The 72,089-nt window shown below is 40.3% G+C and overlaps 3 protein-coding genes and 1 long non-coding RNA gene across 5 annotated transcripts; all 4 read left to right on the forward strand.

Moving 5' to 3' along the window:
* The first annotated feature begins 9,578 nt into the window (after window positions 1-9,578).
* On the forward strand, window positions 9,579-21,425 carry LOC145434557 (sepiapterin reductase-like). Its single transcript, XM_080311905.1, has 3 exons — window positions 9,579-9,992; window positions 10,060-10,386; window positions 21,079-21,425. The coding sequence occupies exons 1-3, from the start codon at window positions 9,741-9,743 to the stop codon at window positions 21,331-21,333; spliced, it is 834 nt and encodes a 277-aa protein (XP_080168031.1). The 5' UTR covers window positions 9,579-9,740; the 3' UTR covers window positions 21,334-21,425.
* A 1,482-nt stretch (window positions 21,426-22,907) lies between these two features.
* Window positions 22,908-26,052, forward strand: LOC145434556 (sepiapterin reductase-like). Its single transcript, XM_080311904.1, has 3 exons — window positions 22,908-23,342; window positions 23,405-23,731; window positions 25,754-26,052. Exons 1-3 carry the CDS (start codon window positions 23,049-23,051, stop codon window positions 26,006-26,008), a joined length of 876 nt encoding a protein of 291 aa, XP_080168030.1. The 5' UTR covers window positions 22,908-23,048; the 3' UTR covers window positions 26,009-26,052.
* Window positions 26,053-33,146: 7,094 nt separating this feature from the next.
* On the forward strand, window positions 33,147-50,280 carry LOC145434558 (uncharacterized). Its single transcript, XM_080311906.1, has 8 exons — window positions 33,147-33,294; window positions 34,171-34,343; window positions 35,320-35,410; window positions 40,057-40,179; window positions 41,390-41,511; window positions 42,259-42,412; window positions 46,277-46,453; window positions 49,616-50,280. Exons 1-8 carry the CDS (start codon window positions 33,232-33,234, stop codon window positions 49,745-49,747), a joined length of 1,035 nt encoding a protein of 344 aa, XP_080168032.1. The 5' UTR covers window positions 33,147-33,231; the 3' UTR covers window positions 49,748-50,280.
* Window positions 50,281-60,303: 10,023 nt separating this feature from the next.
* Window positions 60,304-66,993, forward strand: LOC145434559 (uncharacterized). 2 transcript variants are annotated; one of them, XR_013913457.1, is made up of 3 exons: window positions 60,304-60,452; window positions 63,295-63,469; window positions 66,551-66,993. It is a non-coding gene; the product is annotated as an uncharacterized LOC145434559 (long non-coding RNA). The 2 variants fall into 2 exon arrangements; XR_013913458.1 differs by lacking the exon at window positions 60,304-60,452 and adding an exon at window positions 61,367-61,456.
* Window positions 66,994-72,089: the final 5,096 nt, after the last annotated feature.

Here is a 72,089-nt window from a genome sequence, read left to right on the forward strand (position 1 = left end):
AAATATGCTTGTATTTGAGAGCTACAAAATTAAATCGTCGGAATAATTCTTTATCGTATCATAAAGGATGATACTATGCTTACTGTTGTTACCCCATTCATGTTAAAGTTAAGAGCTTGGTGCAGTACTAAATTCAATGTGAGCAAATCTCTACCACATTCTGAGTTGATTAAGTAGTCACACAAAGCAATAAAACAAAACCCGATACTATTAACTTCCCCGTATTGCCAATCGCAGAGGAGAATTCGGGATGTGTACGTAGATCTCGAACCAAATGCTATAAGCACGTAGGCCTCACCCGATAGATGTTATAACAACCTGGATTCGATCCCGAAAACAGCACATACAGTTATACCGGTAATTAGTCGAGTGGTCTATTAGTGAAGTCCCAACCCAAAACCGGACTTCAAGCACTTACCCATTGTTTTTACTACAGTTCTTAAAACAAGGAGGCACCAGACCCAGGCATTTTTTGAAAGGGGACGTTGAGGATAAAAAGGTTAGGAACCACTGGTTTAGTCGAAGAGCAATATGGAGAAGTTGTATGGATACGATGTTAACACTTTACGCGATTCCTATACGATGATAAAAATATGGACAAACGTAAAAATGCCCTAGACCAGTGGTTCTCAACCGCCGGTTCGCGGACCGGTGCCGGTCCGCGTTGACATTCCTGCCGGTCCGCGAGGTATATTACAATTTTATACCTTAATTTCAAGATGCAATGTTGAAGACAACAAGTACAGAACATATACGAGCTGACTCATCGCTAAACAGCGCAGTTTGCGCGATCATTCGTTTTCGATTCATTCATTTCGGGCAGGACCGTAACTGGGGCTCCCAAACCGCCCAATTGAAGAGGGACCGAGCTTGAAAAGGGCCCAAAACTGTTTTGCAAATGAACATAAATCATAGTTTAATTTTTTTGAAACTTTTTTCAACATTTTTCAACTTCTTTTCGCACTTTGCGCGATTTAGTGTCACTAAATGCCATGCTTATAGGTGCCCTTTTCCGAGAAATACGCATGATTTATATAAATAGGCATTTCGGCGTCAGTCATTACCGCGCCGCGACGTACCAACACAAGTTCAGGCTAACATGGGACTCCGAAGGTTGTGCCAAAAATTCAGCAGCGAGAATACCGATTCGGTCATGAATGATCGGAAATTTTCGCTGTTGGCTCGATTAAGCTGCATAAACTTTCTGCTTATACTAAGTAGAATGAATGTACTCACAAGTACAGGTGAAAACATCCACCCAACTGTAGGGTCTAGGGGCGAAGCCCCCGGAAGTTTGGCTTATCGCCCCGAGTGGGCCCAACACCAGCATTTTTGGGGTGAGCTGACGAAGCAATTTTTCTGCCCGGGTTTGCGCATGGCCGGTACAGCTGCTGTAAGGTGTTGTCTTGCGGCACACATTGTATTCGTAGTTGCCAGAGTAGCCTACGTTTGATGGCAGTGTGCAATAAGCAAGGTAGCACGACAAGGAGCTTGGTTATACTCCGAAACGCTTCTTCTCTCGATATTGTCAAAGAGAAGATTATTATTCGTGTTGGCGTGGTCGGTTAAACCCACGGCCTTCGGCGCGAAAGACTGTAAACGACTCTCGGCGGTAGCACATATATCTGGACAAGGCAATTTTACCTCGACTCAGCAGACTCACTACCATGAAATCACATGGATGCCATCATGAAGGTAATTAATTGCTATCAAAACCCTCTAAATGTCGCACTCTAGCACCATATAATTGCTAAAAACGGTTGCATACTTTACATTTTGGCTTCATTTCAATTTTGAAATTTCACCGGTCCGCCAGACATTTTTGGAAATTTTACCGGTCCGCGAGGTGAAAAAGGTTGAGAACCACTGCCCTAGACTGTAATTTTATTTTTGGAAAATCAATGGCGATGCTACACTTGCTATTCAATTTAAACAGGTACGTTCTCCAGACAAAAGAACTGAAGCAAATTAGAACTACAAGTAATGATACTGCGAATTGAACGAGAAATATTAGTACTCAGAAGCTGCGTTAATAAGGGGGGCCGTTGAAGTATCGACTAGCCGCTATACTATAGCCTTCTACTAGTTGTGGGCAAAATGTGGATTATCTGCATCCGATGTTCACCCCATTATTATAATTGAAAACTTATATGGTAACAATCAGCAAATATTACCTCTTGATATTTATTGGGTAATATGGTTCAATGATTAGTGTTATTACCAGGGCTATGGAGTCGGAGTTTGGCTAATTTTTGCTTGATGGAGTCGGAGTCGGAATCGTAGTCGTGAAAACTGTGGTGGCTGGACTCGGAGTCGTGGAAAAAATACTGACTGGAGTCGGAGTCGGAGTTTGTGAAAATGACCTTGACTTCGACCCCGACTTCTTTATCAAGAAAGGTATCTTTAAATTACTACTAATAACTATAATAGGATTTTTATGTGCCATCAATCACAGTTATTAGTAACAGTGTAGTATATTAGTATACAGATTAGGGGCGGCCAAACCGTGCCCCACAAGCCAAATGTGGCGCCCTAGAAGGTTTTGTGTGGCCTGCGAGGTAATTCTCGAAATTAGATATAACATTAGGTAAAATTGCGAGGCCAACCGAAATTTGATTAGCCTAACCGTGAAATTTGATGATGACTAAAACATCAGTTTCGACGCATTGACGTAACTTGGGGCCAGCCACATTAATCGCAGATCTTCGTGTCTGACCAATGGCCATGAAGTGGAATATTGCGTAGCAGATTTATTTGACTTGAAATTTTCCTTAGCACTTCGCATGATTTATTGTCACATTTCTTGCATTTAGTATTGGAACCCCTCCTGGAAATCATAAATACGCGTAATTTACAGAATTAAGTCCAACTATACTCGCAATTAGGAGATAACGTGTCGTCCAACATGCGACTTCGCTTGTGCGCTCGAAGCGAGATCGTCGACGATGAAACATTTGCACAAAATGACTGAGGCATGTTCACTTAAACCAGAGGTCTCAAACTCAAATGTGGTCGCGGGCCAATTTCTAGTTTTTGATGGCGCCGCGGGCCGCAGCAACAATAATAGGGGTATTCAATGTATATCCAAGTATAGGCCTTATTTTACGGGACCTTGCAGACTGGCATACCACACCCTAAGCGAAATGTGATTTACTATTGTGAATTCACGCCTGGTACGAAAAATATCACATTTTCAAATGCTTGAATAAAATTGTTGTTGTAGGCTACTTGGCATAATCTGTCAAAATATGTAGTTATAGACACACCATGCGAGAGTACAAATGCATCTCATGACATCGTAAAAGCTGTCGCGTTATAATTTGGCAGCTAGCAGACATTTCACGTGCCGCAATTATTGGTAGATGATATAAAAGTTTAACAAATATTGATCTGATCGAAGCATTGGAGCAATACATCCTAATCTGGGTTGCGAGCATACTCCTGATAACTTGGCTATTGATCATGCCATTACCAAAGTAAAATTAAATCAGCGTTAGATTTACAGATCAATGACAACTGCCGACTGATTAATGTGCCATAGCAATAAAAATTTCTAGTCGCTGACGAATCCATTGGTGTTACAGCAATGGAGCGTAACACCGCTACTTTATACTCGTCACCTTCAATAGGCAATATTACCATGGTTAAAGAGACCCAATATTACGCAGGAAATAACTAACTTCACATTAAGAGGGGGGACAGAGTGTCAATGGTTGCCATACCGGCCTACTTGGATTGCTAAATACGCTCCGCAACGCAAGTTACGGCCTTTTGATATATTGCTATTTCAGTTTGTTCAGTTAATTTACTATAACATTTTGGTAGTTTGTTGCGTCTGTGATTGTACCAAGTGACGGCTTTCCGAGTCACATGTCCTTCTCTGATTGTAACGTTTCACCCGACTCAACTCGAGTCATCCTTATTTTTCCTCCCATTCAGTACGCGTTCGAGTAATTCTACAAAACGTCGCGCCCAAGTACAAATCATAATTTTCAGTCACGAATTATCAACGAGTCAAGTCCTATCATCATAAACAAGCAATGTGACGTATATAGCTGATCTTCCACCGCATGGTAACTGTTGAAAGTGATGCGATGGTGAAGTTTGATGAGTATAGTTTCAGGATTTCGGAGTAGTTTTAGAGCGAATTTCAAGTTCTCAAATCTAAAAAATGATATGTTGCAGTTAAATGTTATCGAATACTTAAAAATCCAAACTGCCGACGCGGGCCGCACAAAATGATCTGGCGGGCCGCATGCGGCCCGCGGGCCGCGTGTTTGAGACCTCTGACTTAAACCGTCGATATTGCTATGCCTAGAACCCGAAATAATCCTGCCCTTGCCAAATGAGCCCATTGCTATACAGAGGCGGCCCCTAATATATGCAAGTAATATATTTATAGATCGAATTCATTCATTACCTTGGAAAATATTTCGTGCTTCGCGCGACAAGCGCATGACTGCACGCACTTGCACAATGTACAGTTGCACTGTGAGTTTTCATGACATAATTGTTATCAATTTTAAAGCGCAGTCATAAATCTTGTTTTCAAGCTCATCAACATGCAAGTTCCCCGCGCAATGGCTCGTAAATCTCATGTTGCCCTTTAGTCGAAAAGGTTGGCCACCCCTGACATAGAGATAATTTGATATTATTTGCAGATTACCATTCAGTTGCATGGAAGAAGAAAGAAGCAATATGCATCTTCGTAATGCTGTCACAAATTGATGCAATTTTCGGAATTATACCATGATATTGTGACAGAGCAAATATATCGCCTGGCTGTAAAATTGAAGTAAGTATAACCAAACGCTCCTTCCCACTTGACAAAATTAAAAATAATTGTAGTGTAGCTTAGCTGCTTGGGTCGAACAAATGATTAAGAAAGACTGCAAGTCCTAGTCCTTGAATACTTGATCAAGTGCATGTAGACTAGATATATGCTATTTGACTACTTCCTAAATTTCGTTTATGAGAGGGTTACCATATTTCAGCAACCCAAATTCCGGACACTCTTCAGCGCCCACCGGTTGATTTTTAAATGAGTTTTGACGTCACACCAGCAAAGCTTTGCTCATAGACCAGAGGTGGTCACGATCCGGTTCAGGAGTTTGTGGCTGTGTGTTGTGTAACCGGGACAGACAGCACATGTTTTCAGCCCCCTCCCGCTCAATAAAACAATGATTTCGAGCCCACACTATAGAAAATCGATGCAACTTCTTGCTTGCTATATGAATCTGGTTTCTATATGCATCTGGTCGTTAAATTATTTGAATGAATTCTGTAAATATTATTGGTCGTTCCATATATTACTATATAGATGCTACTCTCCGCCCACATGATCAGAGTTAGCGGTAAAGCTGGTGAAGGATGATGATTTCGAAAATACAGGGAGTGTAATTGCACATCGTTAAGTCATGTTCATGTCCTACCGATAAATTTGTTTCTTAGCCTTATGGCGGTGCGCACGACGGAGCTTTATAAACACCCCACATCCAGTGGTTTCCAACCGTTTATGGTCGCGACTCCATCTCTAACTTGAAAACATTCCGTTGCCCAGATCAAAATTTGATGAGGTAATAACTAAAAAGAAGTCAGCACCTTTGCCCAGACTTACTCAAGGGCTATTTTGAAATCTGATTACGTTAAATATATTATCAATATATTCGCAAACCCCAGAATAAAGGCAAGCGACCCCCCCCCCGTTTGGAACCACTATCTTTGAATAAAGCAAACGGGATTTAGGATCTCTAGGAATATACCGTTCTCCTGTAATTGCGATTACAATTAGGTTTATTCCAGTAAATGAAGGTGATTTTATGTATATTTTATTGCAGTTTTTGCGTGAGTGGTGGTCTCCATATTAAAATCAATATATATGATCGTAAATCGCGCGCAGCGCGAAGAATAATATCATGCATCAGCATAAATATTCCCAAAAAATATTGTTTTTATGCTGATTTACGAAAAAATTATGAGCCTACTTCAGGTCTTCAAAATTCCGGACATTTGGCATATTTTAGAAATTCCTCCCGGACGCTAGTTTGAACAGTGAAATTCCGGACATGTCCGGGAAATTCCGGACGTATGGCAACCCTAGTTTATGACCAATGTCTAATAGTAGTGAGAGTGTGGTGTGCTTGGTGGTACAGTGTGTAATGAGAAAATTAGTACGATGTATCTCTGTAATACTTGCTGACTCATACATAAGAGCAATACTTCGATTGTTTTATTTATATTTTAATTATACAGGATGGGCTATATGTCGTGTTCGAATGATACATTCATATTAGGTTCTAAGAGAGCCCATGTTATAAAAACTGATAAAATGTGAAAAAGGAAGGATATTTAGAAAGGCAATCTTTTATGCATAATTCTTGCATGAATAATTCGAGCTGTGCCACAATGAAACAATTTTGCATGCCATCGTTAGTCATATGTTTGCATATGTTTAATGGTTATATGATAGTCTTTTAACCGTCCCGTGGCATATAATTTTCAAAGTAAATTGGTAATACTATTGGAGTCTGGATTGAAGTCGGAGTCGGTAGGTATAAAGACTCAGGAGTCAGAGTCGGAGTCGATACATTTAAACACTCAGGAGTCGGAGTTGGAGTTGGAGTCGGTAGTGAAATTTACCGACTCCACAGCCCTGGTTATTGCCTTGTTATATGTTCATTGCCTAATAATCTGTCCTTTTCCATTTGCTTTCGATCCGAGATGCAACTTTCCTTCGCACACCTACTTCAAACTAGTAGCATTAGTTGCGTTAACCTTCCAATAATAAAAAGTCCGAATACTGTGTTTTTGTTCATTCTAGTAATAATATTTGTGATGATGTAGTGCAGAAAAGTATCTCGGTTCAATTGTACAATTGATATTCTGCGGCAACGTTCTTCGATACGGACTTTTCGGATTCGGAACGACATTTTCGGATATGGTCGGATAGTTGGATGAGATTCTTCGGAATCAGACGGATAGTTTCACAGACACGCAACCTGTCGGACAGACTCCTATTCTCAAAAATCAACATCCTCTCATCACTGATCGACATGCAATACTTTTTAAAATTATCGTCTCATCGGCACCACATATTCACCCCTACTACATGAAGTAGATGAACATATCAGTGATTGGACTTGCGATGTTTAATAAATATATTTCATATAGGTAAGGGTATTTTTGTTGATTTCAGTGGTGGATATTCACAAGGAAACCCTAATGTATATTTTCTATATTAACGTGTATAAAATTGGCTGAATCTGTAAGTCTTTGCGAGCAACATCACATTTTGAAAAGACAATTGAGTTCTCCATCAGGTACTAGCAGCTGAAAATCCCAACGCACGAGTGATGAACTACGGCCCGGGACCGTTGCTCGGCACGAGCATGGCCGAGACGTTTCTAGTTCTACACAACTGTTTCGCGCAGACGCGTTTGCTAACGGAGACAATTTTGATTATTTCGACATTCGTAGTGATTCATGAATGCATATTTTTCGTGCGCAAATATAATGAGTATAACAGCCACAGGCGTGAATTGGGTAGGTTTGAAGGTGTTTGTTGGGTTTGTCGCATTTGAAAAATAAAACAGCCACAACGTTTTAGTTCTCATTTCGTAAGTGCAACAACGTATAATTTCTGTTGGTCTATTTACTATCACTTGAAGAATGACTTTCCGGTATTTTGCATGTTTATTAGGTTGTATAAATTATCCAAATCAATGTGCAGCGGTTGTTTAGGACAGGTCTCTTCAACCGAGTGTACCGTGCACCCTAGGGCAGTACTTTTCAACCTGTGGGATATGGTACGCACTCGTGCGAATGTAGAAAATTGTAGTGCGAATGACAAAGGTATCGCTAATGAGAATCCGGATGAGTGCAGATGAAAATTGTGAATAATTGTCAATTTTTTTGAAGTACAAAGAAACGTTATATGGAATTCAAGGGCAGTGTCTCCCTAACTTTTGTAGTTACAACTTGTTTGACTTACGACGCACCACTAACCGTAGCTTTGGCAATAACTTTGTCTCTCACAAGCCGTAGTAAATTAGTATTTCCGCACTATAATTATTACGTAACCAAAAGTGGCAGACAAACAGTGTATCAGCACGTCTGAGCCGGCGACAGCCTGGAAAAATGACGTAAAATTGACTCCCTGCTTTCTTCCGCTGAACGTGAACAATCATCTTTTGCTCGCAATAACTGTTCGATTAGCGCGAGGAACGAAGATAGTAGTAAATACCATCATTAAGACTCACATTTGCAAATTAATTTAACGCAAATTTTTTTCCACTTCAAAGGTTATTAAAGTATGTGTTGCAACTGGTTTCTGGGTTAACACGGTGCCGGAGCTATCTAATTATATGTATGTAATATTTGTTCTATCTATTACGAAAAATCCTGCGATAGTTTTTACATATCCAAGGTCACTGCTGTGTTGGGTACTATAGCCAACAAGCGAGACACGCGAAAAATATGGCTGAGTCATGAGAATCTGTCGACCTTTGGTTTGAATTCATGATAAGATTAGTCCGACTGTTTTTTCTTGAAAACATGGTCGAAGACCGTCGGGATGAACTAGTGTAGGGTGGGGTTATGACATGAAGAAAGTTGGCCTCTAGCAGGAATTAATGAACATTTTGGTATAAAGTTATAAAATGATAATCATTTTGTTCAAATCGTAAAATATTGTACCGCACAAACTAACTTCACTACACTATGGCTTTGTCATGTAAAAGTGCCGACCTTTAGATCACGCGTATAAGGGGTTTGCATTCACACCGTCGGATACTGTTGGGATGCTTTAGTGTTTGGGTGTGCAACGAGCGGGTGCGGGAATATGATACGCAGATATTTCAAGGCCAACCGCCTGCTGCGCTGGGACACATGAAGACCTTCCGTTTTGGCCAACATACGGCTGCGCAAAGTCAAAAATATCGGCGGCGTTAAAAGCTTAGCCAAAATAGACCGTCACTGGCTGGCCAAAATTTTCGATGTTGATATGTTTGGTCGTCGAAATGGCACCGAACAGTTCTATCCTTACAATCTGATTAGACAATAGTACACATGCAGTGCAAATGCGACCCCAAGGGAATATAAGGCACCAAATTTGAAATGGGGAGCATCAGACATTTTCATAGAGATGCATTGCGTACAATTGTTGTCGGCGCGTTCTCTATGTCATTAAAACGTAACATATACATTATACATATTAAAAACGAATTCATTTTGATGTGCGAGGCTTGGGTCGCGAAATACCACTAAAACTCAGATTTGGGTTGCGGTCTAAAAAGTTTGAGAATCACTGCTTTATGCGAAGTGAAAATACAACATACTGCCGTTGTTCCGTAGTCTAGTTTCAAATCTTTGCTTAAATCCGGGTCATTTCATCTGATGACGAAGTACTTAATCCCGTCCCGAAAGACATTTACAATATACGAGCGTTACATAAAATCTAATACGCGAGGATTAGTTACACTTGACTTGTTCAGTCACGGAACACGATAAAATGATTTGCTAGTTTCGTGAACAGGAAGGTTACACTGCACAATGTTTTGCGTACGTTTCCCATCTGAAAGGCTGCCGGCATGCGGATGTAAGAACGCAATATTGACAATTTCCTATGAACCGCATCCTCAAAGCGAGCATATGATATCGTACGTTCATCTCACAAGCGCTTGTTTACTTTGCGCTATGCCTAATAGCAACACGATCGTTCTGTTCGTGCATTAGTAGGCTGGATGGCGAATGCAAAGTTTATATTCCAATATCCTACACTTGCGGTCATTACTGGCGCTAGCCAAGGTTTAGGAAGGGGAATCGCGACTGAACTAGCTGCCGAACTTGCGGAAGGGTCGTTAATAGTAGCGTCTGCTCGGTGTAAAGATGGTTTGGATGAAACTGCACGGATTGCGAAGTTGGAACGAAGAAATAGGAAGGGGGTAGGTGAGGTCGAGATACGAACCGTTACATCAGATCTGTCTAGATCCGAGGCAAGTGATACGCAATGTATTTGAGGGTGGTGAACACGTTGTGATCAACTCGAATTTCAATCTTCAGGACATTCGTAATACGATGAAATCATGCTTGAAGGACTGCATACCTTCTACATTCTCATCGGCGATCTTAATACTTAATTTCGGTACCCTGGGAGATGTCTCGAAAGAAATGTGCGACTTCCGCGACCCGGACTATGTTGCTGACTATTTTCGCGTAAACTTAGCGCATATCCCTATCTTAACGGGGGAGTTCATAGATTGGTCAAAAGCGGGGGAAACGAAGTTGAATACATTTGTCGTCAACATTTCGTCGCTGGCCGCTGTCCAACCTCTGACGTGCATGAGTCTATATTCGTCAGGTAAAGCAGCCCGTGATATGATGCTCAAGGTACGCGATACATAACGCTATTTTTATTGTGTAAATGCAATGCTTGTAGACGGGTAGATACACGGCATGTAATAGACTATTTGCTGACAAACTGTCTAGCTGAGATGGCCTCACAGAGCATTGCTCGCCAGTTGATTACGAATTTTATGAGCATGAATATTAGTTAAACTGCTATTACCGAAAGAATCTTTCTTTAAAGTAATTAAAATTTGTTCCATACCTTCATAGCTCTTTCATATATGGAATGCTATTCAATCGCATTGCGTTCCAGAAAGTTTGATATCATGGTGGTACACTTTTAGCTAAGAGAGAGTGTATTTCCTCCCGTCTACCACCGCTGATATACGGGTGTGAATATACACTCATGGTACAAGAAACCAGAACATATACCGCAGACTTAAACCGCAGTATAAATCGAGCACAACATTTTATTCCAAACTATGCATGCACGTATGACCGCGCTATAATTCTGAGTTAGGTTCTGTTTTTGTGTGTCACATTTTCCGGCCCTTTTGATGTAAATACACACTCTTTTCGGTAAGAGTGTTATAGGCTACATAGCCGGACTTCGGATCTCAAATCAACAGTCGACTGGTTAGCAAGAAATCGTGATGAGCAAGCATTACGAAGTACTCGACATTATGATTGCGATTCACCTAGGAATTGATAGCTTTATGCAGAGGGTTTCAATATACCCGCCATACGGCAATGGCAATGTCTTCTAATCCAGTGCTCTTCAACCTTTTTCGATGTGGTACACCCTTTTAACGTTTGCTCAAAACTCGTACACCCCTGTTCATTAGGGGTCTTCAAATTTAACTTTTCTACTCAAATCGTACTGGCCACTTGATAGAATTGTTGAGTTAACTAACTTAAGCCTACACACCAAATTTGGTTCAATTCCAACCAGTAGCCGCATGGCTACGGAAGAAGAAAGTTTATATTTATAATATAAAAATAAATAACGGAAAATGTGAAATTTTTCTGTTCACCCCATGAAAGTATTGGGTTGTCTATAAAAATGATGTTCTTTAAATTTGGTTCAATTCCAACCAGTACAAGCGAAGTTATTGCTGTCAAAAAATTTGGATTTGATAAAATAGTATTTGGTCACAGAGTCTATTCGCAGCCAGTTAGGCCGCACGCCACGCAAATTGGAATTTATTTCGTGTCAGCCCCAAAACAGCACGACATTACGATCGATAATCAACCTAAATGTAACAATATTGGGGAGAGAGTAGGTAAAGCTACTGCTGCAGAAGCGGTAATTCAGATCAGCGATGATAGCAGGCGCACCAGCCTAATGCGTATCAGGCCTGCCCCAAACCAGACACAGTCGATAGAAGCACATGGGCTGCAAGAGATGTCAGTAACCTCAGATCGTATGCCGCTATACACAGTCTATGTCGCTAATTTGCATCACTAATAGCAAAATACTAAATTGCAAATGTATGTCGAAATTTTGGACATAAAATCGGCATTTTAAAACAAAAGGGTTTCGATTTCACATGGAAGCTGTTTCGACCCTGCCTGACTACGTCACTTCATTTATGTGCATTCCGGTATTTATTAACGTCAAGTAGGAAGTACCGATTCAAGAAGTCTGAGCTATCGCGGCGGTTTCCTCAAAAATCACTAATAGACAAATGACTAGCTGAACACATGTTTGTTAACTGCATACTTTCCAACACCAAACGGAACCATTGGTCTATTGCCGACGGCTAAATGAATAGGAGAAACATTGGCTTATGACATCACAATCAAGCGGTGTACAGCATTACACTTGAGACAGCATCGTACCATATTGCTCATTAACCTGTGCGTCAACCTGTACTGACCCATAAACCTGCCTTTGTGATAGCTAGCCATCGGCTCATTGTAATTCGGATCTGGTACACCCCTGTTAGGGTTGTTCAGAATTGACCGACTTTCAAAAAGTCGTGGTTTTCAGTCCGTTTCCCATGTCTTATACCTTAAAAACAAATTCTGGCTACTTTTTTTTGTAATTCATCCCCTACATCCGTGTGCATTTTGCCGTTTTTTCATGCACCCAAAAAATTCTTCGGAATTTGGGGATTCCCCCGTTGTGAGTGACTCGACAGCAATCGCAAGTGTTCTCATTGACGTGAAGCAGATGTTCTAGCGTTGATGACGCGCTGGGCACGGCAGTGAAATGGGGATCATTGATTAGTCAGGTGTTTTGCTGCTTTGTTGTTAAAGAACTGTGTTTACGATTGAGGTGCAGGACTTACCAGGTAGCTTTTTGGCTCATGCAGTTAGCGAGTCTAGCGCAGGATTAGTGATTATAGTATTGTAGCAGTATTGAATTATTCGATCTAATGAACCTGATACTCTTTCTTGTCTACTGGGATAGAAAACAAAGCTTGTAAATGTCTTTTCCAGTGACTGTGGAAAACACCAGCCAATCGTTTGCTCTGAATTTTATGTTATTTCCTAAGATAGCAATATACTGGTAGGAGTATTTCTAATTTAGGAATCATTATCTTCCAGAATCAATAACTGGATCTAATCCGCTCAAGTTGTGCAGTATGTGTTTGACCTAAGAGAACTGAAATGTTTCCAACTATTCTTTGTTGCTTGACTGAGTTGATGTAGGCCTATATTTATTTTTCTAGGATTAGCTATAGTGCGAAATGTCTAAAAAAAAGAAAATTGCCATCTAGTGATATAGTATCAAAGAAAACTAGAAGATCACGGTCGCAGACACAGCATTTCCTAGCTGGGCCATCTGAGGAAACATTACGGGATCGAAGCTGCTTACTCTTAGGAAAGTTAAGCAGAATGTGTTACACCTAAGAGAGCATTCATATGCGAAAAATGAACCAGAAAAGTTACACATCCAGGACATAGGAGATGAAGTACGGAAATAGGTTTTTGGTTCCTGGCTGCCACAAAGACCATCACACAAGTCAATGCCATTGAAAGATTAGAGACAGTGTGAAAATAGAAAACAAATGGCTGTCACTAAAGGAAACTGCAGGCCAGCAATATGTATCAAGAAAACAAAGCGACTTTGAAGCCATTTTAAATTTGTGACTCTAAAAGCGCCTGTAAACCAGTTCGTTCAAAGACATATGCCAGGTTTCTGATCGCTTGAAAGTCAGCGATAATGCTGCTACCATGATAACTGCAGCACTGATTAAAGCTTGCCATGGTGACCTTAATGACTTTCATATTTCAAGACCTGGAACCTATCGACGACGCATTGCAAATCGTTTTAAAATTTCCGAGTCTATTGTTGAAAAAATAGCAAACGATCCACCAAAGCACATCACATTGCACTGGAATGGAAAGCTCACTAGGAGTCGTTTAGGAGAGCAATTTGAGGCCTTGGCAGTGCTGGCATCGTCTGCGTGTTCCAACGCATTTGAGAAGGGCAAACTTCTTGGCATTCGAACTCTTAATAGTGCTACAGGAAATTACGGGCTGATTCGTCATTTGAACTGCTGGAACTTTATAATTTAACAAAAAATGTCAGAGCTCTTGTGTTTGACACAACATCCTCAAACAATGGAAAAAATAAAGGTGCCGTTCTGTTACTTGAAGAATTGATGATCATATTCATGAACTAGTCATCCGGGAGATGTGGAAGTGAAGTGTGTATTTGGATCGGCGACCACAGACCCTGAAAACACAGATTTTATTACCTTCCAAGAAGTATAAACATAATGATCAATTAAGAAGCTCTAAAACACTTCAGTTTGTTGAAGGCAGCCGGTTGGCGATGAAAGCTGATGAAGCAAAGCAAGAAATAATTCCACTGATTAAGCCATATAAGCAAGAAATAATTCCACTGATTAAGCCATATAATGGAAAGCAGAAAGAATTCTTGATAAGAGATGACTACAGAGACTGTGCAACAGGCGCCTTGATGATTTTAGATGACCAATATGTTGATAATCGTTTTTGCAAGCCTGGTGCTACTAATAGCACTGGATGGACGAGTCAAATGCTATACTGTCAAAAAATGTTTATTATGAGTGAGCAAATGGGCTATTCTGAAGAGTTCATTAGAAACTCGGTACGAATCACAAATTCCTTCATGACATGACAAACTTTACATCATGTGATTTCACAGTTGCTGATGTGGCATATAAAAAGATGTGAAAACATCATTGGCATCTCACCGACGAAACGGTGGTATCTACAATGTTCTCGGCGAAACCAAAAATTCCTGACAAAGTGAAGGAAGCGATGGCTGCTAAATTGCTGCAAATGCCAATTCTTGAACAATTTCGCTGAGGTATACCTCTGTGTCTAATCTCTGACTCTGTCTCTGAGTCAATGAGTATGGTTGATTTAATTGGACCGGAATCATGGTTTCTATTCAATGCTATACATACCGAACATGATTAGTTGAGTCTTCCAGTTTCGGAATGGCATACTGATCCGCATTTCGTGACTGCTCAAGAATTTGTGAGTACCGTAGTGTTGAAGTAGTTAAAGACGCAGCAGAGCATTTGGTAAAATTGAATACCGACTTTGATGCTTTAAAAACAGATGACAAAGAACAGCGGGCGAGCCTCTTGCAAGCCGTGGAAGATCACGGGAACAGATATGCCGATTTCTCTGAAGCAACCATTTCATCCACCTGATTTGTAGTATTTGCCAAGTTGATCTATTTCTTTTCCTTATTGTTTCGTTTCCTTTGAACAATGTGATGTTTAAAATGTGGCTGTGAGTGAATGATACATTCACAGTTGTATTCTTGCACATGGTGATCCCGGAAATTGATGGACAATCTCGGGTAGGGTTGAGGAGTGTAGGATATGTGATCCAACCAAATAAATGACTATCAGTCTTAGGCAGTTTTGAGGAGTTCTAAGGGAGTGGGGGACATGAAAATGGTGTCCTGAACCGTCCATACTTTCTATAGTAAGGTTATGTAGCACTCCAAACCGCAATAGCTGCATAAACTCAGCTTATATATGACGTTCACTAGCCTAGTCCGAATAACGACACTCAAATATTAGGGGAATCCCCTATTTTTAGATGATATTCTTCCAGTTCAAAATGCACACGGATGCAAGGGATGAATTACGAAAAAAAGTAGTTAGAATATGTTTTTATGGTATAAGGCATGGGAATCGGACTGAAAACCACGACTTTTTGAAAGTCGGTCATTTCTGAACAACCCTAACCCCTGTACACCCCATCCGAGTGGTACACCCTTTGCAAATCCTGGTACACCCTGGGGTGTACGACAGCCCCGGTTGAAGAGCACTGTTCCAATCTACCCAGCCCTAAATATCAAAATTGTCCTTATTGTTGACTTTGGTCCGTACTTCGTGTTGTTTTAATCCAGTGGTTCTTAACCTTTTTTCGTCCAGCGCCCCCTTTCGAAAATTATCGTGCTCCAGCGCCCCCCAACTTCATAATGTAAGGAATGTAATAAAGACAATCAGTAAGATGGAGGGTCGTAACAGCACTTCGTCAACCTCCTAAAAACGACTGCCTTGCGCACCCATAGCGTGGTAAACCGAATTTCTGAGGGCTTCACCCCCAAGAACCCCATAGCGTGATTTCGATGGTCAGCAAAGTTTGTGTGGCCTGATCGCCCTAGGTACCAAAATTTTCTATAATGCATGAATGAATAGGTGGTAATTACATATATAAGTCGCGATAAACTGAGTGAGCTGTTGTATAGGAAGATAACGGGTACGTAATTGATAATTAAACATATTCGGGCGTGCCCGCAGGTACAATTATTCGTTACGAGGGCCGTAACAGCACTTCGTCAGCCTCCCCCCAAACAAAAAAACGTTGGTCCTGGGCCCCCATCGGGTGATAAACCAAGCTTCCGGGGGACTTCACTCCCAGAATCCTATTAGGCTGTCCTCTATTTGCTGAAAGCCTGTTAGGTATCTACATTGGGTGTCCATTTACTGCGGCAGCTATCCTCGCCTAGTCGCGCGAAGCGTGAAAAATTTAACTGATTAATGATTGAATTGGTCAATATTACCGGGAATTGCATGTAAATTGAGATTAATTTTTATCCTCTCTCTGCTCACGTAAACACATTTACCGGTAGATCTGAGTGAGGTGCAATGTTCCCTCTAAGCTGCGCACGTGCGCAGTGCTGACACGGTCTCTGCGCACAGAAAATCTACGTTGCGCACAGCAAATCCGAAGTTATTACCTTTTTTTTATCGATACGCACTTTTGTCCAGGGGTCAGCGCAGTGAGTTGTTGAGTGTGCGCAGACTCATCAAAACTTAAAGCGAACATTGTGAAGTTTCTTGGAAACTGTAGGGCCCGTTACTAATAATTAAACATATTCGGGCGGGCGAACCCGTTGGTATGACTTCAGTGCATGATGTTATTTCGTGCCCCCCTGTCTGCAATATCAAAAATACAGAATCGCTCAACGAGGATATCGCCCAACAGGAATATCCCTGTCGCCCAATCGTACTAAACTAAAAGACGCACACGATTTCAGATTGGTATTTCTTCACTGACATATAATTTTTCCCTGCTAGATGGAATTCGTCTTCTGGGGTTCAGATTGCCAAGACAGGAACCTTCGGTGTCAGTCATTTAGGCGCCCATGGACAATTAAACCTATTTTGTAGGCTAAATGTAACGAAGTTTTCGGTGTTAATTTGCTCTGAATACTCATTAACGATATGTCTTATCACCACATCATCTACTGCGAAGCCATTTTTCTCCAGCGCCCCCCATACCGCCCTCCTGAGGCCAGCGCCCCCCATATCGCCCCCTGAGCGTTTCCGCCCCCCTTCAAAATCGCCAGCGCCCCCTGGGGGGCGCTGGGGGCAAGGTTAAGAACCACTGTTTTAATCGAAGGAGATGACAATTGTTCTAGTAATCATGTACCGTATGCATCTCACTAGGCTTACCATATTTTTGTGACTTCAAAGCGGGACGCCTCCTAAGACCAAGACCCCTTAGCTGTGATATTTTAACTTTACATTTTCCGATATTATTACATAGGCAGTTGTGAACAATATGAGCTGCACATCCGATCCCTGTCAGATTTCTTTCGATCTTTTCTTTCACTTTGAAGAAAACATCATTTTGCCCTCTTCTTTTCACACCTGCAAAATTACTGTTGCAGTTGTCGGCACAAAACCCAACAACTTTTTCTTTAAGCTCATTTTGGTCAAGAATCGAAACCAGGTAATTGCTAAGTATTTCGGCAGTTTCACCGGGAAGTGATTTAAATTCAAACAGCTTCACTTTCACGCCGATATCAGGTACGAAGTAGCGAACCACAACAGGAACAAGCTTGATCTCTTTCCTGTTCGAATCATCAATAGTCACGGTGACGAAGTTGGCTTTGCCCAATTCTTGTAGATCAGCAGCTACCATCGGGGCAATGCAATTTACAATCACTGCTTCGCATTTCGTCCTTGCTAAAGCAAATTTAGGTTCAAAAAATTTTGAAACTAGCTTTGAGGTACAATCGGAACTCTTGAAGCTCTGTCCGTGAATAGCAGTGTGATATGCAAACGTAGCTTCCTTTGCTGCTAACTTTAAAGATTGATCAGAATTAGCCGGTTTGAAGAAATTAGTTACACACGACGACGACGCTGCCGCCTCAATAGAGGACCTGTGTTTTTTTAATTGCAAGTGTTTGTCAATATCTGATCGTCCGCCGTGGCTAATTGCAAACACAGCCATACAATGACTGCAGCGCACTTTATCTTTATCATTAACGGTTTCTTTTAAATATGGTTATTCTCGTTTTAAGTCATTTGTAAATGTACATTTTTTTGGGGGCATTTTAACAAGATAATTTAGCACTGCTACTTTTAGTCAAGTTACAGACCTAACCTACATAAACAAACATGCTTAAGGCCGTAAGGTACTTCTAGATTCACAAAATTTTCAAATTGCGATATTTTATAAACAGTAAATGCTAGATTCCCAAATGCATTCGTACTGTATGTCTTTGTCCCACTGGTCAATTAAACCATTAGCTATCAAAATATACCAAGGAAATCTTGAAAAATACACAATATGATAAACAACATTCATAATATTGACAGCTTACAGCTATTCCCAGGTGAGCGAACGGCTGCTGGCCTGCTGAATGTTTTGAAAGTCACGCTCTATTGTTTACAGATAGTGCTCTTCTATTTATTGTACAATATCAGCACGGCAGAGGGATTATAACAATTTTGAATGAGTTTAAATAAATGAACTTGTATGGGGGGTGAATTTCTACGAAAATAGTTGATTTCAAATCGTATTTTAACGTACTTCTTATTCGAAATCAGACAAAAGCAATACATTTTTGAAATGAACTAGTTTCATACTTTGGGATTCTGCAATAAAAAAAATTTGGAAAATTTTGTTAGTTCAGCAGTACCTTACGGCCTTAAAAAGCGTGACGTTTGGCTGACTGGTCGGGACGCCGGGACAAGACGTTAAAAAGCGGGACTATCCCGCCTAAAACGGGACGTATGGTAAGCCTACATCTCACTGACATGACGATGCTGAGGCCATAACGATTACGGTTTGTCAGTAGTGAGGTTTGGATTGTTCAAATCAAATTATTACTCAGAATGTTCGACTGTCCTTATACTAGGGTTGTCCAAAATTTGGAAAATCTTAAAAATGCCCCGTGATTGTGTCTCATTCCATAGATTATTGATAAAAAATAACAATGAGCCCAAAAGAAGCTCACGGGAAAGCCGTTAAGATTTCGGCCAAAGCGTTTTAAAGTAGCTGCCCAAGAATGGGCGTGCCACCGACCATAGAACGGCGAGAAGACTAGTAATCAAATAACCACGGCTCCTGATTGGCTAATTGGCTATGCTTCAATGATCACCACAGCAACAACTTGCTGATTATGTGCTCAAGGAGTCTGCTACCGGTGGGGATTCTGAAATCGCGTTGTTGGTAGGTTGGCAGATGATGATTTAAGATTAATTCAGGACATGTTAAGGTACAAAATACATGATGAACAATCAACAGCTGCTTCACATAAACTTCTACAGCATGACTGCTTTGCTGTGAAGGAAACGGCTGTAGCCTACATGCCGTGTTTTCATCGAGGGAAAGCAAAGACGCTTATGCAAGTAGTAAACGAATTCCCCGTTTCAGAAGGGATCCATCATCAGTGAATACAAATATAAAGCTTGACCATGACACTATACTTTGTGTGAGCTTATTGGACTCAAGTTGTAGTGTATAGTTGATATTTTGAATGCTCTAGGGATTGACTGAATCAGCCGGTTGTTCTTGGCAGTTATACTTACAGCAAATTGAATTCACATGTAAGTGTTGTCAAAGTCCTTAATGATGCTGCAGAAAAGAGGTATAAAGTAAGCACAATGCTGGATATCATGTCCAAACTATGCTGGATACTATGCAGTATAGTCTGTGATTATCTTTACACCTATTTTCTGCGGGATCAATAGGGACTTTGACATACCACATTGGGCATAGCCTGTGCGAGTGTGCGTTATCATTAGGGACTTTACCAACACTTACAAGTGAATTCAATTTACTGTAAGCATCTAATGAGTGCCAAGCATAACCCGCTGATTCAGCCGATTCCAATATCATTCAAAACGTCACCTATATATTACAGCTTGAGCCTAATAAGATCACACAAATTACGGTATCGTGTCATTGATAAGCTTTATATTTGTGTTCACTGATGATGGATCCTTTCCAAACGGGGAATTCGTTTACCGCTTGCATAAGCGCCTTTGCTTTCCCTCGGTGAAAACACGGCATGTAGGCTACAGCCGTTTCCTTCCAATAAAGCAGTCATGCTGTAGAAGTTTTAGTGAAGCAGCTGTTGATTGTTCATCATGTATTTCGTACCTTAACATGTCCTGAATTAATCTTAAATCATCATCTGCCAACCTACCAACAACGCGATTTCAGAATCCCCACCGGTAGCAGACTCCTTGAGCACATAATCAGCAAGTTGTTGCTGTGGTGATCATTGAAGCATAGCCAATTAGCCAATCAGGAGCCGTGGTTATTTGATTACTAGTCTTCTCGCCGTTCTATGGTCGGTGTCACGCCCATTCTTGGGCCGCTACTTTAAAACGCTTTGGCCGAAATCTTAACGGCGTTCCCGTGAGCTTCTTTTGGGCTCATTGTTATTTTTTATCAATAATCTATGGAATGAGACACAATCACGGGGTATTTTTAAGATTTTCCATATTTTGGACAACCCTATTATACATGGATCGAAGTCACTGACAAACATGTACTCTGTATATAGATTATAATCCAGTCTCTTGCTTCTCCGATTTCCTATGTTTAGCGCGCTAGGTGTTGATACCGTGTAGGTATAAAAGTATGACCCGGTATTGTATGGTCGCGATCGATCGATATTGTAAATCATTTTCAATAATCCGGGCGAATGCTTAATCAACTAACCAACAATATGAACTAACCAGTCTACCAAATGTCTGTCTGTGCAAATTTCACCATAATTCAACCGTTTATCATGATGTCTGATAGTGGACGTCTAGCCTATGTTTCGGGTGATACATGCCGTGTCAAGCCCGACCCCTAATTTCCAGAGTAACTCGATTGGTAGTTCCGTAATGTTTGCATTATTCCTAGTGTACGATTGCCCGTACATTTGGAATATTGAAGGTCTTATTACAATAATGCAATACCTCATCTGGCATTTACTGCACTAACCAATTCTGACTATCTGACTATCTGACGCAACAACAGGTAATGACTACAGAAAACATCAACGTGCGTGCGCTAAACTACGCACCGGGACCATTGCTTGGTACGAACATTACGAAGACGCTGATGTCTACATCGAACAGACACAACACCGCCGTTAACTTTCGAGAGATGGAGGCCAATGGAAAGTATCTAACGTGCAAGCAATCTGCTGCGAAGCTTCTTCGGCTGTTGCGCATGGATTCCTACTCGAATGGGGATCACGTGGATTACTATGACGTACTCGACGATTCATGAATTGTCAGAACTTGAGTAGTCGTAGTTAATTGACTTTTTGATGATGGATTCTATGCGTGTGGACTTCCTGGTATTACAATTATATCCATATAGCGTTGCCGCTGTAAATCTGGATATGCTGTACCACTAACATATATAGTCACTGGATGTGAATTGGTTGACGAATTGAGGTTGAAGAACATATAATGGCGACGCAATGGGGACAATCAGAGGGTCCGCGAAAGCTCCAAGTTTAGAAAATGGTTGATAACCTGATTCATATCTTGTTTTAATGGAGAAATCACAAGACGGATTTGCTTCATTACTGCTAAACCTTCTGGACTCACATGAAGAGAATGGCCGTCTGTGATGAAATATTATACCGTGCACACTCATTTTATTTGCCAAATTGCCAGTTGACTTTTATTACAAATATATACTAATACAAACATATTGCTGTCTAGAGATGTTTTGTAGAGGTTTTGGAAAGAAATTGTTGGCTGAAATCCATTTTATCCTGTGATAAGCATAACCTAGGGTTGCCATTCGCATAAATCCTATTTTTTGAGAATTTTGCCTCTTTTTATATGAAAAGGATTGAAATGCGACTAACAACACGACCGCGACGCAGCGAACGCTGAGTTCCGTAATAAATCGGGTAAATCAGGAGTCGAGTCAAGGTGAAGACTTTTTTTCTGATTCAACACCCACATTGCTGTAAAAAAGCGGATAATTCGGGAGTCGAGTCGAATAGATTACCGTATTTTTAGTCAGCACAGTACTTTCGGCCGAAAAATGTTCAAAATCACCAATTTTCTTGTTAGGTACCGGAGCTTTCGGATTTTTCGTAAATTGTCCTATTTTTAGGATCTCAGAATATGGTAACCCTACCTTACGCTATTCCCGAATAACTTCAAGATGAGCTGCTAAATAGAAATGACGAGGCTAACGTTAAATGTTCATTGTTCAATGAAGATCTGTTTTCCTGTTTTGGTGCCATAGATGTTGCGATCACACCCAAAGGTGTCGTCCGAAGCACTACGCGTTATTATTACATTGGTGACCACCTATATTTGTCACTTAACCTACAAGCCAGACCTATTTAGCCATTAGGAAATTTTAATCGTGCTGATCATGTCGAAAGTCACCACATAAAGAGGCTTTATTGCATGGCAAGTTCTAAATTTGCTAAAATAATATATTCTCATATTCAAACTTATTGCATGGCTATCCGAGAGAATGAAAACGTCTAATAGTTCATAGAATCGCTAGGTTACGGCACCATAGTTCATGGTCTATATAGCTTTGGTAGATTTTCTATCATGAAAAAATACAAACAGCCGCATGTAGTAGGCCGTATGTAAATAACACGTTGTGGCAAGTTCATACCGATTCCCCATTCGATATCCAAGACAATATCTACTTTTTTATTGATGAAATCCTGAAGAAATGCGTTTCAATCGAAGTTAAACTCAACGCTGGTAAACACTCACCGACAGGTTACCCGGTATAGTCCCCGCATAATATTGTGTGGTTACTGATTATACTGAATAATGAATACATTGATATCACAGCCGTCAGCTAATAAACGAGAGTACTGCCTATTGTTCACGACATATTTACTATTCGCGATAATAACACGCTTCAACGCGCTTAAACCTTCACTCAATCGCAATCATGTCGTAGCAAAATGAGTCGAGAGGTGGACTGTTAATACTATATGACTATGCGGTAGCATGAAGCTCACGTTCATTTTAAGACAAGCCGCCCGAGGTTACATGGCGAGTGCAAAGCATAAATTTCAAGAACCGACTCTCGCAGTTGTAACCGGCGCTAGCCAAGGTCTCGGCAGGAGTATCGCAATAGAGCTAGCAGCGCAGCTTGCTGATGGATCAGTAATAGCCACAACTGCTCGCAGTAAGGATGGCTTGGACGAAACAGCGAAGATGGCACATGAGGAACGGAGAAATAGAAATAAAGCCGGTGAAGTTGAAATAAGAGCTGTTCCGTCGGATCTGTCCAAATCTGAGGTGACCACAGTGAAATGCATGTACCGTATGATACACAGACCGACATGGTTTAATTTATACAGGACATCTCAACAACGATGCAATCATGCGTGAAAGGCTGTGCGCCATCGCAATTCTCGTCTGCAATTTTGATATTTAATTTCGCTACCTTGGGAGATATTACCAAGAGAGTGTGCGACTTTCGCGATCCAGACGAAATCGCCCGTTACTACCACGTCAACGTATCACACCTTCCTGTACTGACGGGGCAATTACTTGACTGGTGCAAGTCGGGCGAGGGGAAGATGGATGCAGTTGTCGTGAATATTTCTTCGGTGTCCGTCAGTAAACCGGTCGTTGGCATGAGTCTATACTCGTCCGGCAAAGCAGCCCGTGATATAATGCTCAAAGTGAGTAAATAATTTCGCATTCCTCAATGTGAGACCTTGGCAGCGCTCTCCTCGCTGTGTGGATATTATACAGGTGATTATCCGCAGTAGTAGAATTCCATTTCTCGTAACATCCTGATTTCTGTACGAAAGCAAAACGTTTAAGTACCTCCAGGCTATGTTATAGGAGTAGTCGGCTACGTTTCGTCATGAAGCCACAGCGACGTAGTTTATTTTCGATGCGGTAAACTGTACTTATAGTCTAGGCATGCACGTATCACAGATCCATGTATGTAAGCACAGCAAAGAAGAGCTTTGGTGTTCCGAACAGTATCAGTCTACAGCATTGCTAGTCTCCAAACCGCCTAATACTCTCTGATGATATCTTTGCACGATAGATACTCATCGACTTATCTTATGCTAACGCAGTATGTTCTATGTGACGATTGCAATTTTAGTTGATACATCCGATACACGACACGACTAATTCGACATGCTAAAGACATTGATTAACAAATAAAATATCGAAGATATTACTGTTTTTCTCAGTTGAACAACGAATGAAGTCGTCGACTCTGTATCAAAATGCCGTCTATCTTCGACCGGAAAAGAGACTTGAATTTTACGCTCAAAGTTGAATTATTAATCATTCCATGTTTCGATGGTACCTCGCTCTTTGAACACCTGCTCTAAAATGTATACCGCATTAAATTGCGATGACGAGTAGCCTAGCGGTACACTCGATTGCTGCAACACCGATGGCGCGTGAGTTCGCTCTAAGCAAGTATTAGAGCGTTCATGTTTTGTTTTACTATTTACCGTAATTCAATCCTAATGGGATGTGTTGAAATACCTATACCGAAAGTGGGCCGCTCTCGCAGTCGGTAGCACCAGAATGTTATTGGCCCGATGTAAAATGTCCAAGTCCATAGATATCGAGGTAGACTCACCACGAATACTAAAAAAAAAACGCTGCAAAACTGCGGAGCTGTGGCGCACTTCTCCATGTTTCACCAATCCAATGGTTGTGCTATCGAGTTGGGACCGATGTGTCGCTTTATCAACAATAACAAACCGTCACTGGATTATCTTTGTGAAAACAACTATTCCCGGTTATGGGCTCGGCTGCTTGCACACAATCGGTGAACGAACGTAAATTCATTGCATTCTCGGTTGGATGTTCTCTCGTCGACATGCAGCACTTTTAACATTATCGTATCATCGGCACCACGCATTCACCCCTACTAAATGAAGTAGATGAACATTGTCATTGATGGGACTTACAATGATAAAATAACTAGGGCAGTTATTGTTGAAGTCAAATCCGACGAAATTTGCGCTTATTTCTCACAAAAGTTGCAGTTAAAAGTTGCATTTATTTTTCACAAAAGTTACTCTATAACGTTGCATTTATGGACAAATTCCGTGAAATTATGAGGGTGTGAGATACTCAAATCGACCTGTATCCAAGGCGCTGTAGCAAAACTCAGTGTTGGCGACTTCAACAAAATCGATAGCCTGAAAAATTGACCCAATGATAATAAAATTTGAATATACGTCAAATCAGAAAGGTGCTCAAATTTAAACGACAGTGAAATATTCAAGCGATCTATTACATATAGTTCCAAATATTTTCAAGGAAAAAGTTAAATGTATGAAATATCGATAAAGTTGAAAAACAAATTGTCTGAAAAAATGAAGAAAAGTTGGAAAAAGTTACACATTAGTATTCCTCCAAACAGCTTAAAAGACAATGCTACATAACTTCTGAGTATTCAGGAAGCTGCCGGAAGCTGTAAAATAATGTTGCAAAAACTCGGCCTACTAAGAACTATATTTCATCCGGGTAAAAGTATTTTTGTTGATAACTTGGGTGGTGGATGTTAACAAGGAAACTAACGTGTATTTCCCATATTTACATGTATTAAATATCTGTCAGTTTCTGTATGTTTTGGCGAGCAACACTAGGTTTTAAAAAGACAATTCAGGTCACTATATTTCGTTTTGAATTTCCCAACAATTAACCCTTTGCTACTCCGTCAGGTACTCGCAGCTGAAAGTCCCAACGTACGAGTGCTGAACTATGCCCCGGGACCGTTGCTTGGCACGAGGATGGCCGAGACGTTTCGAACGACGCCTAATAAACTACATACCACCAAGAGTCTTTACGAGGAAGACACTACTAGAACGCGTGTGCCATGCAAGCATTCTGCTGAGAGACTTCTACAACTGTTGCGGGCGGACAAGTATACTAGCGGAGACCATATTGATTATTTTGACATTCAAAATGAATCATAAATGCATTATATTTCGTGCGCAAATATAATTCGTAACAGAGACAAGCGTGAATTGGGTTTTGCGAAACCAGAATTGAAGGTGTTAGCTGGGTTTGTCGTATTTGAAAAACAGCAACAAGGTTGTAGTTCTCATTTGGTAAAGTCTGCCTTGGCGCAACAAGATATACTTCACGGTAATCTATTGACTATCACTTGGAGAATGTCTTTCCTGAATTTTGCATGTTTGTCAGGGTATATAAATAAGCAAAATTAATAAAATAGTTTTTTTCCACAACCATTCTTTATAATTCCAAATGTTTATGACACTTGGAATTGGTTCAAGTCATTACCTTGAGCATAATACGAAGTGCATTCTGAATTCGGAACTCACATCCGCAGTGAGATTCTGATTTAAAAAATTCCGATATGCTATTTTATGGTTAATAACGACCTTTGAATCACATCCGAGGGGTGAAATATGGGGTAAGTAATCGTACTTGCCTTAATTAAGACTTGACCCAGCTGCATATATCTCGTTTATTACATACACATATACATGCTATATTAGTGGTCTCCAACACGCGGTCCACAAGAACATTTAGTGCGGCCCGCGTCGGCCTTATGGATTTTCAAAAATATTCGACAATATTGAACTGACACATATCTTTATTTCGATTTGAGATCTTGAAATGCAATCTAAAACTGCTCCAAAAACCCGAAGTTGCTCATCAGACTTTGCTATCACATCACTTTCAAAAGCCTAAGCGGTGTCTTACAAAAAGCCTAGAAGTGGGCCGTGCTATAAGTCGGCAGTTACGGAAAAACTATGAAGATTATCGGCCTCGTGTAAATGGGCACAGCAGTCGACAAACACCATGAATACCACAAAACACCCACGCTCACGCACACGCAGAACGGTCAATAAACTACGTGAGTAACTGTATATAGCTACATGCTGCTGTCTGTTATTAGAGGATCGGATATGAAGTCCCGAGAAGTTGAAACAAATTGATGTGATACAATACACTACCTATCGACACATCCACGAGAATATGATATACTATATTTGTTCGATTTAATTTATAAAAAAGGGTTGGTAAAGGTGAGCCGCCAAAGAAACAGAGATATGTTGCTATTAGATTAATCTACCACTGCTACGACAACGTAAGCTGTGATCGTTTCGTTCGCGGTCGATTTGAAATTGACTTCAATTTGAGTCGCAAATTTTGCTCCGAGTCACGAGTCAATCCACATTTCTGAAGCGCCGATCCAAGTCAAGTCAAGTCATTTTTTGCAAAGTGACTCCCAGGGTTGTAATGACTCGAGTCATGACTCGACTCGAGTCACGATTTTTTTGAGACTCGACTTGACTCGAGTCATTTTCTTGAAATGGGAAAATGACTCGACTCGACTCGAGTCAATATTTGGATTGACTCGACTTGTACTCGAGTCATTACGCATGACTCGATGCAAGTCATTGACTCGGCTTATTTTATATGACTTGAAGATGAAGAAATTTGCGAATCGTAATGGCTAGATCAACGCATCTGACGAATTCTGGCGACATCGCTATCTGTCACCACTGCTTGCTTTGCACTCGCCTGATATCAGATATGCCGCCGTAAAAACAACAGACAATGGTACATAGTAGCAATGCATTGTACAAAATCATCCAGTGGTGAAGAGGTAATATAGATCCTCCGCAATCAAAGACTTTTCAATTATACAAGCAAACAATCGAAGCAAAGTTCAATTACAGCCAATGAAATGACTTAGATGGTCAAGAGACTGATAAGCTCATGTGTAGATTTGAAGGCGATGATTCTTTGCATTTTCGGGCGACTAGAAAGAATGAGTGCTCTTCAGTGTGGTTCAAAAATGCTTGTCAATTCCTGCATCTAGTGCCCTAGTGGAACGTGTATTCAGTAAATGTGGATTTATTCTTAGGCCATGCCGCTTGAACATATCGGAGGATCTCCTTTCCACATTAGTATTTTTGAAGTGTAACTCATTGATTTGATCTGCTGTCTGTGAAAACACACAATACCCCCCCCCCCCGTCCATTTGACGTTTTGTTAGGTATGTGCATTGTACACGTGAGTAATAATGAATGACTAATATTGTGTGATGTTTGTACAATGTGGCTGTTCTAAAATAACTTCTTTTTTTTATTTTACTGGGTGGCTACTTGATAAAATTGTTATGTTGCATAAAAAGAACACTGAATCTGGGTTAATTTGAAATAGTAGAATCAATGATGTGAGAGAGAATATTTTAGATTTGAAAATAAATGGAGTATTTTTAGTGAGAAATTCTTTTATAATATTATAATTACATACTAGCAGTAAGCCGACTATTTTTTCATATCCAAAATATTCCACTCCAATAACTTCGATTCTTCTAGTTGGAATTGAGCCTTATTTGCTATGAATCATATTTTTACACAATCTAACAATATCATGAGGTAGCCGGTAAAATTCGAATATCTCTATTTGTAATTAATCCAAAATTGTCTCTCATAGCATTGCTTTCTACTGATTGGAATTGAGCCAAATTTGAATTCTTTTAGGCTGCCTAAGTTTTGAGGTTTTGTCCTCTTTTATGAGAATTTTTGTTAAATATAGGGCAAATTCGACGAAGATACAGTAAATCAGCACTGAAGTAACGCTCCGCCGGCTATTTCGGGAGCTGAGCAGGAAAGTTGACCTTTTTTTAGTCAACCACCTGATAATGAGAAAGAAAAACTGTACCCCCACATAAACATGCATCTGTTATTCTCTATCAGCTGGTGTCTAGACGTGAATTCGTTGGTTCTCTATCAGATAGTAGCCTATATGTAGACGTGAAGTCGTTGGTTCTCTATATTAAGCTATTTGTGAGCAGTCGTCGATGTACTCGCAATAATATCTCAATGCTTGTATTTGTGATGTATCAGACTGAGAAGACAGATATTTGATGTGAAGCTCTAAGATTAGTAAAGTTATCATATTGGCGGCCTGTCTCGTCTATCTGTAGCATCGGTAAATAGGGCCAGGAACTGTCCGTTATCAGCCTAAATAAACATGTGCCAGGACTCTGATAGGGACAAAATAAGCATGTTTGGCAAGCAAGGAATTCGATATCACCAGGCATGTTTATTTTTAGATATTGGGTTTTATTTTTGGAGATTTTCCAAAAACATGATTTGAAAACGTCCAAAAATAAGCTTTTTTTTGTTGATTTTTTTTCAAGTTTTTTAGTGAAATAAACGAGTCAGAGCAGTGTAAATACTGCAGAAACAACCAGGAAACTCACAAAAACACACGCAAAACAGCATGTGTGTGAGGCAGGGGGTCTCCGAAACGCCAAAAGTAGGCTACATGTAATCACTGGAAGGACCAGAGGCGTGGCGACAATGGTTGAAGACGCGGCATGGTATGAAATTGTACGAGTGTGGTGCGGGCTGCACCACTAGAACTTGTGGCGCAGACCGAATACCGCCACCTCTATTGCGATCACTTCGTCCACACGATGATGGTACTGAATGCTGGTTACCTCAGGCAGCAACAGGACTTGATCCAGGAGATGAAAAGTACGTACCCCGAGTTTGTTGAAACCTGTTGGTTGTCAATTAAGAAGATGACTACTCGGAATTACAAACGAGAATAGTCCGGCCTGTGCACCTTAGCCGCAGTGGTGGATCCAACTGATCGTCCTCGATCGCATGGCCACGGAACTGAGCACCACCGTCACGAAGCTTCAGGGACTTGCCCATCTGATTGTGGAGCAGCAAGAGAAGCTCCATCGCCTGGTCGAACGCCTTCAAGCTCAGTGCCCAGCTGAGGACTGGGACAATGACACCCACGGCAAGGAATGTTTTCTGGTTAGACGGTGCTGGGCTATCAAGTTCACTGAGGCACGCAACTTCGTGGAGGATCAGGGGTGTGCACTGTGCAGTCCTCAACGTTCTCGATAATATCGACGATGAGGAGAAGCAGTCCACGTTCGAGGCAGCAGGGAGAATTTATTGCAGGGCTCATCGACGGCATAAAGAAAATTGAAGTTGCCGACAATGAAAGGGTCCTGCCCTGTGGTGCAACCTTGTAGGTAGGACAGAATAAAAACACTTCTTGCTCTTTTAGATTCTAATATTATCAACAAGAGTGATACATATATATATGCTACTTTATTTGCAGCTCAGTGAATTGATCGACAAACACCGGGGTGGGCACCTGACTAGATACAGAATATCAAAGACCAATTCCAATCCATATCTCTCCGATACAAAATGGACGTCACTTTCAAGCGCTTGTTAGGAGTAAAAGTTTGGAAGATTGAAGAGTTTGAAACCATCCGACAGCTCTTTGGACCCATATGGTTTGATGTTTCCCACAGCTGCAACGGTCGAAGCCGATTTCTCGATAATCAACTGGGAGAAGGGTCTCTACCAGGCGTCACTGACTGATTTTTATTTGGAAGCCATTCTTCAGGCGTAAGACTTCGAGAAGAAAGTATTGGAAAGTTAGATCAAGATCACTGATGATGTCGATGTGTTGAAGGACATGAATACATGATAATAACATACTTTCGGTGAAGTTTTCTAGTAGTATTAGGGCTCAAAAACACCTTCAATTCTTATTTTTGGAGATTCTCCAAAACTAAAATATGAAAACATCCAAAACTAAGCTATTTTTGTTATTTTTGGAGAAATCCAAAAATAAACAGGCCTGGATATCACCCAAGCAGGATTGAAAACATAAATTGAACATGACTTCAATACTGTGACTTGGACTCGGACTCGAGTCATAACACTATGACTCAGACTTGACCCTTTAAACGGTGACTTGGACTCGGACTCGACTCGGTAATGAATTGAAAATGACTCGACTTGACTCGAGTCAAAACCACAAAAGTAAGATTGACTCGTGACTCGGAACCATGTGACTTGGTTACAACCCTGGTGACTCCAGTCAAGTCAAGTCATACGAAAAAGTTGACTAAAGTCTGACTCGAGTTATATCATGGCTCGAGTCATCCCAACATTGCTCATTAGTGGGTCTGTCTCAGTCGCCGAATCGCGCGATGCGCAAATATTTTCTATAATTCATGATTGAATTGGTCAATAATATCGGGAATTGGATATATATTGCTATAATTTTTTTATCCTCTCTCTGCCCACGTAATCAGATTTACCGTTAGCGCTGAGTAAGGTTTTGCTTGGAAAATATAGGGCCCGTAAATAGTAATTAGACATATTCGAATGGGTCCGTTATTGTTATAATGAATTCATTACATGATGTTATTTCGTGACCTCCTGTCTATGACGAAAGATATTAAAATCGCCCAAACGTAGTAAACTAAAAGAAGCACAAGATTTTAAATCGGTATTTCTTCACTGGCTATGATTTTCTTATGTGAGATGGCATTGTCTTGTAGATTGTCAGGACAGGAACATTTGGCGCGAGCCATATTAAACATATTAATAAAGTTGCATAAATTTTCAAAATAAAACTCTATAATTTATGTTAATTCACGAAATAATTTTTGCTCCCCTTCGAGCCCCCCTCCAAATAATTGGAGGGTTAGGGGTGCGGCAGTCACGGTCCCGGGCCTACATCTTATACCCCTTTTTAATGCTGCGGCGCGTGGCGTCATCAAAAACTAGGAAATTTAACCGCGAGCACATTTGCGCTTGAGAACCCTGGGCTATATATTGTATAACGCACTTGTATGTAGTCGTAGTTGCAATGCACGAAGTATAGCGAAGAGGTTAGCTGGAGTAAGTGAATATTATCATTGCCTAAATTCAAGCAACAAGAAGGCAAGTATAGTAAGCAAACTAAATACGGACACGTGACTCGATCATCTTAGTGAAAAGATTGTTTATTTCTACCAGTCTATCACCCCTTACATACGAGTGTGAATATACACCAATGGCACACGAAGATTGAACCTATCTCAGACTCATACCGTACTATAATTCGAGTAAAACAAGTTACGCCTGCAAATAGGACCGAAAGACTGCAGGCACGTAGGATTTGTGTCAGCGATATAATTCTGAGTTAGGTTCTGTTTTCGGGTACCACCCTTCTCGGCCCTTTGGGTATGAATACACAGACATTGAGTGTGCCTATAAACATCGTTCGCTCGATTATATTGGCTGCCCGCAAGTTCTAATGATGGCGACTCGTAAATTATACATCAAGCCGCATGAACTTTCGACCATGTTTAAGCAGCTATTTTGTCGACATCAACGCAGAATGTAGCCAGGATTCACTACTCGACAGAAAACGCAAGTCTTTCGACTTTTGAGTAGTCGACCATCGGCGCAGGCGCATAGAAAGATAGCTTATACGCGATCATTACTGTAATAGCCAGTTCGATAGGCCAGCAGTCGTTGACAATATGAATCTATACACGACAATAATGAATTGCTTGTGGGAAGTGATATTCCCAATAAGATTTAAATCGTTCCGCCTTTATGTAGGTGAAGGGGTTAGGAATCGTAGGATTACATGCGTTTCCGGTATATTTGACCTTTAGCGGACGTTGCAACGGCTCGTTAAACGGCGCTCTCGATCCATTCTGAGACTTTGACTTTCGACACCATTTGCCGTCTCACTACCCATCCAACTGTTAATTAAATTTTGTTTGCGAAGGAGTTGACAAAAGATATGAAATATCGAAGTTATATCCTGCTTGGCCTGTTTTGCTGAATTAGTAGCATACTATTCGCGTAAGTTAACATAGTATGTTTGAAACATATATAATATATAACAGGGGTGTGCGATACGTACACCCCTGATCGTACCACAAGTCGTTACATCAGTTTTATCGTACGTGATCAGAGTCATGCGTGACACGGAAACTTGGAGAAGCATATAGTCTGTATGACACATCATACATCAACTTCATGGTCATTCGCCGGAATCTATACCCCGATTTTTGACACTGCCCGATATATATCCATGCTCATCGGTTTTAAAAGGTAACGCTGTTGTCTGAATGCGTTTCACCGTACACAATGTTACGGAAGATCGTCACAGCAAATCCATGCTTTTAATATAAAAAAGAATAGTTAGTCTTCAGAATCCCTCTAATCCGCAATCTCAAATAAGCATGCGAGCACGTCATTTGTCGTTCACCGCATTACTGAATGGAATTCCTTGAATGCCTGAGGGCATTTTCTAGATACCGCCATGACGCGCGAACTATAGTAGATATGAATTGTAAACGTAAATTTGTTTGGTACCAGTGAGTATAACTATGTGGCTCGGATGGATTGCTTTAGCGATACTTTGCCTTCAGACAGCGTTTGGAAACGATCAGGTATGCCGGTACTTCTGCGTAACCTTTATATTATTATTATCATTATTAGTATTTTTCAGCAAGTGTGGTGTGGAAGTACGTTGAAATGAAGGCACAACATAGGTCTATGACAGAAATCTAATGCGTGTACAACCCGTGTAGCACTGTAGTGCCGATTGTACCAGCGACACGAATTATGCGTGAAGCCCTAAACGGCCCAAAATAACAATAAAATAGCAGCATACTCCTGGCATCATACGACCGGTCAATAATATTTACAGCTACATACAAAAGTTGTGTTGTCGATTTGTTGGCATACTGTTATTAACCTGTGAACTGCCCTTTAACAATACTACCTCTGGGTAGTCTCAGTTGGGTCACTGCAAATGCACCCGGTAATATCCCCGCGGTGGTAAGCTTCGGCAATAACCCAAAATATGGCCTACCTAACTGCTAACTGTGCTAACGTGCTCATGGTTGGCTGTGTGAAAATTGAAATCACGCTTACCTCCAAATTTTGTGGACTCAATTACCCGTGTCTTCCCATATGACGACCTATATTACAGACACAGCTTTGAATCATAAAATATATTACTTTATTTAATGCGTGGGCAATAGGGCATACCTACCTATAATGCGCAAGGGTTTGAGCACCCTGAACTAGTCACTCAAAACAGAAATCATCTGTGCCACTGATAAGCGTAAGGTGAAAATCAAGCTATAGGAAGTTTTTGGCACGCAATTTCGTTTTCACACCCATTACCGATTAGTTTAATTCGACATTTAGTGCTTCAGATGCACCAATCAAAATGGGTACATATCTTGAGGGTGAAGTTTTTTGGAATGGGAATATAGCAGTGTTTTTTTGTTGATCGACGGCCAAGTATCTATTACCAGGGGGCCGAGTTTCAAAGTTTGAATATGGACCGTGTCAGCCCCGAGCGATGGGGATTACCGGCTTCTGATAAATACTCTCCGATCGTCGAAATTTCAGAAAACAACTTTGTGTCGAAAGTCATGGAATGCGACGATGTTTGGATAGTGATATTTCACCGAAATGGTGTCATGAAGTAAGGGTTCTTGAGAATGTGCCAGGTTTTTATGGGCGATGATGGTAGTGTCCGAGTTGCTGAGGTCTTCCTTGGGGGCATTATTTTACCAAGGAAAGCGATCAGTCGCCGTTATCAAATGCATAGTTGTTGTTTTAATATTATTGATGTTTCATATACATCGGTCACTTCAGGCCGGGCTGATATTTCTCATATGGATAGCCAAGTTGTGGGTTTTAAGCGCGGATTTGTATTCTGGTCAACAGGCTTTCGTGAGACACCGCAAATGCGGATAGGAGACACGTAGCATGTTGAATGTAAATCCCTCTTTGAATTACATGGGTAAATGACGGTCGCGTTTCCATTCAAATTGTCTCACAGCAGGGGCTTTCCATACCTTCTTTACACCGTGGGCCCATTTGCAAATGTGGAAAGCTCACGGGTCCTCCTATTATTTCAAGGCTAAGCTTTCTTATTTGACACAATAAGTCAGTAATGTTGATCATAAAATACATATCACATGTAGGCCTACAATCCTTCGTAACATAGATATAGAAAGCCAAGTTTAATATCACTTTCGTCTTACTTTCTTCGGTTAGCTTTCGCAAATTGTGAAGTATTTATAATAATGTAGAAGAACAAAAGAAATAAAACTCGACTAAAATGAAGTTGTATAGCCCACGTAGTGCCGACAGCTTGGAAATCTGTCTTACAGAAAATATTTTTTATGCTAAGGTGAGTAGCCTACTTGAAGAGGAATTATGAATGACTGAATTACAGAGAGAGAAAGAGAGTTTGTGTTTAACAATGAAAAGTACACAAATAATTGAGAAATAAGTTATTTAATTCGGTATATGTATAAGGCGTCAAGGGCATAGTGGGTCTGTCTCTAGTCAGTTTACAATTATCACTGAATCAATCAGTATTGAAACACGTCATGTGTTAGGTCCGTTGTCTCCTTCTTATGTAACTATATTTACAATCAACTAAACAACAGGAAATGGAAAGACGTGGCAAAGAACTTTGGCGGAGCAGTATGGGTCGGTAGCGTTGATATCGAATTACACTTAGGACTGGCGGAGAAAGTGGTAAGTTCAAACTTCTAATATTTATATCCTTCGTGATGCGCTTTACATGCCAAGATGAGGTTGTCATGTAATATAACAAGTTCGAAACTCAGCACAGTCAACGCAATGACTCGGGATCGAGTCATAATACCATGACTCGGACTCGACCGTCTCCTAGCTGACTTGGACTCGGGCTTGACTCGGTGGTGAAATAAAAATGACTCGACTTGACTCGAGTCAAAACTGTAAAAGTGAGATCGACTTGTGACTCGTAGTCATTGCGACTTGGTTACAACCCTGGTTTTCTAAAATCCCATCTCCTCCAGCTGACTTCTCGGCCTAAGCGATATTCCCAGCAATTGTGAACTACGTTGTCGACAATTTTGACAACGCCTCGAGATATAGATTGCTGGGCTATAGCAACGTGTTTTTTCCATACGAAAAGGTGGATATATATTTTTGATCTCCGGTTGAAACTACTATCAGTGTCAGTGATGTCGTTTTAAACATCCTCACTTCGTAATATCTGGTCTTCGACGAATAAGACACATCGGTTTCCATTAATCGCTGCGAAAGCTAATTAATTGTTTCACACCGAGTTGAAAACTCACTTTTGATGGTTAATTTCCCTTTCCTGGTCGCGATCGATTCAAGTCAGTGGTGGCGAGAAACACCATACAAAAGTGCACTACCAGCGGATGGGGTAGCCTACTACCCGGTGGGATTTTTCAAACTAGAGTAAAGACGAATACCGATTATCAAAACAGTACCAATTTCAACTCGAGCATATCAAGAATCGAGACTGAGCCATCACATAGCCTACTAAGACTTGAGGGATGCAATGATTCTCTCAACAAGTCGATCGATCTCACAGAGGTACCCGTATTGCTACCTTATTGTGTTTCCCATGCACAAAATAAATCTCTACGAAGTGTTTAACACACACGACCAATAATTTGTTCAGCATCCAACGGGCACGATTAGAGCATATCCATTATCCATGTACCACTCTGTTCCATATTATGAAGCGGAATGTTGAGGCTTTAGCAGACTTGCCTCTATCAGATGCAGGATTACTTCCGACCACGCAACTCCTATGAACCATATTAACCCCACTAAAGAATTATTTTAACAAAAGTTGGATAACTTAAGTGTAATGGCAAAGTAATAACAACAACCTTACTGCAGCAACTAATGAAATGCTATGGGGGCAATAAGAATACCTTGACCTTTACCAATTTCCTTGAAGCCAGTCCATCCTTTATAAGGCAATGGTCAACAGGAGAAAACACCCTATCCAAGACAAATGGTAGTAGCCTACAGCATGTTTGGTTTGTTCGCTAACACAATAGGAGCCTGCTGTACCAGGATCAAAACGTACCTTACAGCACTGTGATCAATTCACGAAGCGGGTGCCGACAATACTGCATGAACTGAGCCTCGGTTCTAAGGATGTGAAGTAAATACTAGACTATGCAGTTTAGTATGAAGGACCCCTCATTTTGGGAAGCTTCATCTGTTTTGCGAACGGCCATGCACGTATAGATATAGGCACACTGCTGACAAATAAATGCTACAGTAGAGCTGCTCGAACAACGTTCCTCGCGTCATCTACAGTCACCACACTGTCAATAAACCATATTTCGATTGCTAACCGGCATATCTAATCATAATAATGAACCTCTATTTATGGAATTAATCTGAATAGACCGGGAAACGACAAGTACAAAGCACCAACACGACCTCAAGCGTCAAAACGAGCAACTGAAATGTTCGACTACTACCAATGACGAAAGTACCAAAACAACAGCGCCAGTATTCATCAGCACAGATTTTTGCAGCCGCATACGTGGATAACTACTAACGTAACTGAAATAGATGCTATTTTGAGGCTAAAATGATTATTTCGTGTTAAAACGATATTACATGATCAGAACGCGGGTATTTATTGCCAGAATCGGCTGTGGCCTTGGATCGTACGCTACTTACTATCCGCGTAGGTATTCAAGTAAGATATCCACTAATTTCAGAACCGGCCTCTTAATTTTCAGTCCAAAATGTTGGGTGTGAAGCCGTGTTTTAGTAGGCAATGTTCAGCAATGAAGTGAAACGGAGACGATGCGATGAAAGAACTAAGTTGCTCTGAATATGTAACAATACGGTATCTGTTGTATTTGCTTTCATAATAATCGAACTTGTGGCGGTCCGTAAAATAAGCGTCACCGGGTCGCGTATTGAGAACACCTGGTCTCGTTCATTCATAAGACATTGCGTTATGTTTCGTACGGTAAAATGAAATGCCGACTAAAGACTGACAAAGGTACACTCTGGATTTCGTGTCTTAGATGTTTTAGTATGTCCTAAGGGGTGGACAAACTACGGCCTGCGGCCCGCAACACCGTTTTGTGCGGCCCGCTGAAGCGTCTGGAAACGTTGTAAAAATATTGCTAAAATTCGTACTAAAAATCAGATTACTGTTGGTACTTGATCAAACTTTTTCCTATTATATTTCAACATGATAATGATAAGTTATATTCTCAGTTTGTATTTCATTGATGGCGCGATTGTCAGACCTCTAGGCCAGAGGTCTCAAACTCAAATGTGCTCGCGGGCCAATTTTCCCGTTTTGACGACGCCGCAGGCCGCAGCATTTATAGGGGTATTCCATGTCTTTCCAAGTAGGCCTTATTTGGCGGTAATGAACTGTCCTATTGAAAGTGAGCCGATCCAGCAGACTATCAGTGAACACACGTCGTCAAAATGTGATTTACTCTTGTATAAATTTAGGCCTGGCAAGAAAAGAATCATCATATTCATAACAATTTGAATAGAATTGTTGTTGTACTTGATATATTGTAATTATGACATATAGACACCATATGGGCGGACAAATGTTTGATGCCATCATAAAAGCTATCGGGTTATAATTTTGCAGCTACTATGAATATTTTGCTATTTAATATATTGAAAATAGAGACTGATCTGATATGATATCAAAAGATTTTTAGGTTGAGCATTGTAATTCCAATCCATTTTCGGGTATACTTCTGATGAATAGGCTTTTAATCTCATGGCCAAAATATCTTCAAATATAGGAGCAAAAACAAATATAAATATAATATAAATATATTAATGAATGTGTCCTAATGATTGAAATGTCGGAACGCCGAACGGCCCATTGTTGTTACATCGTTGAAGCGTACCACTACGGTACTCGGTACCTGTAAGTGGCCTTAATAACATGGTTTAGCGACCAAAGATGTAACTGACAGATGGCCAATGGTTGCCATAACTACTTGCTTAGTTAGCGAAATACCAAGCGGCGACCTTCTGGTCTATTACTATTCCCCTGATACGCGATTAGTTTGTTGCATCCATGGTTCTGACATATTCGCGGCATTCCGAGTCCACTCGAGTCATTTTCATTTTGTCATCGACTTAGCCCGAGTCTGAGTAATTCTAAGAAAGGGCGTGTCCAAGTCCAACCCAAAAATTTCAGTCACGAATCGTTTAAGGGTCAGGTTTCGTCATCATGAATTGGAAATGTGGCGAAATAGTGAATCTTCCACTGCATGGTAGCGTTTGCAATTGATGTGATAGTGAAGTTTGATGAATAGTTTCAGGCTTTCGGGGCAATTTAAGAGGAGATTTTGACTTTATAACCTGAAAAGATATATGTGACACTAAAATATTTTCAAATTATTAAAAATCTAAAATCTCGTCGCGGGCCGCACAAAATACTTTGGCGGGCCGCATGCGGCCCGCGGGCCGCGTGTTTGAGACCTCTGCTCTAGGCCCATGTATTTTGAAAGGTTTCAATTGCTAAACGACACAGAAAGTGACACGAAAATGACTTAATTCGGGCCATGTGTGTGATTTTAGATTGGAAACACGAGCTAGTATATTTATTTTAGTGCTTTAGCCATACTTAAAAATCGATTCGCGAGTGTGTTTGATAGATTCGTTCTTTGTGTGTGTGGAAGTATCTATGTTTCTAATATTTATATATTGTAGAAGGGTATTTGGAGTTAACATGGATATGATGATGTCTGTGCTGGAGCTAAAACCAAAAGTACAATCAGCAAATCTATGAACAGATCGCTGCCCACAGACTCAAATTTACATCCAGCTCTAAGAATCGGGACAACCGACTTTCATCCTTAATTTTGACAATGAGGACTACCAGCTTATAAATTCTTGTCAGTGTTTCTGCCTCGTGTATGTTATCATTATATCGATGTTTGGTTTGTTTTAAATATACAAATATACAATACCGTGCATATAGTCTATGTTCTTTCCATGTCCTCGGTCACTATATAATCAAATAGCAATGTTGCATTTTGGCTTAATATCCCAATTTTATACAGTGCGGCCCGCGCATGGATTCAAATCTTGAATGTGGCCCGCGAGCAAAAAGTTTGCCCACCACTGTCCTAAAGACCATCACAGTGTCATCGAATCACATTGCCGCAAATCGACAGCATAACAATGTGCAACAAAACCACAAATATTGGGTGCGCCTTCCCGTAAGACGACATCACAAAAATGAGCAACATAGCGTATCTGCCTCCTGGTGCATAACTGAAGAAATAGGTGACCACGAACATACATGGAACACATAAAGCCGTTTTCAAAACTCAAAACAATGGTATCGTTTTTATTTACAGGGAATAAGCGTTGCTGAAATCACCGAAAAAAGCAACATGGCTGTCGTATTTCCTTTGAGAAATGGCAAGAAATACATTGCGATGGAAGATGGACTATTGAAAAGCAGTGGAGTCCCCTCACAGGTGAATAAGTTATATACAATGTATGACACGGGCGGTCAACTTCTCCAGTCGGCGGGCCTGATACGGGAAAATAAAATACTCGGGGGTCCGGATTCTTGATTCGATATCAATATCAAATCGTATTTAACGTATATTTTAAGCTTGAAGCATAACGACACAAAGTGCTATTTAATGCATTTAATAACGTAATATAGCCTACGTCAGTAGCTGATGAAGTCAATGAGACCTACGTTGCCGATCAAAGTAGTCGCAAAGTTATTTCAACTTTGGCCGGCTGTCGTACGTAGAAATCCTTCGTAAATACTGTACGCGAGCATGAACATCAGTTAGGTTGGAACGCATCTTTGTCGTGCGAATGTATATGGTCCAAAATGTTTGGTTGCAAATACTGCGGGATTGCGGCAGACTGTGACCGTGGGCCACATTATCATGTAAGACCCGGGACAGTGTGCGGGCAGGGTCTGGCCCGTGGGCCATATGTTTGCTCGCCCATATTATATTGGCTATCATCATTCATCACATGACAAGTGCCCCTATGTTGCGCTGTATAGTTACGCAAGTCTCATTCATAGAGTGATATAGCTCGGACGGGTATTTGCAACACAGCGTGTGGTTGTCAAAAGCCAAGCTCGACTCTGTTGCTAATCACCCATTTCTCGGGCCAGATTTCGATGTATTTCAATTCGGTTCTATCTGTTTGGTTCCATACGCTTTGACAATTAATTAGCAAATGCAGGTGGCCAGTTTCAAGCGGTGTTCACTCAGTGGATTTTTCTTTCGTCAATAGTCACACAACTGCTGAAAAGTATAGTGACCATAGTGACCACTCAGCAATCAAGTAGGACTAGCATCTGGAAATGGAGAAATATGGGTCGCATTGTTAGCACTAGGTATGCATGGTACCAAACTTCATTATCAAGTTTTACCGTTCGGACTTTGACCTGCTACAATATGCGTTGCTTTTCTAGTAAGATATTGTATTATAATATTATTTTTCACACCGTGTAATAATTCAGCACATACATGAAGTGGCTATATACGTTAGTCCCGTAAATCGATGAGTTTCAAAACGTTTTCATTACATTAACAACCCAATAACTCAACTGATTCCTAACCCAAGAATGCGCCATTAATCACCTATACCACTGATTTAACGCATGCTGGAAATGCATATACGTTAGGGTTACCACACGTCCTGTTTTATTTCCAGGCTATGCTCTTAGCATCCGAATACATTCCGGACAAGACGACGGACTTGACCTTTGCGGAGGATCAAATGCAGAAATTCAACGACTGGGTAGTCAAGGGTTATTATTATGAGCAACCGTCCAAGTAAGCATCGATATGACATTAAGCAGCTCAGGGGATGTCAATGAAAATTGATCATATACTACCAAGGTAGATGCGATAATTTTTGTCATACATGGAGTCACAATCCGGTATTGTCATAATCCAGATAAAGCGTAATGTCCGCATGTGGATTTGACAAAATATTGAGTATGCAATTATACAAATTTACATTCAATGCTGTACACTGTAAAGAATCAATGAACTATATGAGTGATTTGAATGTCCACTAACTTCCACTCGCATTCGAAGCGTTGGAATTATATTCATGTGTTAGTGTCTGATATGTTCGGCCCATTCAATACTTTGCCGCTATGCAAAACATACAGATCAGCACTGCACTTTTTTGTAGAATCAACTATAGTGGCTTAACCTATGTTATTGTCTCCATTGGATGTCACATCGCAATAACTAGAACTCGAGTCGCAATAAAAACATTGGAATCAGTCAAAACTGTTCGATATTTATAAGTATGAGCAATTGTGCAATCACATTATCACTCCTACAGTCGTTAAGTGAGAGGAGTTTTCAGTACTGCTGGATTGATTTAGTTCCTTATCAAGCTGGAGTTTTTTGAGTATTTGAATTGATAGTATTTGGGATAGATTTGTCGAATGACTGCCAGTAATTAGAAGACCCAGCTGATGTGTCTCTCATTTCATATAGGCAGTAAATTCTAGCTTTATCACACCGGTTCACGACACCGTTAGGGGCACAGTTTTGTTTTCACAGATTTCCAGTAATTTGCCTTATCGACGAAAAGCAGACGCCACTTCACGTAAGGGTAGCAGCGTATTATTTGGCTTCCCATTTCAATTTTGGTGTCGTGAAAAAGCGAGACGTGGCGGCAATGCGGACATTCTTCAAGCAAGTTCCAGAGCCTCAGGTAATTTCTTTCAGGGTATAAACAGTAAACATGGGTCGAATTGAATCGTCTGGAAATTATTAATGGTCAATATATATTTAGGCTTATTGACGCTGTGCATGTGGCCTCAACGAGTTACTATAGTCCATGTCATGAAAAGAACGTGTGAAATAGAAACTCATATTTGGAGCTGGCGAAGATTTTAAACTGCTCCACCTCCAGCTCAGGAGAACTCTTATATCATGAATTAGCTCCGGCTCCAGCTCCGGAGCTAATTGACACCGCTGCTCCATAGCTCCGTAAACTACCAAATGAGTCAGCCAGTACTCAATACCGACTGTTGCAGCTATGAACACACGGGGGCCGTCATCGTGGAACGTAATTTTGTGTGGGCATGCAAAGTCGTGTTGCGTCATAATTACTGAGTGTCATAGTCCCATGAAGACTAAATTAAGTCCACGGCACGGTATCACACCAAAACACTGATGCGCGGTTTTAATACCTGCGCTGCAGTCGCTGCACTCGCTCATATCACGCCATACAGTTGACTGTAATCTTGAAATCCTGTGACTGGTCAAGTGTAGCAAGCGCAACATGAGCGGATGTCGCGACCTTATCACAGGGATACCTAGATATTATAATCTAGATATCCCTAGGACTTGTCAGTAGAAATTTGCTTTCTAACAAACAGAGTTGGATCAATTACAATAATTCAGTTCAATTACAATTACAATTACAATTACTTCCTCTTATGTTTCAATTACATTACAATTAGAATTACTCAATGCTAAAAATATCAAATTACAATTACAATTACTGTTAAACATGTAATTATTTAAAATTACAATTACTGGTAAACATTTAATTGATTCGGTAGAGCGGTGTTCTTTGACAACCGTCGCGACGTAATTAGCAACAATCCCAAGCTATTGATGTTTCATTCATGATACGTAGAATACCCTTTAATTAAAAAAAAACTCGAACATATTCGAACTATTCCTAATTATGAGTACTGAACACTACAGACACAGAAAAATGTTTCAAGCGACTGTTAACAACCAAAAGTCTGAGCGACTAACAGCGAATAGGCTACAGGACAGTCAATGAAATGTGTAATCAAACGATTAGGCTACTAAGAGCTGAGTGAGGATAATGAAATGTAATTGGTAATGCGTGGATGATACCGATGACACGTGTAAAATTAAAATAAATGCAAAAGGAAAGAACCTCCTGATAACTACGAATTACAACATTTTGGTTCGCATTTATATTTTCACTTGCTCGGAAACTATTAGATTGCATTTGATGAACATTAGGGTGCGAAAATTTTTGGCCCCAGTAAATTTGGTCAAGATTGGAGGTAAGATTAGGATAACATCACGAGAAATACGTGATCAAGCTTAAATTTGAAGAAGCCTTGGTTGGAAACTTGAATTTCTTTTTGCAATTGTTGCAGCAAGCCTCGGTACTGGTCAGAGATTTAAAAATAAAAACCCTGACCGTGGTGTAGGAAATGGTTCAGCACAGGTTTCAGAAGAGTTTATTTGTTGTTCATTCATTTTTGAAATATTAAGATTTAGTTTAGCCCACTGAATCTCTAACTTTTTTAGACACGCCCCCTTTATGACAGTGCAATATTTCGTGCCCCACTTATCGTCATATCACACAATGAAACCTGAATGTTACCAATCCTTACGGATAGTTTGATGGTATGGAAAGTTATGACTGTGGATGAGAGAATTCTCCAATATGAAATTCGGATTATACACAGAGCAACAGCTATGAAATGAAGGTGAATCGCGCGAATCGCGAAAAAAATTTCAGTTTACCGGACGGAGCTTCGCCCCCCCTTCAGTTGCTTTCACGCCACACAAGAAGGGCATGCCCCCCAATTTGAGAACCACTGGTTTAACCTATAATGTAATTCACAAAGTTTTCTGTTGCTACTGAAGTATGGGAAACAGTTTAGCATGGCTGAATTATCTAGTTATAACGCGGCACGCATAGAACACCGATGTAAATAGGCTAATTATTATAGGTGGCGATTGAGTACTAAGGCCTTAAGGCCTTAAGGCCCCTCGTCGTCATCATGGTCCGTACTGGATTTTTACTGGTGTGACGAATAAATGATTGATTGATTGACTATATTAAGTTATGATTATCAGGTTTCCATAACAATGTAATTGAAATCGTAACTGAGCAAAATTTTCATCAAATTACAATTACAATTACACAAAATAGAAATGCTTCAATTACAATTACAATTACAATTACAATTACAATTACATGAAAGCATATAATTAATTACATTCAGCTCAATTACAAATTACAATTGATCCAACTCTGCTAACAAATACCCATTGGATTTATATTCGATATTGATGCCCTCGATGCCAATTGCTGGTGTCGATCGAGTTTACTGGAATATGGAAGGTTTTCCTTCAAAAGAGCCGAATAAATTCAGCATTATTTTCACTGAGAATCTGGTGTTGGATCAACATTTGACAACTGACGCCGTGCATTATACAATGCACCGTGTCAATAACGAAATAAAATACAGGCTCACGAGTGGCATTGCGTGACAATTCAGGAATACGACTGTTTCAAGCAGACAAGAATAAATGCACAAAACAGATAGTTACATATTGGGAAGCACGCATTCAATCACTGATTCCTCTCTTATATCCCACATCATGGGGTTGGAACCAGGCCCATAACAGCACTCCGTCAGGCTCCCTCAAACGTTGGTCTTGGGCCCCCCATAGAGTGATAAAACAAACTTCTTTGGGGCTTAGCCCCCCAGACCCCCCACAGGTTAGTCGTGTTTGCCGCGACTTGTAACCGACATTTATAGTACTGTCTAGTGACACGCAATACTTCGCCCAAATGCGATAAGTGCGAGAATTTTCAAATATCCAGGCGGTGTAATAACTTCATTACATGATGCTGTTACGTGACCTCCTGTCTGCTATGTCAGAGATATTGAAATCGCACAAACGTACTAAGCTAAGACACACACGATTTCAAATTGGTATTTCTTCACTGGAGATTAAATTTGACTTGCGGGAGGGCATTTGTCTTGTGGGGTTCAGATTGTCAGGGCAGGAACATACGCCGCCAGCCATTTAGGCACCTATGGACCAGGCCTTTTTATATATATCGAAGTTTTCGGTCAGCATAAGGGCAGTCCATTTCGGACCAGTTTTTCCGCTGCCGATCGTTCTGGCACACTTTTTGGAGTCGCATGTTGGCCTGAAATTGTATATACTTTTCAAACAACCGGCTTCAGCTTCGGCTACGGCTCCATTAGAATTTTATTTGAAGCTCGGACTCCGTTAAAAATACACGGCTCCGGACCTCCGGCTCCTTGCTGCTGCTCCAAAGCCCTGGTTAGAGGTAGTCAGTGATTAAGTACAGCTACTTTATTGGAGTACCCGTCGGAGGACCTACGCTGGGTTTGCTCATTTACAATATTTACTAGGTGAATATATTTTCAAGTTACTACCACTTCTGCTTAACAATTTTATTTAGTAGGCAACAATACTGAGTTTTGAAACGTTACAATTGTTAAAAGTAGAATATTAAGGGTAAATTTGCGTCACATGTGTGAGTAAAATCGTCATAACAATAGGGCAATACATTTTCAGGTATCACGGTACCTTAATATATTGGCCTATTATGGTGCCATCAGTATTGAATATATAATGCGGGTGAACGTAATTGTTTAACAATGATGCGATATCGTGAATGGCTTTGTACATAATATACATATTCGACTTCACAGTTTCCTGTACGATTATATTGTATTTTAGCCTCTTTATTGGAATTGCGTCAACAAGTCGTGAAGCTATCAGTTCTCGCTGACTTTGCTTTAATATAATCAAGGTCTACCCCACATTCTTGGTACTGCTTGGAAAGGAGCCATCTGCCGAGGAAATGAAGAATGAAATGTTCCAGATGCGTTTCAACGTCATGCCGTTCATTGACAAGAAATACGGGGATCCGAATCTGTTAACATCCTTGGTTAATTTCTTATTTGTCGCCAACAGCGATTACAGAAAAGTAAGTATGTGTTGTATCTTCGGGAAGAGAATATTACATTTTCCGTGGGAACAGTCGGAGTCATATTGTCAATACCTCTAGCTAGACACAATGTACTTCGATACGGATAATTTTTTTCAATTTGAGTCATGCTGGATGATTCTTTTCCAGTATTGGAATTAATCGCCCCTTTGTACAAAGGGTTGCTTGTTGGTAGGCCTATTTATGGTGTTTCGACTGCGTTGGTCATTTTACACGAAGCCAATGTTCCGGTTATAATTCCTCATCTCTATTAAGGCTAATTAGGCAGTAGCGAGACTCAGCTTAGACTTACCACATGACATACCTCCTCAGCCCCTTTGGTAGCACTCGCACTCAGTTACTATCAACTTCAACTTGACAATACAAACCTCGTGCCGCTGGTATGGATTATAATTTCGCAAATGCAACCAGCTGGTGTTGCTGCTTTGATGTTTTGGTTACATTGATCATTCTACACCTAACATATATTCTTTGATAAAGATTTGCCGACCTGTAGTGCGTTACACATTCGTTCTAGACTTTTGCAAGACACCTCTTACGTCAGTCCAGATGGCAAAAGTGCGGGAGCCGAAATGAACTTCTTCCACTTAGGTTGAAATTCCGCGGTCGAGCTAGGTTGGACTATACCGTTCTGTGCGGCCCGCGGGAGTCTAAAGAAACTTTTTTTAAATATTGATAAACTGCGGCCTAAAAATCGACTTAATGCATGGACTTGATCCACTTTTTCTTAGCATATTTCACCATGATAATTCTAAGACAGTGGTTGTGAAACTGGGGCCGTGAAAGCATCTGAAAGGGGCGCGAAGCTGAGCTCAACTGAAAAAATTTTTCGCGTGATTTACATCCAATTCATACTTATTCCTCTGTATTTACTCTGAATTACATATTTAAAAATCTCTCATCCACAGTCGTAACCTTCCATGCCATCAAACTATCCGTTAGGTTTGCTAGCATCCTGGTCGCGTTTTGTGATATGACGATAAGGGGGGGGGGGCAGGGCGTGAAATCCTTCACCATCATAAGGGGGGGAGCGTGTCTTAAAAAGTTTGAGAACCACTGTTCTAAGGTAAATAGTTGGGTAAATACTATTATTTTTTATGTTTAATTTCTGTCGCAACAGCCCGATTTCAAGGCCAACGCAGTTTGTAAGGTTTCAACTGCTAAACATCACAGAAATCCCAAACGATGCAGCAATTAGAGCTTAACGTCACAGCGGGATCGCTGAAACGAGATTGGCATAATTTGGATCACGAGTGGGATTTCAGATTGGGCACTCGAATTTTAATTATTTCAGTGATGTGCTTATAAGAAACGATTCGGGCGTGTCTTAGGTAGATTCGTTGTCTGTATGCGTAGAATTGGGGTATTTATATTTTATTTACACATACTAGAAGCGTGTTTGAAGCTAACATAGTTATGATGCTGTTAGCATTGTGTGTCCTGGAACTGAACCAAAAGTGGAATTAGTAAATCTATGAACAGATCGCTGCTCACAGATTTAAATTTCAATCCTGTTCGAATCGGCGCAACCGACTTTCATCTCTGTAGTTTTTAAAAATTGGTTATTGACGTCCACCAGCCTATGAAATCTCGCCACTCTAATGTTTCTGACGCGAGTGCGATATCATCAAAGCAATGTTTGGCTTGTTTTAAATAAGCACATATATTATCTCCATGTCCTCACTATATAATCAAATATCAATATTGCGTTTTGGTTTATAGTCCCAATTTTATATAGTGCGGCCCGCGAATGGATTCAGATGTTGAATGTGGCCCGCGAGCTCAAATGTTCGCCCACCCCTGGACTATACCCCATATCGCGCCGAAAAGTGATCCTATTTCTAACGCCGTAAATCTTACTAACTTGTTTTTTTACTTTAGTCCAAACAATCACTAGACATTGATCAACTGTGCATTCGTATTCGTATTCATCCCAACGTCCAGATTCAAAACACCTTGGTCAGCTTTGTGCGCCATGTCTTGTATACCGAGTAAATTCAATATACAATACCGTGTATCATGGGTGTCAAACGCAACTGACGTCGCGGTTCGGATTCAGAGCCTCAGACCGCTCTCGGGCCGCACCAGTCAAATAATTCAAAAATATTACCCTAAAATCCATTCCCTTGTTTGTCATATGAACAGGGTTACCGTATTTTGAGATCCGAAAAAGAGGGCACTTTTCAAAAATTCTCAAAGCTCCAGCACCAGAAAAGAAAACTGGTGATTTAGACCGAGAGTACTGTGTTTACTTAAAAATAGAATGTCATCAATTCGGCTCAACACCCGAATTACCCGGTTTTTAATGATAATATGTGTTGTTGACTAAACAAAATAGGTATTCTCTTTGACTGGAATCCCGTTTTACCCGATTTATTTTACGAAACTCTGACGTTCGCTGCCTCGGGGTCGAGTTTTTAATCGTATTTTAAATCTTTTTCTAGAAAAAGAGGACAAATTCCTGAAATAGCACGTATGGTAACCCTGCATATAAATGCTTTATTATCAACACTATACACACAGCAGTATATTAGATTTTATGACGGAAAATAGGGGTTATACTCAATGTAGGTGCACCTTTATTCGTAAACAATGGAATGCAGTTATATACCGATAAAACACTAGCTCTAACGACGAAAGAAGTTGGCATTTTTATATTCTCACCTTGTTTTACATTTGAATTACATTTATGTGTATTGTAATCTACATGTAAACTACATAACGGTTTCGCGATGTCGTTTTCGCTTCAATGAAAAGCTAGTTATTGTTCAATTTTTCTATAGCACTCTGAAATCAATATGCACTTTTTTGCCATATCGGCATTGGGTGTTAATGTCAGCCACTTGCTCCCAATGCTGACTAGACAAGAAACCACAACATCGCTATCGGGTAGTTATAGTGTCGCCTATAAACGTATATTCGACATTTGCTGTCTTGAAGGATTATTAAATGAAAGTACCTCTGAAAATCTCGAAATCTGTTAGATAGGCGCTGAATAGTCCACATTTTCCAGTGTACTGAGAAATGCTTCGCGGGTCCGATGAATTATCTGGCAGGCTGAATGTTGACCACGGGCAGTGTGTTTGGCACCCCTGCCGTATAATATATTGATGTGATGCTAAACCAATCCTTCCGTTTCAGAATCTTCCAGGACGCGATCCGGCGGAACCAGCTGAAATATCGAAGATGGACGAGATACGCAATAAGTTAAAGCAACGTTTTGACAAAGCAATGAAAAGTACTCCAAGGCAGCCTAGAAAACATGAATTGTGACAAGAATATGGACGATCCTATTTCGATGCCATTTTTGGAAAGAACATATTTATGATAATATATAATTTATATTGCCTAAAATGTATCACCAAGTCATGGCAACAAAATATGTAGATTTTGAGTATTTCATTTTTTATTTAATATTAAATAGAACCATTAGGATATCCTAAAAATTGATATAATAGGTTTCTGAGCTTGTTTATCAACATTACCGGCGATTTGTTTATTTGTAAGTCTGAGAATTGACAAAAAACGATTGTGATATTTTGTTAGTTTTGTATCTGGAAATTGTTATTCAATGCTGCGTGATAGAAAATGTGATATGTGATTGCTAATAATGCAGGAAGTTTTGCAGGGATTATATTCATGAAAAATAATATAAAGTATATTGCGGCGATCTACGATGGAACGAAGAAAACCGTTCGAGTAATGTTCTAGTCGGTCGCGCATTTTCTCGTAATTTGAGTGTTTCAATGTAATTTGCAGTGCATTAATATAACGAACTAGATATTAGATGTTTCAAATAGCAAGAACTTGGCACTTAGTCTTAGATTAATGAGGATAAACTCCTGTCTTGAGATCTTAGAATAGCATAATTAATGGTGCTTAATGGAGCTGGTAGCATTGAAGCATCGGGTGAAACCCATTTAAGAAGCTTCAAAATAACATTTGACTGCTGTTCAGCTAATGGATTATCCAGTTCTACATACGTGGAGGATCATTTGAAGGGAATTAGTTTCTTGTGTGGGGTGTCTCAAGAGGTAGCTTAAAGAGACAGTCTGCCTAGCCACAGAGGGATTATCGCATACCGAAGTCGAAGATTGCTTTATTTCAAGCTCATTAAAAATCTATTATTTAGAACTAATGAAGCAGGGATTCCCAGCCTAGAGGCTATGGCCCACAATGGGTAGCCTACATGAGCCTTTTTTTCTGGTAGCCTCGAAAAATTACAATCTCTCAGTCTTCTGCAATAGGACCAAAAAAAATAAATTTCAAGGCAATAAAAATAGTAGTACAGCAATAAGCTACCCCTTTATCATGAGTTTACTTTATTCCTTGTATCACCAAACCAGCAATGGCAAACACAAGCTCAACCATTACATTTACTGAATATGCAATAACTTATTAATGTATACCGGCCATCACGTTTCTTGTATGTTGTCTTTATATCATTTTATCAATCGAACTACCGGTTAATGCATAAATCAGTTTTTCAGGTAAAATACCGTTTCTTAAATCTTTGTTGAATAAAATATTCATGTTGAAATAAACTCGAATATTTTCGGCTGACACTATAGTCAGCTGTAATCGTCAGCAACTAGTAGAGAATGGGAAAGAACATTGTTTATCAACAGTCGTACTACCAAATATGACGTCAGTGGCATGGAATTTCTAATAATGGGGGCGAAGAGATCGTTTAAGCGCAATGTATTATTTTATATGGTTCATCAACTATTTTTATTGGCATAAACTAGGCTGGTTCCGAAAAAATGGTGCAATTGATTTTCCAATACTTCAAAGGGTGTCACGGTGTAAAAAATGTTGCAACCCCTGTTCCGAAGCAAAATTACCGTTCCTATTGTATTGCAGTAGATTAATCTATCCGATATTGCGCAAGATCAATCGACACCTGATTAGTGAAATGGATACGGTGACGCCAAACCTATCGTTATATACGACTGATGAATCGAGTCATATGCCTTATCGCTCGATCTTTGGGCAGTGGGCACATGGGAAAGGCCATGGTGTGGTTTACCTTTTCAACAATGACGGCGATTGGCATCCTTACAAATTCCTGCATGCTAATAGTTTTATTACGAAAGAAGACAAATGTCTTCACAACCATAATCTCTGGTCTCTGCGTATCAGATATTGTGTCATTCATCAACACTCCATTCGTCGTATATCACCTGTTGAATTTCAGAGACTACCGACTGCCATCACTTCTCTGCCTCTTGATATTCCCAATAGAGACCGGCACATCCATGGTAACGGGATTTCAGACACTGTTGCTGAGTTACGTGAGGTACCGAAACGTAGTGCATGCTGTTGATTCTCGGGGCAGCGAAATATCAGTGAAAACAAGTCACAAAATTCTTGGCAGCGCATGGCTTATTTCGTTCACTGTTTTGATGTTTCCTCTTGTTGCTCACATGCAACTTTCCGAGGAAAACGGTTCGTACATTTGCTACGCTAACAGCCAAACGCCTACCTACCTATCATTGCTATCCGTAGTATCTTTTACCGTGGGTATCTTTTTTCCACTGGTCTTTGTTGTTGGATATTCCGCTGCCTTACTCCGCTTCATCATGAAAAGAAATTCAGCGGCACTAGCTACGAAGACATCGCGACCCGGCGCTAAAAAGAAGGTAGAACGGGCTTTGCTTCAACTGAAAACAATAATAGCGACGTTCCTGATCGCTTATGGCACCGACTTCGTGATGAAAATAGTGATGCTTTCTACACTAGAGAAGATACCAAAGATTGGAGCCTTGTTGATCACGTATATTCCTTACCTTCTTTTGGTCGTTACGAAGTGTATCAATCCGTTCATTTATTGGAACGCCTCCAGTGAAATTAAAGATGAGGTGAAGAGAGAGAGAGAGAGATGATATTCTTTTTCGCCTGCACCATCGAGATGCTTTGACGACGGAGTTGCGATACGGTCCCATGAGGTCATCTAGTCTGCGCCCCCGTTTTTTTTCTCCTCCATGCTATCCGTGATTGCTGAGCGCCTAGCAGGATAGCTGCGGATACTAATTTTAGAGTCTTTGGTATGACCCGGTCGGGGATCGAACCCACGACCTACCGCTCGAGAAGCCGGACGCATAACCATTACACTATCTTACACTATCATTACCAGTCTGGCAGTTAGACTCACGCGAAGAGAAAGCACGAGTGAACAAGATACCGAAATGAACGTAACATCGAAGCCTCCCTGTGTCTCCTCGAGAGTCTCTGAAGAAATAACTAAATAAACTGAAGTTATTGTTGTTTGTGGTATTCGTGTTGATTTTAGACTACAATGATCATTTACGCAGTCTTGTCTCGCAGGAATCTAAAAGACAATTTAATTAGTATGAATTAGTCAATACAGTCGAATTCCCCTACTTCGGACGCCAGACAATGCGGGCAATCGCTTTATTCGACAAAATTACTCGGAAACGGCAAAAAAGTAAAAATTGCAAACTCTGGCTTATTTGCACAATTATACTCTTAATTCGGACGGAGGATTACATTTCCTATCGTTAGATTATGAGTAGGGAACGTTTCTGTTACAGTGTAATCCGTGGAAATTTGCATTTATTTTTCACACAAGTTGCAGTAATAAGTTGTATTTATTTTTCACAAAACTTTAACTAAAAAGTTGCATTTATGGACAAGCTTCTTGAAATTATTAGTGTGTGAGATGCTCGAATCGATCGGTATATAAGGCATTGCATCAAATTTCAGTGTTGACGACTTCAACAAAATCAATAGCCTGTTAAAATTGACCCAGTGAAAATATAATTTTTGCGGTCTAGCCTGAAATGTACGTCATATTTAAACGGCAGTCAACTAATCAAGCGATCTGTTCACATGTAGTGCCAAATATTCCCAGTAAAAAGTTGGTTGCATAAAAAATAGAAAAAAAAACTTGCAAACAGTTGTATAAAAAATCGAAAAAGGCTGCAAAAAGTTTCATGAAAAATCTAAAAGTTGTAAAAAATTGCATGAAAAAAATGGAGAAAAGATGCAAAAAGTTGCAATATCAGATTCCCCAGACAGGTTAAAACACCATGCTACATAACTTCTGATTATTTAGAAAGCTGCCGGAGCTGTGGAAAAAGTTGAAAAAGTTGCAAAAACTTACCCTAGTTATGACACAATAAACAGTTCTCCATTCGTAATAATACAAAATGAGTGTCTACGGTAACACAATGACGAAATATGCCGAAACAATCGACAATGAACTCGTATAAGGCTGTGTCATCATCGTAGTAGATTCTACCTGGACTTGGTATAGTTTCAAAAATTACCTTACTATTGTAACCCTATCTATGCGTGTTACACATATTTATAGAGTTGAATTATTTGATATCGAACACTGTACAATATAACTAGATGGTGCAACTCTTGTTTTATGCGATAAGTGAAATTTACTGCAGCATATCGCTGCTGTGATTCATTTATTGTGCAACAGTACCCTGCGTTCATTATAATGAGCTGCGTTTGCGTATGACTGACCATGAAGCGAACAACGGATTTTCCGTATCAGTCGGAAAAAGCTGTTCCTTCGCTTTATTGGACCAAAAGTGAGCATAATCAAAGTGTCCGAATTCGGAAGAGTCGACTGTACTATATTTCTTTATTTTATTGTTATAACATAACAAACAAATACCACTGTTGCAAAAGATAATTTAAGGCCGAACTATAGCATATTGGCACATTCGCGATTATCTCAGGTATATATATGATATACCGCAGGGCCGCGCAACTCTTCCCGTCTGCTGGCCTGATATGGGGAAATGAAGTATGCTACTTGACGGGGACGGATTTCTGAATCAAACCACTAATCACGTATTGTCCACTTACACAAGTGACAAATAGTATTTACTGTACACTACGAGTTTGAAGCATAGAGACAAAAAACAGTATTTAATTTTTTGAACCCAGGCAGCATGTCGGACGTACAAACCCTTAGTAAAGACCGTACATGAACATTAGTTAGATCTTAACGCAAATATGTTTTCTTGCAAATATACGTACACCCGCAGGCCACATTATCATGTATGTTATGTATATATAATGTATATTGTCATGCGAATTCTATAGACCTAGGCTATATCTCGGCTTGTCTATACTGTACAAGTCTTCAGTCGCTATGTTACGAAGTGAGAAGCGATTTGATCAAGTACTGAAATTATAGAGTTTTTCTTCTAACAGTTAGCTGTATCAATGAGAGTGATATATGGTTACCATACGTCCTTTTTTAATAGGAATCGTCGTCTTTTTTCAATAAATTGAAAGTGTCCTCGGATGAGGACGCATAAATGTCCTCTTTCTTGGGAATGTGTTCTCTTCTTGTAGAAAAAAAAGGATTAAAATGCGATCAAAAACTCTACTCCAACACTGCGAAGGCCAGAGTGGGTTAGACCAGTGGTTCTCAAACGCCGGTCCGCCAGGTATATTACAATTTTATACCTTAATTTCTAGATGCAATATGTTGAAGGCTTGTCCATTGATAGAATAAATAAAACACCAAATCTCCCAGATTCAAAACTTCGTGAGGTAACATTTAGGCTGGAAACATGTTTGATTTGACTTGAAGTTCAAGACGTGTCATTTGACGAATTGCAAGCGAAAAATATGACCCTACTCGCTAAACCGCGCAGTTTGCGCGATCGTTCGTTTTCGATTCATTCATTCTGTGCAAGACTGTAACTGGGGCACCCCAAAACCCCAAACTGAAGAGGGGTCGAGCTTGAAGGGGTCCAAAATTATTTCGCAAATGATCATAAATCATACTGTTTTTTTCTTCTTTTTCCAACATTTTCCAATTTATTTGCGCGCCTTGCGGGATTTATTGCCACTCAACGTCTTGCTTATTGGGTGCCCTTCTCCAAGAAATACCCATGATTTAGAGAAATAGGCATTTCGACTTCAGCCATTAGCGCGTCACGATGCACCAGCAAGTTTAGTCTAACATGGGACTCCATAAGGTCTGCCAAAAAATTTGGCAACGAAAAAACCTGGGGCGAAAAGGACTGCGCTTTGTTGACCGAAAACTTCGATATTTATATGTCTAATTGTCCATGGGATCTAAATGGCTGACGCCGAATCTCGCTGTTCAGGCAATTTGCCAGGGAAGAAATACCAATTTGGAATCGTGTGCGGCTTTTAGTTTTGTAAGCATGGGCGATTTCAATATCTATTCACTATATAACAGACAGTAGGTCACGAAATAATGACATGCAACGAAATAATTATTGCAACAGGCCCGCCCGAATATGATAAATTATTTTTGACTTGCCAAAATTTTCCAAAACGACACCGCACTCAGTTCTACCAGAAAATCTGACAATTCTGAGAGGATAATAAATATTGTAGCATTTTATATGCAATTACCAATATTATTATTCAGTCGTGTATGATCGAAAATTTTCGCTATTGGTGCGATTAGGCTACAGGCTGAGTAGAATGAATGTCCTCACAAGTACTGATGAAAAATCCACCCAACTATGCGGTCTGGTGGACGAAGCCCCCTCCCCTTCACGAAGTTTAGCTTACCACCCTGTGGGGCCCAAGACCCAATTTTTTTTGTGTGTGTGTGGGGGGGGAGGGGGGGGGGGCTGAAGAAGTGTTTTTTCGCCAAGGGTTTTGTGAATGGCTGGTATAGCTGTTGTCAGGTGTTTTCGTGCGGCACATTGTATTCGTAGTAGCGAGGGTAGACTACGTTTGGTGGTAGTTTGCAATGAGCAAGGTAGCACGACAAGGTGCTTGGTTCGACTCCGAAACGCTTCTTCTCAGGATACTGTCAACGAGAAGATTATTATACGAGATGGCGTGGTCGGTTAAACCCACGGTTTTCGGCGCGAAAGAATGTAAACGACTCTCGGTGGTAGCACGTTTATCTGGACAAGGCAATTTTACCGCGATTTAGCAGCCTCATTACCGTGAAATCACATGGATGCAATAATGAACATCATTATTCACGAACAAAACCCTTCAAATGTCACTCGCAAGGACCATATACTTGCAAAAACGGTTGCATATACTTTACATTTTGGCTAGATTTCAATTTTTGAAAGTCTACCGGTCCGCCAGATATTTTTCGAAACTTTGCCGGTCCGCGAGGTGAAAAAGGTTGAGAGAGAGAGAGAGATACATATGATATTCTTTTTCGCCTGCGCCATCGAGACGCTTTGACGACGGAGTTGCGAGGTCATCTAGTCTGCGCCCCCGTTTTTTTTCTCCCCCATGCTATCCGTGATTGCTGAGCGCCTAGCAGGATAGCTGCGGATACCAATTTTCGAGTCTTTGGTATGACCCGGCCGGGGATCGAACCCACGACCTACCGCTCGAGAAGCCGGACGCATAACCATTACACTATCTCGCTCGGTAGAACCACTGGGTTCGACAATCAATGAAAAATGCAGGTTAATTCAGGAGTCCAGTCAAAGTGGTGACCTTTTTTAGTCAACACAGTACAAGTTAGTAGTACTAGTTACAGTTCCGAAACTTTTTTCCCGCCGTGGGCGCCTCGAAACCTCGATTGATCGCAACGCAGTATACGAAACATGCAGTACCAAGCTACGCACGTTAAAGAGAATGTCATTTATGTCAAGTCACGATGAAGCCACAGAATTTTTATAAAATTCAATGAAGTAGGTACGGTCGGTGAAATACCAAGTGTTGAACAAACGGTACATGTTTCAATTTCCGCTTCATTCATACTAGTGTGAATAGGCCTTTTGCAGGACACGGATCACGTGACCCGTAGCGCATAGCAACCACAAATTGGTCAGCAAGCTACTTTCTCGCGCACCTGCTTCACATAGTGTACTGCTGATTTCTGGTTGTAAACGTTTCGGAAATTTGTCGTCAAAGTGATCGGAGATTTACCTGTGATAGATGTCACTTCTCCAGAGTAGATTTAGAATGATTTCTTCAATATAACGCAGAAATTCCTTGGTAACGTAGCCGTATCTCAGATATTGTATAATATCGTTTTAGGGTTGTAAACGTTCCATAATAGTGTCATGGAAAAGCGCAAGGCTTCAAATATGTTGGATGTCTTTGCTTCAAGAACTACGTAAACTCATTGCGTCAAAATGATCGATTTTGTAGCTGTTATTTGGTAGTCAATTATGATTTGATGACACAAAATTCGACATTGCAGGTGATCGACTGCTTGATATTTATTGCAGCATTAAATTGGATAGTATACTATGCCATAGTTGTAGTGTAGTGGCAGTTGGTAACCATTGCAGTATTTTGATAATTGATGTAGATTGCAATATATGGAGGATACCGCCATCTTTAAGCCTAAAGAGAGAATGACTGCTGGCAGTACGTTGACGTGTTAGGAATTCAGGCAATGTCTTACATACAGTATATATATTAAACATCCTATGCTATTGTATGGCTTCTCAGTTGACCAATTCAAAATATTTAGATATATACCCAGGGTTGCCATCGCCAGGGACCAAAAAATAAGGACAGTCAAAAACTTAGATTAGCACGAAAAAGCGTTTCTGTACATACTACCCAGCAAACACCCGATATCCCGTGGAGTTACTGGTATGTCCACAATTGTTCCCACTCGTCCCACCTCCCACCCTGAGTTACGGAGGACTTGCTCAGTATGCCCAAGATTGGACGTCAATTTATGTAACTACAGGTGACTACCAGAGGAAGTGAATTTTAGAATGCTCCTGTACCAGTCACAAATGACCATTCCAGTGGATGTCATAATGGCATGATGCCTGGATGCCACCTACACAGGAGTTCGTCAGAATGTCCCTACTTGGAAATCGTTTTTATGAATTCAAGTGTGCATTGTGCAATCAATGCAAAATAGTTTTCTGAATACACTCATGAATGTCATGATACATTTCACCATTTGTAATCTATCGGAGTGAATACGAGAATGTTGATTGATGATATGGCGATGACTTTCTATCGCGCGGAACTTCAGAAGCCCGGCTATCGATGATCGCGGTCGCACATATGTACGATGTAGAGACATACAGCTATTTTATTGTGACATTACTGGATCGAAATGTCCACATCAAGGCAAAATATATTATTTCAAATATACCGTATACCCAATGCATGTGAAATCTTCCGACATGAAAACTTGACAACCGTAATAACGGCATGGTGATAACTATTCCAATCACGGAACTATACTCAGTCTGCCGGCTATTATCGATAATTAAGGCCGCACTGCGCAAGAGGCCAGCGATAATGCATATGAGGCATTCCGATACCTGTCGAATCTCGAGTGTCGAGCCGAGCACGCCTGTTGCTTGAAATTCATTCAACCATAAAACCAAATGACTCCGTTCTTCTGTCTGGCGAGCATTCGCGCGTGGTTCGATTTGAATTTGAAATAACAGGTTTTGTAGTAATGGCGGAGTGACGGATTTATCACAGGAATGGTTTAGTTTAGAATAGGATACTTAACGGCGTGGATGGATTGTGCCTGCTATTGATTATTATTGATATTGTCGCTGTCATGAGTACTGGAAAGGCAGAGATCACGGAAGCTTGGTATTTGAGCGCTATATTTATTGAACAGCAACAGCCTCGGACCCTCGGTCAACATTAACTGCGATAACCGAAATGAATTTCACTATGATTCTAGTGGCACGTCTGCGGCTGCGCCGCGGTTTATCATGTACGAACGAAACTAATCGACCCGCTGCTAATCGTAAACTTATGCAGTAGTTGTAATACTATATAGTATAGCGATGAGCATGATCATGATACTATTTAATTATAATGTAATCATTGAAGTTCGATTTGCAGCACAGTGGGTTTCATGTTGTTGTAATATCCAACTTACTGTTTGATGTGTACGGTATATACTATGAAAAGTTTGACATGAATTTCCAAAGACTGCAAGATCCATGCAGCAAACCAGATGCAGCATCGATGAATGTATTATAGCCAGTGGTTAGGTTTATATAGCTATAAAATTTGAAAGTGTATTATAGGATGTTCCTTTACGGAATGTGAGATTGCTGAATTTGTGGCTGAAAACTATAGTTGCGCCTATGCTAATGAATAGTAGCATCCCATTGACCGGCATGTCGGCTATATTATCGTATTTGTTGTAATTTTGTGTTGTGTCCACAACAACATTAAAACCATTGATAGGCCTACTAGTCGAGGCTTTCGGTGAACATGTCAAAATGTATGGCTTTATTATTAGTTCAATGTTAGGGTATTCCAGGAACAATCATTATAGTTAACCCAACTTTAACCTCAGGCTAATTTAATGATACCCAAACGCTAAACCAATTATAAACTACATGGATTTTAACATGTTCATGGGGAAGACGGGTTGTCGCAATGTCGGCAATGTCGCCGTGCAACATACTTAAAATGCTTACTTATAACTTGCAATATAACGATAACTTATAATTTATATACATATAACTTAGCTATACGATATCTTGAAATCCCTGGTAAGAAATAGTAGTCGCAAAAATTATAGTCGCATTTAGCTCATTGGATATCTTGCACGTTCCTCGTCATATATTATGAAAGTTTAAAATTGGTGAAAATAGATAATTATTCCATTTGAATTTTCACTTCTTCTTGGACCTTGAGTTGACATTGATCTTTAGATATTTCGCCCATTACCTTCCAATAAGTAGGCCTATATTGCATGGAGACATTGTGCCAACATTCACAAAATATATTAACATTGCCTACATTACAGCGACATTCACAAAGTAGATGGGCCCTAGGGAAGACTGATTGCTTTGCTGATAGTCATGTTGTCGTGAATAAGAAAGCACACTATTGACTCTTATTATCAATGGATTCTTCATGCGGATGAGGCAGGGGCAAACCTGGGTCTGCGTATACAACATTGCTTCATTTTTAGCAGGAGTCTAAATATGGAACAGGCAATGTTATATAGTACTTTTCAACTTTGGAGCAACGCATCGCAGTCGTGCATTGTCCATGGATTAAGAAGTTGAATCATGTAAGTTGGAGTGATGATTTATGATTGTTCATGTTCATTAATCAGCGATTTGTTAGCCTGAAAAAAGTGTCATAAATGATGCGCAAATAGACTCTGTGACGGTGGTTCCCGATCAGGATTTTGCCAGTGGTGCTCAAAATTGCTGCATGATATTTTGATATTATATCGATGTTCGTTGAATCCAAGTGTGCCATAATTCACAGTGACGCTGATCTGGTATGCATGATTTCTATAGATATCTCAGGTTGGCCGCATCACTTCTGTTCTGATTAGTAGGGCTTGGCAAAATCGAGCACCTGAGTGAAGAGTGATTGATTCTGAATTTGGTGTTAAGTGTCAAGTATTCGATAATCACTCATCATGTTATACTCATAACAGTATGAGTATTATGGAAGGTTGAAAATGTATCTTTTATGTTTTCACTGAGAACATACAATGATGCCATGCAAGTTTTACATCAGACTAAATTACAGATAATTTGGTGTATTTTCGACCGATACCTATTTCATTGCACTTTGTGACTATGCATTGGGTTAATCATGACTTCACAGATATGTCATTTCCACTAAAGTGAATAGCTTTGTACTACGTATTTTGTATGCTACTTCCACATTGTAAAATGGTATCAAAAATTATAAGTTTATTGATAACTGTACTCTTGGTGGCAAATAGCGTATAATTTCAGAAGGCCTACTTGAAAAAGTCATCTACTTCGCTTGAATCAATAGAATTAATGGTGACCAGTGAACTCGGCCCATTGAACTCGGCCATCGGTGAACTGGGCCCATGGTGACTTTGTCAATACAAATTATTATAAATGTTGTGAATTGTATTATTACTTGAAGGCAATGGCGATTGTCGAATTGGTGGTGGTGGATATGCCGTGTGAATGTTATTCCCTCTTTGCGGTATCATATGTCGGATGTATAAAATGTTCTATTAGGCGTACGGAGCTGTATAATGCTGACGAAGGGTGCAGAACGTCAAGGATCAGATCGCACATGGTGAATTCGGTGTATCCCAAGATTAGGGTTGCAGGGGCTTAGGTTTAGGCCGAGTTCACCGAAGGCCGAGTTTACCGTAGGCTGAGTTCAATGGGCCGAATTAACCATGGCCCGAGTTCACTGGTAATCGAATTAATACTCGATTTAGATTCGAGTACTCAATTTCTCATGTGCCCAGCCCTACTGATTAGTGCAGAGGTCTCAAACTCAAATGTGCTCGCGGGCCAATTTCCTAGTTCTGATGACGCCGCGGGCCGCAGCATCAATAATAGGGATATTCAATGTATAATTTCTAAGTAGGCCTTATTTGACGGGACCTTGCAGACAGGCAATCCACAAACATCGTGAAAATGTAATTTGCTATTCTATACTATTCACGCTTGACACGGAAAAAATCACATTTTGAAATGATTTAATAGAATTGTTTTTGTGCCGGGCATAACTTTTTCCAATTAATGAGTAATAGACATCATGCGAGAGGATGTATCGTAAAACTGTCGGGTTATAATATTGCAGCTAGTGGACCTTTGACGTGCCACAATTCTATGTAAAATATTTTAAAATCTACTGAAGATTGATCTGATATCAGAGCATTTGAGCGGTGTAGCCTAATCCTGGTTTTGATATAGTCGTGATGAGTAGATCTAGCGGCTATTGTTACTGTCAATGCCCAAGTCAAATTAAATTAGCGTTCGATTTTGCCTTCGATTTATTGGAACATATCAATAACAACTTGAATAAAATCATTATTGAGCCATAGTAATATCATTGCTTCTTAACCTTTTTATCGACCGTACCTCTTGTGCTCGTACCGCTATCGCTCGTCCATTTTCAACACAATTTCTGGTGGTATCTATATTAGACTATTTTCCAGTTAATTAAATTGGCCACAAATATTCCACAGCATATAGGCCTAATTCCACAATACAACTCGTACACCCTGATATGGCGCTTCGTACCGCGATGGGGTCTACAGACCCTGGTTAAGAACCCCTGGAATAGAAATGTCCAATCGGTGAAGAATTCATTGGTGTTACAGCTGTAGAAGGTACTACTATACCTTACTCGCCACCGATAATAACATGGATAAAGAGAACAAACAACACCCAGCATGTAACCAACTATACGTCACGGAGGTCACAGAATACCAATAGTTGCCATACTGATCTGATTAGATAGCTATACAGGCCTACTCAATGCAACGCAAGCTACGACCTCTTGATATATTACTATTCTGTATTCTCCATGGCAGTTTCATTAATTGTTGCTTCCGTATGATTACCAAGTCACCGTTCCGAGTCGCAATTCCTTCTCTGATTTTAACGTTTGACCCGACTCAACTCGAGTCATTTCTATTTAATCATCCAGTCAATCCGAAATTTAGTAATTTTACGAGAAGGTCGCACCAAACCGAATCACAATTTTGAGTCACGAATCATCAACGGGTCGTGTTTTATCATCATAAACTACAAATGTGACGTAATAGCTGATCTTCAACCGCATGGTAGCTTTTAAAAGTGATGCTATGGTGAAGTATGGTGAGATTTCAGTGATTTTTGTAGTAGATTTAGCGTGAACTTCAAGTTCTTATATTTAAACAGATATATGGCTCGTGCATATATTGTTGAATACTTGAAATTCCAAAACGTCGTCGCGGGCCGCACAAAATGCTCTGCGGGCCGCGTGTTTGAGACCTCTGGATTAGCGGGTAGAATGTGCAAATAGCCAAGCTTGTACACCATTTTGATTTTGTTTTTTAACAGGATGTTATGGATACCTGGCTTGAGTTCTTGACAAATGCCTTCACTAAACCTATTCTAATCATTCAAATTTTCTAGATCGACAATGTCTTCAATTGATGTCAACAACGTCAAGCAGGCTGTACAAAGAATGCCTTCTAGACTGGGGCCGACATCGTTTGGAAGAACTACTGCCACCTAGAACAAGCTTTGCTTTTACTCTACAAAATTGGTGCTGCGCCATGCTCGGGAAAAACTCAGAAAGCAATCGAAGGTAAAAACGTTGAACACACTATATGGAAACCAGAGGTGGTCAAAGTAATCATCCTTTGTACTGAAGTTGAAGTAATGTCATGAATTTATACACACGTAGATGTAACAAGTTATAAGGTGTGTCAAATCTATTTGAAATGGAAGTCTAGAATGAAGTTCTGAAATATGCTCTAGTAATTACTTTTAAAAAGTAGATTTGGTCGATGTGTTGCATACGATCAGAGGTGGTCAAAGTAGTCACCGTCGCTACTCAAGTAGAAGTAGCACTGGAATTTCTACTCAAGTAGGAGTAGGAGGGGTGGTTCACAAGTAAGTAAGTAGGTATTCTACGCTCATTTTTGCCTACAAAACTGCAAACTGTCAAGTAGAAGTAGAAGTAGTCTAAAATCACAACTACTTAAAAAGTAGTGGGAGTAGGCAAAATCTACTAAAAGTACTTCAAAAAGTAAAAGTACTTCGTTACTGACCACCTCTGTATACGATTGCCCGACATATGAGCATGCGACACAATGGAAAACAACAGTTGAGCATGGAACACTTTAGCATGCGTCACTTCAGTATGTGACTTCATAACCCTAAAGCTAACCCTAACCCGAAACATAACACTGAAATTAACCGTTATATATCCCGACCCCAAGCCCTACCCTAACCCAAGCTTGAATTCAACCCTAACCCGTAATTTACCTCGCATGGTCATGCGTCGCATGCCCGTATGTCCACAGACCGTTGCATACTCAATAGTTGGTGGGGTGATCAAAGTAATCATTGTTTGCACTTGAGTAGAAGTAGTAGCAACGCTGTTAACATCTACTCCAGTATAATTAGCGATTCACAAGGCTTGTAAAAATCACTTCAAAAAGAAACAGGAAAGTTCTGAAAAGTAGGCCTACACAAGTATCAAGTACACAAGTTTCAAAAACTATATTTATTGGAGGTATTACATACTTTTAGCGCGTTGTTATTAGGGCTGGGCAAAATCGAGTACCCGGGTGATTCGATGCTGAATCGAATATTTAGCTTCGATTCAATTATCTCATTATGACATCACAACAGTTCGAATGATGACAAGTTGTATGCAACTTCAAAGACAAAATTTCCAGTTCTACATCACATCGAAGATTGTTTGGTAAATTTTGGATCATACCTAGCTCATTGCACTTTGTGACAACACATGTGTCATTTACACGAACGTGTGTAGCTATGTCCTACATGTTTCGTATTCTGCGATTCGACCAATCACCGTTTCAAGGCCTCACAGTGATATAGAATCGAAATTCGGTTTCTCGGTAAAGTATTATATAGTTTCGAATACTGAAAATATATAATATGTAACTGAGAATTAGAATTTCGATTCTATATTCGTACTCGAAACTTACTTTCACTTACTCGACTCGAATCATTGGAATTAATACTCAATTCAGATTCAAGTACTAGAATCATTGTGGCCAGTCCTAGTTATTGTAGGTGGTCACTTCCAAACAAAGATGGTCGGAGTAGTCGTGGTCACTGGTCAGTACGTGAGTATCAATAACGATTTACAAGACATCAAACTACCTTTCAAGTATAAGTAGAAAGTGAAGTTCGGAAAAGTAGGCTACTGGGGTGAGTAGTTTCAAAAAGTGGACACAGTCGAAATGTCGAGACTTATTGCATGTAGTCGTAGCAGGGTTGTTATGACTCGAGTCATGACTGAGGACTTGACTTGAGTCATTTTCGCAAAATTCCGAAATGACTTGACTCTACTCGAGTCATCTGTATATTGACTCGACTTGGACTCGAGTCATTGCGCATGACTCGAACCAAGTCATATGACTCGAGAGACCAACATTTCATTGCAATTTGGAAGTATAGTAAAGTGACCACACTATTGGGAATTCGTCTATTGCTACTTATATTCAAAAACGCGACCAGAAACTGCTAAAAGTGAGGAAAATTGGTAGGCTATATTTTGAATGAGAACCATTCCAAACACAGTTATAAAAAGAGGGTTAACAAGGCTTTAACTGGAAACTGAGCGGTCAACACAGTGACTTGGACTCGGACTTGACTCGGTGGTGAATTGAAAATGACTCGAATTGACTCGAGTCAAAACTATAAAATTGAGATTGACTTGTGACTTGGTTACAACCCTGAGTCGTAGGTGCATGCTTCTGAACAGAGATGGTTAAAAACGTAGTTGTTTTCAGCACTCAAGTAGAAATAATTGTTGTGTCATCAATGTAGTAGAAGTAGTAGTAAGGCCATGTATTTCCATTCTGCTACAAGCAGTGATTCACAAGTCTTGTCCAAACTAATTTATGTGAAAGTATAATTTCTGAAAAGTACTCAAGTATGTACTTTAGATGTTTCCAGGGCTGTAGCCAGGTCACAAGTCAATCTCACTTATAAATATAGTTTTGACTCGAGTCAAGTCAAGTCATTTTCAATTCACCACCGAGTCAAGTCCAAATCAGCGAGTATAGGGTCGAGTTCGAGTCATGGTGGTATGACTCAAGTTCAACCATTTCGTTGACTGTTGACAGTTTCCAGTTAAATTCTTGTTTAATCCACTTTTTATAACTCTGTTCGGTGATATCAACGGTTCGCATTTATAATATAGGCTACTGATTTTTCTCACCTTTAACAGTTTCTGGTCGCATTTTCAAGTACCGCTACCATTAGACGAAATACCAATAGTGTGGTTACACTAGTGTGTTATCGGTCTTGGCCGTCCGAGTCTCGATTCATATGACTTGTCCGAGTCATTACATAGATTGACTCGAGTCGAGTCATTTCCGAATTTTGAGAAAAAGACTCGAGTCACCAGAAATCGCAACTCGACTCATTGCAATTACAGCCCTGGGTGTTTCCACAAGTTGATTTGATTGGCTGACGCATACTCTGTATCGCTAGTTCCGAAGCTTTCCACACTCAAATAGTATCGTCATAAATTTTCACTCAAGTACAAATAGAAGTAGCGATTTACAAGACATATTACAATTAATGCAAGTCGAAATATATAGTGAAGTTCTGATACATATTTCATGTGCTATGAAGAGTGTATCTACATACGATTTGCTGACATTGTTTTTATGTGCTACAGGCAAAACAAGGACTGAGAAGAAACCTGTTGTTGCAACCAAAGTTTATTGCCAAAGACGAATACGCGCTCGCGCTCTTAACATGATGCGGTACAGCCGATGCATCGTTTTACGTCTTGCAATGGTAGTTCCTACTTATGATTGCTTATGTCTGTTTTTAATTGTCTTAGCGGTTGTCCTTTGTCAAATTCCTTTGACACGTTTCTTTCAAATTTCTCGTATGCACCTCAATTGGAATGTTTGTCATGTTAGTTAGTTAAAACTAGCTGATATTTCCAAAATTCATGTGACACATTTATTTCATATATTTATAATTTTGTGATCGAATTTTCACCTAATCCTTAACTTTGTTAAATTAAATAATAAGAGTTCTTTAATTAATGTTTTACTTGAAATTTGCAATTGTCGTTTTCCAGTAACCCAATATAAACAATTTGTGAGCTTATATGATGTTGGATTCCATGTAGTTGGGATTCCATGTAGTGGGAGCAGGTATCGAAGTGGAGGAGGTAATAATAGAGATCATTAAGTATTCCACAGGGAGTCCTGAGGACTTGAACAGGGGCGAATAACACGTCCGCAGTACGTGGACTGGCGTCCATAGGGAGTGGCGTTACGTCCACAGGGAGTGACGTTACGTCCACAGGGAGTGGCGTCACGTCCACAGGGAGCGGCGTCAAGTCCACAGTACGTCAGGCGCGTCCATAGGGAGTGGCGTGACGTCCACAGTACGTCAGACGCGTCCATAGGGAACCACGTGACGTCCAGAATAGGTCAGCCGCGTCCATGAGGAGTCGCTTCATGTCCACAACACGTCATTGCGGATGTACTCAGAGGGCAGACAGGACGTCCCTAGTTGTCGACAAACTCACTCCAGGGAGGTGACGGCCGTAAGTTACCGGACGTCCTGCCGGCAATTCAACCGGAAGTCAACTGGACATCGAGTGTTTGCTGGGTATGTATTTATACGAGGCGTGGCATATCACATTCCATACTTTCGCCAGAAATAATCTACGTCAGCAACTCCTTGTTGTTAGAAAGTGCTTCATGGACCTTACGACATCTCAGGTCTAGGTTCACCTTTACTCAAGGCCGAAACAGCACTTTGTCAGCCCCCCTAAAAAACCTTGGTCTTGACCCCCATAAAATAGGGTGATAAACCAAACTTCTTCACCTCGTTGAGATTGGAGGCGCCAACTAAGATGAAAAAAGTTTATACAAAATCATTTTTGAGCGTACGTAGCAAGAACTCCAGTAACTTATTTACGATGTTGAAATCGGGAAATATTGCCGATTTTCAGACTTTGAGGTGTATTCCATTGCCCTGATTACATTTTAATGTGTATTTTTTGGAATCAGTGCGACATTAGCTTTCAAGTAAAATGAACATTATTGAATTTAAGCACGCGGGTCGTCAGCTATGGGATTAGCAATTATGTTACGTTCAGATTGCTGAGCAGTAATTTCCTCCGCACAAGAAAGGGTAACGACGGGTGTTGCGTAGGCCTATCTATCCGTAGGTACGTTACCTATAGCTAGATACCTTTGAATTCTCTCTCATAATCGTCACGAAAAACGTTCTTACGTCAGCTCACTTTAACTAATCAGATTTAGCCTTATTAGTAGGTAAAACTATTTGCGCAAGTGCAATATAATGTGGAAAAATTTATCAATGATTTATAGTTTCACTACTTTTTAACCAATGTGTCGACTGCACTGCTTTTTTACCACGCAATAAATGCTGCCTTCCCCACACTTGAGCTTAATATGCTGTAGACCAAACAGCAGGAACCTGGTACTGCTGTTTACTGCTAAAGTGACGTCCGCTTCTGTAGCTTGGTACAGACGAAACTGCTATACCACCACTCATTGCCCTAGCTTCACCACTTCGAAGTCAAATCTTATGGCGTGTACGTCACGAGAGTTCCTTTCATTTCATGATGTCATAAAACCTCGCCGCAAAAGCATAATTTTAGAATGTTATGCAACACAGATATACCTGAGGAAAACGATCGAAGTTCTGTATGTGGTGGAAAATAAGACAAAATAAGGACGCAAGTCGAAAATAAGGACGTTTCTTAGAAATAAGGACAGTTGAGTTTTCTAAGACGTGGCCCTTCAAAATAAGGACAAATCTTAGAAATAAGGACGGTATGGCAACCCTGTTTATAACTCTGTTTGGTGATATCGAATGGTTCGCATTGATAATATACTAATTTTTCCCACTTATAACTGTTTCTGGTCGCATTTTCAAGTACCAGTACCAATATACGAAATCCCTATAGGTTGGTTACTTTACTGTTCTTCGAAATGACAATGAAATGTCGGTCTTGGCCGTCTGAGTCTCGAGTCATATAACTTGGTTCGAGTCATGCGCAATGACTCGAGTCCAAGTCGAGTCAATACACAGGTTGACTCGAGTCGAGTCGAGTCATTTCCGTATTTTGAGATAATGACTCGAGTCAAGTCGAGTCATCAGAATATCGTGACTCGAGTCTGACTCGAGTCGAGTCATGAGTCGAGCCATTACAACCCTGGTAATCGGTTGGTTGTACGACTGGTTGTAATCATAGAAACAACAGTTTAGGATTTTATGGCTCGGCTTTGTGAAATATATACTTCAATTTAGTCTTTCACCAACTAACGTGGGTTAAATGTAAATTCTTTATTTGAGAACATCGAGTACTTATTTGTTTGCTAAATATATCGAGTCCAATTTATATATTATGTCTTTTTTCTGTCTCGAATCTATAAATAGGGAGATATGTTTGTATGCTTATGCCTGCGAGGAGTTCTTTCTTTTTAGCAAATATAGCGGTGCCAGTCAGAAGTTTTTGAATACCATTAGCATTTAATGTATTACTCAGTACGTACGTAATCATTCATACAACGACTGTAACCGCATTTTGTAAAGCCATAGAGGCATCGGACCTCCTAGTGCCAAAGCCGGCCATTGTCTTCCACTTTTGTGTAAGTGCTTCTGCACTCTTGGTTTTGCTTGACTCTAAGCCAGTGGTTCCCAACGTGGGCGATATCGCCCCCCAGGGGGCGATTTGGCGGTCTAGGGGGGCGAAAATGACGAAAGGGGGCGATAGGGGGCGAAAATGGACAAAGGGGGCGATAAGGGGGCGATGACGCGTTAAAACGGCTATATTGGAGTCAAGACGAAGAAATGACCTTTTTTTTTCAGTCAACCCACGAAAATTTGGTTGCAAAAGTGTAAAACTCGACATCTGCAATGTCTCTCGATCCATTATTTGCTGGAGGATTGTATGCATATTCTTCTGACAGTGAGACAGATACACGATAGGCGACGATATTAAATGCCAGTTAGTATCAATGGTACCAGTAATCAGGCTCAGGCCCGCAGTTAAATACCTGATCCATGGTCGCGTATACAATTCATAGTAAACACAGATTACTAAAACATGACCGTTGTTTAAAGCGTGTTTTACTGTTCTTTTGCTTCATTGTTACTTTAGATATGACCACAAATGCACGAAAATTATCTGAAATCAAAGTATTTGCCTCAGTTGTGTGAATGTTCACGACATGGAATGCCTAAATATCTATCATGTTTATATAATAGCTAAGTTCATAGGTTCGGTGTACTTGTATTGAGCAAATATGTTCACATGACAAAATCACTAAGAGACATCTATACACGTCAGACTGAGTTGCATTAAGCAGCAATTGCTCGTTTCACACATTATATTCAATGTTTTCCTCTACAGGTCCTCTTGTATTTTGACCTGAAGAGTCACAACAGGCATAATGTAGGCTACATTCGAAATGTGTCACAATGAAATGCAGGTGCATCAAAACTATGCGCGCCAAAGCTGAGTCCAGTGGCTGCTCGTCCTATAGGGCAACTGGGGCATTGCCCTACCTAAAATTATGTTCCATAACAATTCTTTACCATTTATAGACGCATAGCAATCCATATATACCGAAATCACAGCGAAAACCGTATTCTTCGTATCCTTTCGCTTGTAAAATGCCCATATATTGCGAAGTATCTGCGAAAATCGAATTCTCTTCCGTGTTTTCGCTTTGCGAATGCCTAGCCGGGGCATGCCCCGGTAGCGCTCATAACAAGCGTTCACTGTCTATTCTCTCAAAGCCGCGCACAATAAAGAAACAGTGATTTACTCTCTCCTATTCATAAAATTGCCGAGCAAGTGGGGCACAATAGGTCTGTGCCCCTAAGGTGTGATGTAACAATCGTATCTATATCTGAACTCGGTTACCGTCATATGCGTTTAGTCGACCTTTGCTGGTATAGGTCGATTTTGATGGTGTTTCACACCATGATAATTTTTGAAACTTGGTATGTCATGTCGTGATGGTGGTATTTGACACTGTCTCAAGATTCAGGGTTTCTACTTAAAGTTTAGGGTAGTAATTCCGTTTCCGAAGTTGAGTGTGTGTTGATCCGTCATGCATCGCGAACAGATTTTACTCAAAAGCCGGTATTGGTATCCATTGATTTTGACGATGTTCCATACCGAGATCGGTCATGACATTTGGTACGGTAAGTCTTAATGTTAGTATCGAGCGCTGTACCAAGTTTCAAGTTTGTCACTGAACTATATTAGTGGTAATTTCGTTTCCTAAGTCGAGTGAGAGCTGACTCGTCATTTATCGCAAACATATTTTACGCAAAGCCGGTATTGGTCTATATTGATTTTAACGATGCTCCTTACCTAGATCCGTCATGAGTAGGGCAAGTTTTTGTTGCAGTTAAATCCGTGGAAACTTGCATTTATTTATTTATTTTTGAAGAAAGTTGCAAAAGTTGCATTTAGACCACATTTTGCTCGGTTGACTAAAAAAAAGGGGGGCCAATTTTCCGGCTCAGCTCCCGAAATACCCGTAAAATCGTTACTTCGGTGCTGTTTTACGGAATTTCAGTCGAATTTGGCCGTGCATTTCACCAAAATCGAAAATACTTTCATGAAAAATCGAAAAAGTTGCAAAATGTTTCAAAAAGTTGCATGAAAAAAATGGACAAAAGTTGCACTATAAGATTCCTTCAAACAGCTTAAACCAGCATTCTACATATCTTACGAGTATGTAGGAAGCTGCCGGAAGCTGTAAAAAAAAGTTGCAAAAGTTGCAAAAACTTGCCATATGAGCTTTTGCATCGTATGTCTTGATTTTAGTATCGAACGCTGTGCCAAGTCTCAAGGTTGGCACTCGATGATTAGGGCGGCAATTTCGTTATCAAGGTCGAGTATGGTAGAGATGTGCGCTGATCTGACACTTAGCCTACCTAACGCATTGCGAATTTCACGCAAAAGCCGGTGTATCTGTGTTAACGCTAACTGTGTTCTATACTGAGATATGTGATGAGATGATGATATCATGAAACAGTTTACTAACATTCTCGGTTTGCATTGAAATATTTACTTTCATTTTATATTCTCCAATGTCAATTTCACCGTGAGATTGTGGCCTTCAGGCCATTTGCTTACAATTACAACCCCTGTCAAGCGCGATAGCTGTTTCGTTTTCGATGGCGGCTAACAGCTGATCACT

This window comes from Botryllus schlosseri, chromosome 2, assembly GCF_051294905.1.
Source record: "Botryllus schlosseri isolate E-star chromosome 2, Bs_hap1, whole genome shotgun sequence".
NCBI lineage: Eukaryota > Metazoa > Chordata > Ascidiacea > Stolidobranchia > Styelidae > Botryllus > Botryllus schlosseri.

What these genes read in the sequence shown, in the direction of transcription:
- LOC145434557 (XM_080311905.1), top strand. Translation starts at nt 9,741, where the DNA reads ATGGCGAATGCAAAGTTTATATTCCAATATCCTACACTTGCGGTCATT. An exon ending in CAGATCTGTCTAGATCCGAG is followed by an intron (nt 9,993 to 10,059) that starts GCAAGTGATACG and finishes TTCAATCTTCAG; the next exon opens with GACATTCGTAATACGATGAA. An exon ending in CCCGTGATATGATGCTCAAG is followed by an intron (nt 10,387 to 21,078) that starts GTACGCGATACA and finishes ACGCAACAACAG; the next exon opens with GTAATGACTACAGAAAACAT.
- LOC145434556 (XM_080311904.1), top strand. Translation starts at nt 23,049, where the DNA reads ATGAAGCTCACGTTCATTTTAAGACAAGCCGCCCGAGGTTACATGGCG. An exon ending in CGGATCTGTCCAAATCTGAG is followed by an intron (nt 23,343 to 23,404) that starts GTGACCACAGTG and finishes TAATTTATACAG; the next exon opens with GACATCTCAACAACGATGCA. An exon ending in CCCGTGATATAATGCTCAAA is followed by an intron (nt 23,732 to 25,753) that starts GTGAGTAAATAA and finishes CTACTCCGTCAG; the next exon opens with GTACTCGCAGCTGAAAGTCC.
- LOC145434558 (XM_080311906.1), top strand. Translation starts at nt 33,232, where the DNA reads ATGTGGCTCGGATGGATTGCTTTAGCGATACTTTGCCTTCAGACAGCG. An exon ending in TAGGACTGGCGGAGAAAGTG is followed by an intron (nt 35,411 to 40,056) that starts GTAAGTTCAAAC and finishes TTTTATTTACAG; the next exon opens with GGAATAAGCGTTGCTGAAAT. An exon ending in GCAGTGGAGTCCCCTCACAG is followed by an intron (nt 40,180 to 41,389) that starts GTGAATAAGTTA and finishes TTTTATTTCCAG; the next exon opens with GCTATGCTCTTAGCATCCGA.